The 72,089-nt window shown below is 41.2% G+C and overlaps 2 protein-coding genes and 1 non-coding gene across 4 annotated transcripts in view; 2 read left to right on the forward strand and 1 right to left on the reverse strand.

Moving 5' to 3' along the window:
* The window catches only part of slbp (stem-loop histone mRNA binding protein), a 24,464-nt gene extending 6,450 nt beyond the window's left edge, over window positions 1–18,014 (forward strand). The window contains exons 3-8 of the mRNA XM_061836108.1: window positions 645–758; window positions 12,779–12,841; window positions 14,907–15,029; window positions 15,118–15,273; window positions 15,350–15,458; window positions 17,496–18,014. Coding sequence (XP_061692092.1) covers window positions 645–758; window positions 12,779–12,841; window positions 14,907–15,029; window positions 15,118–15,273; window positions 15,350–15,458; window positions 17,496–17,540 — 610 coding nt within the window. The 3' untranslated portion in view covers window positions 17,541–18,014. The remainder of the gene's footprint in view (window positions 1–644; window positions 759–12,778; window positions 12,842–14,906; window positions 15,030–15,117; window positions 15,274–15,349; window positions 15,459–17,495) is intronic.
* Window positions 18,015–22,752: 4,738 nt separating this feature from the next.
* immt (inner membrane protein, mitochondrial (mitofilin)) lies at window positions 22,753–59,504 on the forward strand. Of its 2 annotated transcripts, none has more exons than XM_061836073.1 (14): window positions 22,753–22,892; window positions 24,688–24,755; window positions 24,828–25,017; window positions 25,391–25,532; window positions 31,034–31,126; window positions 31,266–31,430; window positions 31,530–31,663; window positions 37,787–37,890; window positions 38,491–38,626; window positions 39,210–39,339; window positions 46,687–46,910; window positions 46,999–47,130; window positions 52,116–52,245; window positions 58,528–59,504. In XM_061836073.1, the coding sequence occupies exons 3-14, from the start codon at window positions 24,859–24,861 to the stop codon at window positions 59,133–59,135; spliced, it is 2,157 nt and encodes a 718-aa protein (XP_061692057.1). In that variant the 5' UTR covers window positions 22,753–22,892; window positions 24,688–24,755; window positions 24,828–24,858; the 3' UTR covers window positions 59,136–59,504. The 2 variants fall into 2 exon arrangements, with proteins under 2 accessions (XP_061692057.1, XP_061692056.1); XM_061836072.1 differs by lacking the exon at window positions 22,753–22,892 and adding an exon at window positions 24,181–24,422.
* trnat-ggu (transfer RNA threonine (anticodon GGU)) lies at window positions 50,439–50,511 on the reverse strand. The gene has a single exon. It is a non-coding gene; the product is annotated as a tRNA-Thr (tRNA).
* Window positions 59,505–72,089: the final 12,585 nt, after the last annotated feature.

Genomic DNA, 72,089 nt, shown 5'->3' on the forward strand with positions numbered 1-72,089 from the left:
CTGTCAGGTTTACCCCATGGGAGGTTAAAGAACAACAAATTTGGGTGCGATTTCTCAGTTTTGTTGGAGTTTGGTGCACAAGACACCGGCATCTTGTCCTAGCTAGAAAGATTTGTCCGGAATGCTAAGTCCCTGTGATGTCACTGGGTGGGGCAATGGTAGTTTGTTCCAGGTTTGCCTGTGAAAGCTGACAGATATCCAGATATTACGTGGATTTCAAATCTGTGCTTTATTTTCAATTACTTGCACCTTTTTTTTCTAATTACTGTACAAAATCCTTCCATCCATTTTCTTAGCCGCTTATCCTCCACAAGGGTCATGGGGAGTGCTGGAGCCTATCCCAGCTGTCAACGGGCAGGAGGCGGGGTACACCCTGAACTGGTTGCCAGCCAATTGCAGGGCATATGGAGACAAACAGCCGTACTCACAATCACACTTAGGAGCAATTTAGAGTGTAATGTACACAATGTATGTAATAATATTACTTCAGATTGGAGAGTTTATTGTACATAGAAATTTGGGACAAAATCCTCCCTTAAGCACAGTTCTCTTTCTGTATTCTGTTTCGGGCACACTGGATAGAAAGAAGCAGAGCTCTGATGTGTGATAAGGTGTTCATTTTGATTCTTGTTTTTCTTCTCTAGTTTTACAACTCCAGAGAGCAGAGGCCCAGTTTCTCGGTGGACTCAACGGGCTGACTGGGGCAGCCAGGTGGAAGATGACGAAATGAGGAGAGATGTGCAGAGAGACATGCGGCGGTAACATACTGCTTCTCTTACTCTATGGCAGTAGTTCTTGGCTGTTTTTACATGCTTGATTTTGTGTAGTTCAATAAGTTCCAATTCCTGCTCCATAAAGCAAATGTAGACTGACTTTGACTTAGAACTCCTCGTAGGATTGTACACTGTACTGTACTCTGTTAAAGTATAACAATATCTCATGGTCAATAATGAAACAATACCACATGTTTTTAGTCCTGGTACTTATGTGCATTAAATGGCACATGGTATAAAATAGATAAAATGTTTTTGAGGGAGACATTTCACTATCTTTCAATTTCATACCCCCTGCCCCCCCCCCCCAAAAAAAATGTATTGTATTCATATATGAGTAGCTAGTGCGCTGTGGTAGACTGAAAGGAACACTTTCTCGAAAGTAATAGGAATGGGAGCACACATTAAAAGTTAGTAGATGAGGGTTCAATGTTTCCTTTAATCCCAGAGTTATCCACAGATTTCACCAAGAAACAGGTCTAAATTGGAAAAGTATTATCGAAATTTCTCTCTTGCTCGGACATTCCAATGAGCCTGGCTGGAAAACTGACAGCCAGTCAGCGTTTGCCATGCCTGCAGTGCTTCCTGTTCTGACACCCCCACCCCCTACCCCATTGCTCGTGAATTTTTTTTTTTTTTTGGGGGGGGGTTGAAAAGTAATTCCAAACAAGCAAGACAAAAATAGCATAATGTAGAATGTTCAAGCCTGTGCGTTTGAGCCCTATAACACTGACGACGAACAATAATCCCATTATATGGACCGGAGATTTGTTTAATGCTTGATACTTTTTAGGGCACCCTAACCCTAAAAAAAAAAAGTGACTTCCCTAAAGTGATTACACGTATATATCCATCCATCCATTTTCTTAGCCGCTTAGCCGCATGAGGGTCGCGGGAGTGCTGGAGCCTATCCCTACTGTCAACGGCCAGGAGGCATGTTACACACACGCAGAGACTGGGAGAAAATGCAAACCCCACACACGGAGGTTCGGGATTTAACCCGGGTCCTCATAACTTTACAGCTGTCCACCGTGGCTCCACCTAAAGTTGCTTATACAGTAGCGGCACGAGAGGCTATAGCTAAGCGGATATCAACCAATAATGGTTAGATGCGTGGAAATTTCCCCAGCTGATGAACGAGCCTCAACTGTCACAGCCACAACTTTATCCTGTCAGGTTGACCCCACAGGAGGTTAAAGAAGGACAAATTTGGCTGCGTTTTCTCAGTTTTGTTGCAATTTGGTGCACAACATGTCAGCATCTTGGCTGAGCTAGGACGAATGGTCTGTAATGCTAAGCACCAGCGACGCCAGGGGCGGGTTCAAGGACGTTTCTTCCGGGTCTGGATGTGAAAGATGGCACATATCCAGATTTTGCTTGGATTTCAAAAATGTTCTTTTTAAAAAAAAAATTTCCGATTAATATCCAAAATAATATTACTTCACATTGGAGGGTTTATTGTGCATATGAATTTTGGGGAGAGTCTTCCTTTAAGCGCAGAGGTTGGGAACCTTTTTTAGTGAGAGAGCTGTAAATGCCAAATATTTAAAAATGTAATTTCGAAAGAGTCATACAATATTTTAAAAATTAAATACAGGTGTATCTGCGCATTTGCATATCATAATGTAATTGATCTAACAAAAGTTTGTTTGAATGTTGAATGTTTTTACAAGCGGACCTCTCCCACTTGTTGGATTTGGAGATGAACGTTTCTCACGGCTCTGCCAAATAAATAAGTGGTTAAGATAAGTGTGTACTGCACCGCCCGCGAGTTTCTTTGACAATTTCCTTGTTTTTTGGGAGCATGGACATTGTTACAAAGCAGACTGTTTCTTTCTGAATAGACAAGGAGTTAAGTTATTGGCTGCCCACATTGTTTTACCCATTCACTGCCCTGAAAATAAAATGCTGACAAAAATTGAGGACAACAGGATGCAGTTGTTCCCAAACAATCAGAGAACAAGAGACAAGACAAGGTGCAGACAAACTCATTTGGGTCATCCAAACCATCAGATGAGCAAATGGCAAATGGAATGAGCCAGCACTTAAAATCTCCCACACCTCTTCCTGCCCTATTGGAAATTCTGAGACGTGGATGCCTCAGAATTTCCCCTCTACAACTAAGACAACCAAACAATCTGCAACAGGTGTTGGATCCTGCTCTCCTAGCCTGAATGCAGGTCTGATGGTTATGGTGAAGACTATTGTTAATGTTGGAATCCAGCCCATACCATGTCAAGAATTTCCTCCCATTCCCCCTCGCCTGAAAACACCGTCCACTAAGATGCGAAAGGTCGTTGTTGTTATACCACAGTATGTATTTGTTACCTCATACCATAATCATAATCTATTGACATTGCACTGAGACATTTTTAAAGAGGTCAATAGACATTCAATTTCAAAACTAAATATTCATATCAAATTATTTTATTTCATCATGATGTATTATCTGGTGTAATTTACGGCAGTATCTATTGTCAACCCATTGATGAAAGATAGCAGTAGATGATCTATCTCTTCCTAAAGCATGTAGAGGGGGAAAGTTTTCAACTTCAATGTAACGTGGTACCACGCGAGAAAATGACCGCTCGTGTTTAGATATATGGACAGACTAGTCTGTTAGAACGTAGATCAATTCAAAGTAAATCCCAATCTCATATATTTTATAGTTAGATACCAAAACATTACCTGTGTTATATCCCAGGATATCTTTAGGAATGCATGTTGAAAGCTGAATGATGCTCTCAAACGGTTTTAAGGTTATTTTGCCTCCTATATTTAAAATACAGAATTAGCTTTTTGTGCACTGTATTGTCTGTGCTTTCATCCTCGATCAGGCTGTGCCAAGGTGGAATTTTAACATAATACACCATCTCATCCGGTACTTTCTACTTTTGCTTCAGACCAGACTTTTTTCACTCAAAAAAAAGAGAAAATCTCGTCCAGTTTCACAACTTTTTCGTCTATTATTCACGTACCCCGACATTCATTAAAGCAACAGCATTTTTTTTTTTTTTTTTTTTACTGAGAGAAAACACAAGCAGGATCTCTCTCTTTGCTCTGCGTTGTCCAGTTTGTAATTGAGTGTAAGAGCCGAAGGGGGACAAAGTCCGGTGAACGATCACGAGATCGTGTGCTTCAGTATTGGAAAAAATAAAAGAGTCAGGCTGTGGTTCACAGCGCTGGATTGGTTTTCTTGTGCGCTGAGAATGTCAATGTATTTCTACTTGTAACAAATTTTACACGCATGATTTTCTTGACTGCGCGGATTTTGAGTGCGATGCCGCACAGGCACGATCGCGCCTGTCAAATCACAGTGACTGCATTACAACCCATGATCTGGGTTTTTATTAAATTAAACGTGAACAGAAAATAACCACAATAACATTTTAAATGAGGCAACACCAGCAAATCTTTTTTGTATGTGTCAAACAGGGAAAAAGGCGGTGGTATTGGTTATTTTTTAAGTCATTATTTCAATTTAAAAAAATTATACTGTGTGATGTTAGCTATGACCCCCGAAAAGTGAAAAAACAGCGAAGTAGAGAATGTAAGTTTATGTGAATACCAGAACGTTTCAAATATGTAAACTGTATTTGTAGTTTGTATATTTGAGACAAAAAGAGTTATTTAGTCAAATTTTTATATACAGTACAGCCTCGGTTCTCAACCACAATCCGTTGTAGAAGTGATTTGATCGATATTTCCCATAAAAATGAATGGGCGGGGAGTAATGGGCTCCAAGCCTAAAAAATTGGGATTTTTTTTAAAAGCTTTTCCTTATAATAAACTTCATAGTAGTAATACATGTATAGTTTAATTTATATCATAAAATAATTCAAGGAATATATTTATTTTTTGCTTAAAATGTACGCTTTACTAGTAGAGTAGGCAACGCTGAGAGTGCATTGCTGTATCTGCAGCGACTCGGCCTCCAGCCTTGTAAACTTATTTTATTTATTTTTTTATTAAGAATGCAGAATAACTTTAAACAAGCAATAATGAGTGGAAAAATAAGTTTTTTGGTTTTGTTTTTTTTGGAAACAAAACAAAAATGAAGAAATGCTAATGGAACAGAGCATTATTAAAGTTCACAAGAAAAAAGCAATGCAAAACTATCAACTGACTCGTGCCCTTTTCACAAAGAATGAATCTAGTGTCACTTGTTTCAACTGTCTTTTAAGCACTTTTCTGAAGCAGCTCATCAAAACAAAATTTTATAGTGGTCTGTTACATTCGGCTTTATTGGGGTGATAAAGTTCTACGAAATTATGGATTTCGTTCCATTTGGAACAGATAGCTTTTATATGATCACTTGGGTCATCCTTCTTGCCTTCAACCTCATCAGACGACATCTCCTCTAACATCTTCTGTTCCTCCTGAAGGTGCAGGATTTCTCCGGTAGTGAGCTTCCACTTGCCTTTTTTGAAGGCATGATGGGGGTTAGTAGTCCTCAATCGGAAGGAAAAAACGTCTCTACCAGGGCATGTCTTTGTACAGAGGCTGCATTATTCAGAATAACAAAGCGTGTTGTGGGGGGGTCAGCTGGTCGCGTGCGCGTGTTAGTTTTTTTTTTTTTTCTTTTTTTCGGGGGTTCGTTGAAATTTACAGCAACAAAGCGTGTCATGGGTGGGTCAGGTGGTTGGGCCGCGTGCGTTATGTTATTTCCTGGTTTTGTTTGGGGCGTTTGAGTACCGATTTTCGTTCGAAAACAGAAGCAAAAAAATCTCAAAATTTTCATTTGAAAACCGATTTGTTCGAAAACAGAGGCTGTACTGTACAGCATTATACATTTATAATATAAATTATATTATGTTATATTGTTGTATATTGCTGGAGGCGCTGCTTGTGCATGTGTGTACCAGAATGTTTAAAATGTGTTAACAGTAAAGTTATACTTTGCATACTTGGGGTTACAACAGTACAAGTGTCTAGTTAAACAATAACATTTTTTTTTTTATTGTACGACAGAAAGTGACAAAGGAAATGCGTGATGTCTTTTTCTGTAAAGCGCAGAATGTTCCTAATGCACCGTTGTCGTATCCATCTCACACGTCACCTCCGTCCCACCAATGTGCCTTTCTTCGTTGCATCACATTGTTTGTGTAATTAAAAGCAAAAAATGAGAGGAAAATGAGATGCCTACGTCTAATTAATCAAACATTGCTGATGGTTTAACTGGGGTTTTTATCTTTGAGGAAAAACATTTTTGTTTTTACTTCTGCTTCAAAATTCCCCTGTACCAGGACATATAGTGAAGAAAATAAGTATTTGAACACCCTGCTAAATTGCAAGTTCTCCCACCTAGAAATCATGGAGGGGTCTGAAATTTTCAGTGTAGGTGCATGTCCACTGTGAGAGAGAGAGATATAATCTAAAAAGAAAAATCCAGAAATCACAGTGTGTGTTTTATTTATTTATTTTTTTAATGATTTATTTCTGTGATACATCTGCAAATAAGTATTTGAACACCTGAGAAAACCAATGTCAATATTTGGTACAGTAATGCAATGCCAGAAGTCAAACGTTTCCTTTAGTTCTTCACCAGGTTTGCATACACTGCAAGAGGGATTTTGTCTCACTCCACACAGATCTTCTCTAGATCAGACAGCTTTCTGGGCTGTCGCTGAGAAACAGAGTTTCAGCTCCCTCCAAAGATTTTATTTTGGGTTTAGGTCCAGAGAGTGGCTAGGCCATGCCAGAACCTTGATATGCTTCTTACGGAGCCATTCCTTGCTTTTCCTAGCTGTGTGCTTCTGGTCATTGTCATGTTGAAAGACCCATCCACGACCCATCTTCAATGCTCTGACTGGAGGAAAGAGGTTCTTCCCCAAAATCGCAATATACATGGCCACAGTCATCCTCTTAATACAGTGCATTCGTCCTGTCCCATGTGCAGAAAAACACCCACAAAGCATGATGCTACCACCCCCATGCTTCACAGTAGGGTATAGTGTTCTTGGGATGGAACTCATCATTTGTCTTCCTCCAAACACGGTTAGTGGAATTATGACCAAAAAGTTCAATTTTGGTCTCATCTGACCAAAAAACGTTCTCACATGACTCCTCTGTATCATCCAAATGGTCATTGGCAAACTTAAGAAGGGCCTTGACATGTGCTGGTTTAAGCAGGGGAACCTTCCGTGCCATGCATGATTTCAAACCATGACGTCTTGGTGTATTACCAACAGTCCCCTTGAAAATGGTGGTCTCAGGTCATTGACCAAGTCCTGTTGTGTAGTTCTGGGCTGATTCCTCACCTTTCTAAGGATCATTGAGACCTCACGAGGTGATATCTTGCATGGGGCTCCACTCCGAGTGAGATTGACTGTCATGTTTAGCTTCTTACTTTTTCTAATGATTGCTCCAACAGTGGACCTTTTTTTTCACCAAGATGCTTGGCAATTTCTCTGTAGCCCTTTCCAGTCGTGTGGAGTTGTACAATTTTTTTTCTGGTGTCTTTGGACAGCTCTTTGGTCATGGCCATGTTACAAGTTTGAGTCTGACTGATTGCATGGTATGGACAGGTATCTTTATGCAGCTAACGACCTCACACAGGTGCATCTGATTCAGGATAATACATGGAGTGGAGGTGGACCTTTAGAGGCGGACTAACAGGTCTTTGAGGGTCAGAATTCTAGCTGATAGGTCTTCAAATACTTTTCTTCACTGTAACCCCGTCAACACAATTGCTGAATGCAACAGCTTGTATGATTGTCGCATGCTTCTGAGGGCGTAGCCCTTTTGAATTTTTTTCAAACCAACCTTTGCTTGCCAAAAAGCCTCGTCCTCAAGGGGTAAATCCCTCATTGGTTAATCAGAACTTTCTTCAATGTCTTCATCATTGCACATTTTCCCTCCTTATTACAAGTTATTGAAGCGGTTTTACGAATGTACATCACATCCTTCCTTCTGTAGCGCACCCCTGATTCATTCAGGTCATAATGGTGCCACAAAAGCGTAACTCTTTGATCATACCCAAAAGTTTGTTTTTCGCCGATCGTCATCTTCCTCTTCCGCTTGGGTGCTTCAGAAGAATTTTTCACATCAGCACAGCGGTTTGGCGGCGCTATGAACTAGAGACATTATCATGCACACAGTCAACGCCATAGAAAATGACAGATGGGAAGGGAAAGGGTGAAATGGGAGTTTCTTCGATGATGCGCATCCATTCAGCTCATGAGATAAATCCACACATGCTCTCATTGGTTGTCGTGCCGGGCACCAATCACTCGGCTCGTATCAATGTGTCTTCCTGTGATTACAGTACTGTATGCCGATCTGGCTTTTTTTGGGGGAGGGGGCGGAAAAGAAAACACTGCACTGAAGCCTGCAATGGGTGAAGAGAGAGAGGGATTGCTGTATCAGTTTATGGAGAATTTTTCAGAACTACTGTCGGTAATTTGTACTTGGTAGAACTTTTTTTGTCATTGCGTGGAGTCCATTTTTGTGTATTTTTTTGTTTTCTACTTAAAAATTCTTCCAAAATTTCAGACCACCTATATCTCTAAGAAAATGTACCAAAATGAGAGTACTGCCACAAAGTTTATGGAGACTGTGGCTCTGTCACAGACTGTGAATGGTGAGACAATTTATGAACTTTTGGACAATTTCACCTCAAAAATTTCGAATGACATGAATGCTGTCACGCCTATTAAAACGAAGACCATCCTTTGGTGACCAAGAACATCGTGGGGGGCACAATGATGGTCAAGAGCTCTAAATCAAAGTGTAAGAAAGCAGAACGTTAGTGGAGGAAAAAATAACCTCCAAATTGACTGACCTCTACAGACAGTGTCTTTTGTAATTTAGTCACAGCTAGACAGCAACACTTTTCTGAAATCATCAGTAAGAACCACAATACTTGCACTCTTTGCTGTGGTCGACAATCTCACAACAACGCCCCAAATCAGATAGTTCCAGTACTCCTCACAGCCAATAAATCCAATGAGTTTGCGTATTTTAGTGAAAAATGCAATCCATCTGTTCAAATCTCAGCACGAATCAGGAAAATTATTCTACATTTGTAGCCACCCAGGTAAAATTCTATCTTATCAGAATTCGATAAAGTTGACCAGTAAACTGTCCAGCATCCGAATCTGAGACCATCAACGAGCTGTCTCGACTCAATGCCATCTGACTTTTCCAAAACTATAGAGAAGTCAGTGCTCGCTGATTTGCAGCAAATCAATTGCTCACTTGAGTCTGATGAGTTTCCTAAAGCTCTTAAAGGTCAAGTGTCGTCAAACGGATGATTTTTGGTATATTATTAATGAAAAACCCACAGCCAATATTGTCCCATGTGTTTTTTCACCACAAAACATGATTTTGACGTGTACAGCTTTTTGTAACTCCCGCCATGAAAATCCTCTCAGGGATTTGTTGTCGAGAAGAAGCAGGAACTGACGTAAAGGATAGCGGCGCCCCCTCGTGGACTCGTTTGTTTCCATTATTTTTACCTCCAGGAAGGTAGCTCGTTGTTCCTTGGTGTTAGCCAAAATGCCGGCTCATTGCATTGCTGGACATTGCTTGAACACTCGGATGATTGGAATTACGCTACATAAGTTTGAAAGAGACTCTGTTCGTTGTGAAAAATGGATTGCACGGGTGCAGAGGACGAACAAGAGCTTCGTGGGTTCCAAATAACAGGGAGGTGTATATACAGCTATTAAAAAAAAAAAATAATAATAGTTTGGGGCGGACCACGTAATCTGTCTCTCTCATAACGTAACAAAAGATGTGTATGAAATGTGTCGATGTGCATGTCTCCCAGCTAACAATGTCTCACTCAGCCTTGTCTCGATAGTGTTCATCGCGTACTGTGGCGACTTTGAACATACACCTCAAAGCAGCATAGCTCGCCTCCAGCTCCTCATATGCCACCACGAGCGTGGCGACTTTGAACATACCCCTCAAAGCAGCATAGCTCTCCTCCAGCTCATCCTTATATGCCACCATGAGCGCCGAAACTCAGCTACACCGCGCATGCGCGCATAAAGCGCTCCAGCTCGACTGTGAACAACCCCGTAAAGCAGCACCGCTCAGTCCCTCAAGGGTCAGTTTTTGGACCCCTCCTGTTCAGGCTGTATATGCTACCCTTTGGTCAAACTCTTAGAAAACTTTAATTTTGATTATCATAGTTATGCAAATGACAGTGTCTCCAGATGACTATTTCAATAATGGTGTTGTGCCACTGTCTATAAAGCGGATAAATAACTGGATGAGCCATAATCTTCAACTAAACCTCAGCAAAACTGAGGCAATTGTTTTTTGCAAAAAAGAAAAGAGAATTGCTGTTAGTAAATACCTAGATAGACTATCTTTAATAACCAAAGACCAAGTCTGAAACCTTGTTGTTCTGATGGATTCCGACCTGACTTTCAACAGTCATACCAAGTCAATTACAAAAAATACCTTTTACCATCTGAAAAACATCTAGAGGCTTGTATGATTTAAGCAGACCAGGAAAAGCTCATCCATGCTATTATCTCAAGTAGACTTGACTACTGTAATGGTGTTCTGACTGGACTCCCCAAAAAGAGCATAAAACAGCTGTAGCTCGGGTTATGATCAGAACAAAGAGGTCAGAGCATATGTTATGTGTAAATTTAGACTAAAATCCCCTCAAACCAGCAAAATGTGACAAGGCAAGTGTATTGAGTTTGACAATTTAACACATACAATACAACACAGACACAATAAAATAACACAAAATAGAAGCTCAAAGACAGAGTAGTCGAGCCAAACTGCTGAACGAATGTTCCCAAACAGGTAAATATTCCTTCCAGGGAATATTCCAAGTGAGCGAATGTTCCAAATTGTCCAAAGACGAAAGGCAGAAGTCTCTCGTGTACTTTATCCCAAGCAATGGTGTGGAGAAGCTCGTCGACTGTCTTTCTTGCCCTGTACACACTAGCAACTGCTCATCGTGTGTTTCTATTCTCTCTCTCTGTCTCTCTCTCTGTCTCTGTGTGTGTGTGTGTGTGTGTGTGTGTGTGTGTGTGTGTGTGTGTGTGTGTGTGAAGGAGAGGCTCGTAGAGACTTGAAAGTTATAATCCATAGGACCTATATTTTATTTATATATCACACAAACATACCTACATTTTTCATAAAAAATATTAGAAAGATTCTCAACAGAAAAGAAATAAATTAGCGCCAAAGTGCACATTTTCTTTGGAATCCGAATGCCCCCAGTGGCTGTTTCAAACCGAGGCTCTGTTGATGCTTGAGGAGAGATAGAGAGCTGTGATAAAGTTTTTTTATGGAATGCTCTGTGGAAGAGATAGGAACTGAAGAGGGGGAAATTTGTAATTCTTCCCATGTTCGAAAAACATCCCATGCAGGTGTAATTCAACCATATTTTTGTAAACCCGGGTTGATGAATACAACACATGGACATTATTCAGCGATACCTGACAAGGTCGCCCTGGAACTTCGCACCCAAAACACAAACTGGTAGGTGCCTTGAGAAATCTACCGTACACCTTGTTGACGGAATAATCTAATTCAAAGACTTTTAAACGTCTGATGCTGCTTGCACACAACAGTGAGTCATTTGTTGTTGTACTAGCGACTGAGTCGGCATAAAACAAAAAATCGAAACCTTTGGTATGGCTCTGCGTTTAAAGATCACATCTATAACATAGTACATTTCTTGATTGTTGTTAAAGTAACTTTGCATACATTAGTATGTCATGTTTTCACTTTTTAGTCAGAAGGTAATGATTGAATAAATGACAGGGCTTTACGCCACAGCGGCATTATTTCAGCCTTATCTTGGCGAGCAAAAGATAGTAAAGAAATACAACTTTGTGCTTAAAACAAACCAAATAACATAATTTTAACTGATTACTTTTTTTTTTTTTTAACCCAGGTGTAAATGTGGAATTTGCCAGCCAATGCCTTCCCAGAGAGAATGCCGCTGCTGTAAGGAAATTACAGAAACCTCCCAGCAGTTGGATGAAATCGCCTTGGCTTGCATTGTTAACCACGAAGGCTTTTACCCAGTCTGCCTAAACCATTTGTATTGGAGACAGCCTTGGAATGGTGTTTGGGGCCTCTTGGCAGGAGCAACAGGGTTGTTATACCATCTTGTGCTGTGCAGGGAATCAGAGCAGAATTTCCAGCCGCAGAACTTGAAGATGATGCCATGTTCACAGTATTTATGCCCAGCTGATGAACATTACCCTTTTGTTTGAATGAAGGTAAAAGCGTGGGTGTTGATCTTGGACTAATAATTGAGTTGGTATTCACTACTATCAATCTACGCAACACCCCCAGCAGCATTGTTCAGCATTTAGCTATTATGCTGCACACAAATAGAATAAGTTGCCAACAGAAATGACATCAGCCTTAAGTGTGTGTTTTTAAATCCAGGTTGAAAACTTTTTTTGTGATGCTTTTTAGAGTATTTCCACATTTAATATTTCTTGCACTGTCCGTTGTTTTTGATTGTACTTTTACCTTTTTGTCCGGAAATACAGTACTTTATACAACGATCGTGTTCAAGTCAGAATTTTGATGTGACAAAACTAACTTGTTCCATTAGGAAAAATTGCTTTCCCAAACTACATTCTGATAGGTCATCATTAATAATAATGTTCATAGTATTTATACATGGGCAAATGGGGAGAATCCAAGTTAAGGAGCAATACAGTCCTGAATAAGTCTACAGTGAGCCATGACGTGGTACAGCACAATGTGGAGACATTGGCAATGAGGAACACTGACTGGGGGGAAAAAAAAAGTAAAAATAATGAAAGAAAACTGGCACACTGTTCAGAGAAGCGCTACATTCTAATACAAAAAAAAATTAACACCTTTGAAGACAAATACTGTAACAGAGTTTATAAGAAAATGAAACACTCCAGGAAGTCAGATATTTGTCACGACTGTATAATGCCTTTACATAATGGGTGTTTTGAAGAGATCAAGCTTTGTTTTGATAATGGGCAGCATAAGCTGGGTTTAGACTCGTGAAACAGTAAAATGTTTTTACCGTTTAGGTACAGGAGGAGGATACTTGCTGCAGAGGTCACTCAGAGAGAGAGAAAGACATCTTCTGGCAGGTACAGATTCTTGAAAAATATTTCTCTCCTGATTTTTTTTTTTTTTTTTTTTAATCTATCACACAAAGTTTTCAAATTAAACCAATTTTTATATCACTGGGAGTGAACCCAAGAAAATAAAAAAATTTAGTTTTCAGATGGAAATTCAATAAATTAAGGCACAAAAAAAATGGAAACCTTTCGGACTATCTGAAAAAATAATTACCACCCCCTTGTTAAATTACAAATCACACCCAAACTGCCAAATGTGGCTGATGACATTGCATGGAATATGGCTACCACTTAGATGTTGAATGAGACTTCCGCAACGTTGCGCATGGATGACACGGTCTCCGCTCATATTTTATATAGACATTGAAGTGAACAATATGTATTTTTCATTACAATATGTATTTTACAATGTTTGTAAGGATGTCAGTAGGGCTTTAAAGCATGACATTCAAAGAAGGAAGACAAGAGGAACTCTGACTCAAAAGGAGAACCTAGGTGATGTGGACAGTCACAATCTCCTTCCCGTTCTGCCCACGTCCCTACAAACTCTTCTATTTCCTTAAGGCGGTCTGCAATGTCATAAGCAAATCAAACGTGAAATACAAAGCAAACGTGAGTCTTGTCACGTCTTCTCCTGATGAATGTAGAGTGCACAATGTTCCTAGGTGTGGAATACAGAATGGTCCAGCACCTTTTTTGCGTCTTCTGCGTCTCACGCTACTTCACATGTAATTTTTTTTGCATCATATTGTTCAAGCATAGGAAAAGCAAATATGAGAACTTTCTGTACAATTAATCAAACATTTTGTGTGTGATGGGTATGCTTAAAAAAAAAAAAATCAGGAAAGGGGTGTACTGTCTGTCGCCACTCGATTTTTATTTCTATTTGTCTATTTATTTATTTATTTTACTTCTTAAATTCTGGACATTACATCAATCTGATTCGTATTGGCCAATAATTAGCATTTTGTGCTGATAGGCTTTGTAATAATACGGCCATTGATCGCCTCCGCAAAAGACATTCACTCAGCGTCGTCATCCTGTATGGTTCATTTGAGTCCACAAGCGAGATTATTGTAAGGGCTTTCGTGTGTCTCTTGATGTTTACATATCTGACCTTCCCAAAAAAAAGTTGGTTGTGTGAGACAGACAAAAAATAATGCCTGGCTCCAACTACAAGACATTCGTTTTTTTCACCATTGCACTACGTCAGACTACTGCAATAAAATCCTGTATTCACATACCACCGCATCAAATCTATTATGATCACTGGGCTTTATCTTAACTCAAATGTGACCGGATACACTCGTTACCTTGGCAATGATAACTCAATGGTATACGTCATGCATTTCTAAAAACAAAATGGTGGAGGGAAAGATGTTGGTGGTAACCGGTGCTCGGGAGAGGAATTTATTGCGTAACCTTGCAAGATAGTGCCAGCACTAACTGTTCTCAACGAACATCCAGGAGTTCTGTAGCATCAAGCTCCAAAGTTTTGACGTGTGAAGTAATTGCAATAAGTTAATTTGATTACAGTACATTAGCACCCATTTTTTTCCATCATGTCGTGTTTGTTTGATTTAACTTATTAGAATACATATTCAGAAAAGATCAGTGTTTTCCAGCCTTTGTGTAACCAAGCCACATATTTTACATTTGAAAAATCTCACACTGCACCAACAAAATGTCACAAAGTGGATACATTGAATGTACTCCAAGCCATCTAATAGAAGACCATTCATTAGTTGTCACTGTTTCACTGGCATAAATGGATGAACAACGATAATTTCTTGTAAATGTGTTTTCTAGAGCAATTAACAGATGTATCTACAATAAATGAGCAAATTATTTAAATAGACAAATTGCTCATTCTCCTAATCTGATCGGTTATCATTTTTTATACTGTCGGCCCCAAAATCTTGAAGTATGATGAATGATTTCTGATCCATTTTTGTCATATGAATTTGCGATGAGATTTGGAATTCTATCAACATATAATTCAAACTTTTTTGTTAGAATATGTATTTTACCATGTTCATACATCACTACTTAATTTCTCCCAACGGTTCTGCAGCTGTGACTCGAGAGAGGGTGAAAACGTAGAAATGGATGAGACTGTGTTGCTACGACGACAGAAACAGATCAACTATGGCAAGAACACATTGGCCTATGATCGATATATCAAAGAGGTTCCCAAGTAAGTAGGTCAATTTTAAAGACTCATAACTTTAAGTAACACAGAAACTGCAGCTGCAACCTGGTCTATATATTTTCTTTGTTACCAGGCACTTGCGACAGCCAGGTGTTCATCCAAAGACTCCCAATAAATTTAGGAAATATAGTCGGCGTTCCTGGGACCAGCAGATCAGACTGTGGAAAGTAAAACTGCATGCCTGGGACCCCCCAGCAGAAGAGGAAGGAGAAGCCAATGCCAATAACATGTAGGTATATGTTTCTGCTTTAGTTTCCAACCCCAAACTATTCGTATTCTTTATGTGTTGTACATTACTCTTTCAGTGAGGAGCTTCTACCTGAGGACATTATGGACATTGAGCTAGACTTTCCTGTATTATCAGATTCTGGGAATGGTACCTGCTCTTTAACCACGCTCAACCTGTCAGTGGAGGTGAGATTCCAGTAACGTGTTAAAAATATGGGGGCTTTCGTTTCTTTGCCAAAGATGCGCTGTTGGGTAAAAATTCAGGAAGAAACGTCAATTTTTGTAGAGGTGTTTTATCCTGTCAATCCTTTTTCTTTTTGAGGCATGAATACCTTAAGGATACACAACTTTGGATTTCTTAGTGTATGGAAATTCCTAATGCACTTTTTTGCTAATATTATACAATTTTTTTTTTTTTAATGCAGAATTCAAATCTGAAATTCGTTATGAAGAAAACATTTTTATTTTTAGATTACCGGCAAAAAATGATCGCACATTGCTGGATTCGCCAGAAAAAGACAACATTGGCGAGCATTGGAATACATTGTAAGAACGCAGATTAATTTTCCGATATTGAACACTATTCTGGAGTGTCCCACGAAGACGATGAAGAATATGAGCTTTATAAAGGCATTAAAGGTTATCAATTTGAGCCAGTTATATAGCGTACACATTCGAATGAAGACAAAATAGGTACGAGACCACCCAGCTGTTCATTGTAAAGCGCGATGGATATGCCTGTGCTTGTATGAGAAACTATCTGCAATACGAGGCGTTTACCTGTAGTAGCGTTTTTCAGACACCGGGAAACTAGGTCAAACTTCACAGACTTTATTTAAAAAACACTTAATTTTTTTTAGGTAAAAACATTGAAAGGTTATTCATTTTATGGTAGTTGAACATATATTTTCGTCTAGATAAGATAATTTGCGTTAGAAATTAGACATTACATACACTAAGTACTTTTCAAGGCGTCAACAATAATGGAGTTGAAACATGTGAAAAGTGTTAAGTGTTTTAGTAGTTGATGAAAATACTTAAAGGGAAAGGCAAGTTTGAATAAGACATAAGTCCCCATAAATAAAGTAAAACTGATAATGCCAGAAACAGCTATTTTACGTGCATCCAACAACACTGCCGCTCTGCTTAGCTTTTTGGCTTTGACATGAGAGGATTCCTGTATAGGGCTCGCTGAAAGGGGTGTCCCACTAATACACCATAATGCTGGTCTTGAGCTGAATGTCCTTAGAGTACACACAGGCAGGCAAGTGTGTGTGTGTGTGTGTGTGTGTGTGTGTGTGGTGTGTGTGTGTGTGTGTGTGGTGTGTGTGTGTGTGTGTGGTGTGTGTGTGTGTGTGTGTGTGTGTGTGTGTGTGTGTGTGTGTGTGTGTGTGTGTGTGTGTGTATATATAAACAGTTCCTTTTTTAAAAAGGAACTGTTTTCGCAAAGTGTATGCAGACATCATTTACTTCAGGAAACGTTTTGTCTGTTTTCCGACATACTGACCAAACCAGGCACGGAAGCATAATTAAATTTTGTGCATTGTTAAATTTCAAGTAATGTCCTGTTTTTCAATACCGAGATGGAAGGTTTTTGTGAATTATTGGAAAGAAAAAAATGTGACAAATCATTCATTTTCCGAACCGCTTTTCCTCATTCAGCTCACTGGTGTGCTGGAGCCTACCATAGCTGACTCTGGGCAAGAGGCGGGGTACACTTTCTACTGGTTGCCCAGCCAAACACAGGGAACATATAAGCAACCGTTAACTTACAGGTCATTTGCAGTCTTCAATTAACCAACCATGCAAGTTTCTGGATTGTGAGAGGAAATCAGTGTAGAAGAACAAAACCCATACAGGCGAGGACAAATTTGAACTTGGCTCCTCAGAACTGTGAGGAAGACGTGTTAACTAGTGATCCAGCATGCTGCCATAGAATAATTTAGTTCACAATGTAGGGCACTAATAGCAGATCAGACTGAAATATGCACACAAACATGAGCCCATACACGAACTAGTGATATAATTTCAAGTGTTACAGTTTGGACAGAAGAGGAAAAAATGTCTGAAAGTTTCAATTTTCTTGTGTTCTGAGTCTGTTTTTGTGCTATGATTTACATTTTGGGGGAATAATAACTGCTCATTTACTATATTTTGATGATGAGTAGATAGCCATGGATACCTGTATAAGAAGCATTTCTTATTGAATGTGTTATGTTTCAGGATGATGACTGTGCAGGAACTCCAGTCAAAATGCAGAAGACTTGAACCCACAGCAGACCTTGACATGGCATAGCTAATTGTTCACACTGTTGTTGAATATTCGTACATATCTCAAATATTTTACTTTTACTCCCTGCAAGAGTAAGATTTTTTTTTCACCCCCCTGAAAGCATCTGTTCCAGGTATACTATACTATTAGGTATAGCTGTGTTTTAAGAAGGACATTACTAGAACAAAGTTTAATAAAAATGAATCAGGGATTGATTCTTTACAGTATTGTCCATTTAATTGGTTTATATGTTGGTGTTCAAAGAAGAACTTGAAATGAATACAGTTGTAAAATGTGGAGGCAGTTCAAAAGTATTTTCATTTTAGCGGTCCATTATTGTAAAATTTAACGGTGTACAATTTTAGAAGTCAAAAGGGCAGTAGGCTGGTTTTTATATGGAAATGTGACGTTTGTTTCGATGTAAAGACTTTGAAATAATAAAAAAAACTTGTATGCTGTACCACCTTTAATGCAGGAGTTTGCTTTAATTACATCTGAGCACCACCCCATTAAAGTTGTATTTTTCCAGTTTGTAGTAAATTACCCAGTATAATTAATTGTAGATTTGTTTTACAGGGCCAAGACCAACTATTAGTAGTAAAGGAGTACGATAACTTTTGCAAAGATACTCATTTGCAGTAGAAGAGAAAATACTAAAGTTAAAAGAATAATGAAAACTCCAATAATTTAAATGTTTTGACCATGTTTATGAAATGATTTACAATACACTGTATATATGTTTTTTAATCTTCAACAGGAGAGGAGTTTTTTTTTTTTTTTTTTTTTTTTTTTAAATTGTAACTAGTGGGGGTCACGGTTGCGCAGCTGTGGAGCGTTGGCCTCACAGTTCTGAGGGCTGGGGTTCAAATCCTGACCCCGTGGAGTTTGCATGTTCTCCGCATGGCTGTGTGGGTTTTCTCCGGGCACTCCGGTGTCCTCACACATCCTAAAAACATGCACTAATTGGAGACTTAATTGTCCCTACGTGTGATTGAGTACGGCTGCTGTCTGTCTTCATGTGCCCTGTGATTGACTGGCAGCCGGTTCAGGGTGTACCCCGAGTCCTAACCAATGATAGTTGGGATGGGGTCTGGCACTCATGTGACCCTTGTGAGGATAAGCAGCTCAGAAAATGGGTGGCGGAATTGTTAATCTTTTTCTTTGTTCTATATCCAAACAAGCAGTGTTGGGAATTCCTATGAGGATCAAAAGCATTTCTTCTGAAGTTAATGGAAAATGTAAATACACTAAATTGCTGCCTGTAGTTTACCCAGTTTTAAATTCTATGTATCGGTTGTCTGTAAATCAATAAATTTTTAAAAATACAGCTTATTGGCACTGATAATGGGCGTGACCAGTAATTGATAACTAGTTATTTGTGATTAACATGTTAACCTTTCACAAACTCCAAAGGCATGAAAAAGATGATTTAAAAAAAAAAAAAAATGTAGGGGGGGGTGGGGCTTCTAGGGGGATACCTGGCCCCCTGCAGAGATTTGTTTTTTTAATTTAACAAATGAAGCAATGGGCGGCACGGTGTATCAGCTGGTAAAGCGTTTGCCTCGCAGTTCTGAGGTCCCGGGTCCAATCCCGGACCCGCCTGTGTGGAGTTTGCATGTTCTCCCTGTGCCTGCGTGGGTCTCCTCCAGGCACTCTGGTTTCCTCCCACATTCCAAAAACATGCAAAATTAATTGGACACTCTAAATTTCCCCAAGGTGTGATTGTGAGTGCGTCTGTTTGTGCCCTGCGATTGGCTGGCAACCAGTTCAGGTTGAACCCCACCCCCTGCCTGTTGACGGCTGGGATAGGCTCCAGCACTCCCCGCGACCCTTGTGAGAATAAGCAGTGAAGAAAATGGGTGGATGGGTGAAGCAATCTGGGAGACTGGAAAGTACAATACATCAAAATAAACAGTTCGTTCACGCAGAAAAAAAATAACACTGCTCAAGTACATGTTGATATACAAATTTAAGATTAAAATTAATTTTGCCTCATTTCTTTGACTTTTTTGTTCTGGCCTTTGATTTGTGCCAGGCGTATCGCCACCTGCACCTGATGCCTGCATCAAGTGGAATCCACATGAATAGCAATCTGTTTAAGCAAGGTTAAGCACTGGTTCTTCTTTTAGGGCGCCTCGGCCACTGAATGTGTTGATCTCGTCAATGTGCTTGAATAGGCCTAGTTGTTTTGCCTCTGTTCTGCTCAGGAGATTTTCACCATTAGTTTTAGCTACAACCACACGGAAGCAGCAATTTCGCAGTTACCCACTGATGTTGACTTTTAGTGTAGCTAAAAACTGCCCCCTTGTGGCCACTATGCCACCTGGACTCTGAAGGGCTTTCTTCACTTCGTTGAGTTGAGGCTTGCTCCGTCGTGAGTCGTATGTGACTTCAGACATGATTGAGATGTCTGTACCGGAATCTATTTTAAATGAGACTGGCGCATCTACAACTGTTAGATTGGTGTGCCATGGTGGCTCATCTGCATTTGGTGCCTCTTTTTGTTTAAGCTGTACTGAGGCTAGAAGCAGTGTCACTCTCATCAGCCTAGGTTATCTCTTGTCCAGCTTTTGAATAGCACACTGCTGCAAAGTTTCCAATTTTGTTACACTTGATGCATTTTTTTCCTTTTGGACAGCACTGTTATGATTACGCCCGCATCTTGTGCACGCACCCTTTATCATCCTTTTCTTTATCTTGATCATGGTGCCATATTTCTTATGTTCAGTTTTCCTCACTGACTTTACATTGTCCACGTGCTCTGCGCTGTACTCTCTCTGTATTCTGTGACTTGACCAATTCACAATGTCTGGTTGTTTCAATGGTGGTCTTCAATGTTGCCAGCTGGTGTTAGACGACGTCATCCGTTACCACGGGCTACCCCAGGACATCGTTTCGGACAGGGGTCCGCAATTCAGCGCCCGCTTCTGGAAGGAATTCTGCAACCTCATCGGCGCTTCAGCTAGTCTGACATCGGGTCATCACCCGGAGTCTAATGGCCAGACAGAGAGGGTAAATCAGGAGTTGGAGACCGGACTTCGATGCCCACAATTCTCTACCCTCCACCTCAACAGGTATGGCTCCACTCCACGTCGTGCATGGCTATCCTCAGTCTCTGTTTCCTCCACTGGCAACAGACTCTGCGGTCCTGTCGGCCCTGGCCGTGGTACGACACTGCTGCGCATGAGGAGCGCCTACAAGTCCGCAGCGGACCGCAAGAGAAGGGTCGCACTAGAACTCAGGGTGGGACAGCGAGTGTGGCTCTCCACCAAAGATCTGCCGCTGCGAACGGAATCCCGCAAACTTGCTCCCAGGTTCGTTGGCCCGTTCCCAATTACCAGGATCATTAACCCGGTCGCCGTCTCACTGAAACTGCCCAGGTCGATGAGGGTGCACCCTACGTTCCACGTCAGCAGACTTCGCCCGAATCGCCCTTCGCCGCTGGCTCCTCCGGCCAAGCCCCCCCGCATGGTGGACGGTGGGCCGGTGTATACTGTGCACCGGCTGCTGTTTTCCCGCCGCAGGGGAAGGGGGGTCCAGGACCTGGTGGACTGGGAGGGTTATTGAGCGGAGGAGCGCTCCTGGATCCCCTCCCGTTTCGTCGTGGACCGCTCCCTCATCAGGGACTTTCACGCAACCCATCCTGATGCTCCTCGGCCGTCCGGGGCCGGCCGTTGAGGGGGGGGGGGTACTGTCATGCTCCTGGCTTCCTGCCCAGGCTGGGCGTGGCCAGCCAATTAGTCACCGCACACCTGAACCTTGTCCTGGCTGATGCCTCCCAGTAAATATAGGACCCAGGGGACGACTTGTCCTCCGCCAGATCGTCGTCCTTGATGCCTCGTTCCCGCACTCCCGTTTGCTTGACTTCTGCTCTCTGTGTACCGACCCACGCCTGTCCACTGACCACCCTCGTAAGCCTGCCGCACTGTTACTTCTGTTTGTTTGGAGTGTCTGCCTGATCCCTGAACTTGGACCGAATAAAGGTTTCCTCTGTACTGTCTGCTTGTCTCTGGAGTCGTGCATTTGTGTCCACCCTCGAGCCCCGTTCATGAGAAGACATGCTCAATGAAGGGAAAATAAATGTTTTTTGGTCATCGGAAGAAATGCCGGCAGATATGTTGACAAAGTCTGTTGCAAAAACCAAAACTACTGAAGTTCTAAACATGGTTCTTTGAAAAGTGAGCATATGGTTTTTAGTGGCGGTGTTGAATTATGTTCTCATATTTTGTTGTATTTAATGTATTTTATTTTGAAACTAGTTATGTAGTGGGGTATCACGTGATTCACTCACACCAATAAGTTGTAAGGACTCGTTTTTTTTCTGTTGTGTTGCATTATGGGATATATGATGATACTGGAAGTACTGGGACTGTTTAATGTGTGTGTCTATGGCATAAATAAATATATCCATATTGTAGGGATTTGCGAGTTTGGACCCTACGCGTGTTTGCTGATCGAGGAAGGGATGACCAATGATTAGAAAAAGTTCACAGCAAATGGATTTGTTACAAAGGAATGTGCAATAGACACGTCCGGGTCTTATCTAGGTATATGCCGCACACGACACGTGTGTCTTCTGGCAGGATAGCCCAAGAAGAAGACAAGAGCTGCCCGGTAACACAAGGTTTTTATATGTATGGATCCATGGTAAAAGTGGCTGCCCCTCCGCAGTCTTGTCCTGGGCCAGGATGGTAACTTTCCGCTCCTTATCTGGTGTCGTTCGTCTCCGCGGCAATGCCTGGGAGAGGAGGATCCCACCAGCCGGTTTTCTGCGTACAGAGATCAAGGACAGCCACAGGGCTCCACAACACATCCTTGTCTGATTAGCAAATGGACAACACTTTATCAGATGATTATTAGGTCATATTTAAGCAAATAATGAAAGTACAATAAAAATAAAATAGTCTTCATTCCCTCTCTTGATCTATGAAATAGATCACAAAAATAAACACGAAAAACCTGCAACTACCAGATCAGCCAGTTTATACTCATCTGTGACACTACGGTATCGTACAATATTCTAAATGTAGGTGGGGTTGTCAGCAACAAGCCAGGTCAGTTTGGACCTATGTGAACAGTGTAGGCCAAGAGCTTCCTTGAAGTGTTCAGGAGCAAGCACCAGATCATCTAGGGTGACTGGAACAACGGAAATAGACAAAAGTAAAGTTACTAACGCACATCTGCCTGTACTGTTGCGCAGGCGGCGGTCGAAGATACAGTTCCCTCCACACCACCACCACACATCAGCACGGCTGACTGGTTGAAAGAAAGGTGTTTCCTGGGTCTCTACACACTGATCATCAGAGATATCGTCAATTGGGGCTCCATTACCTTTAAGAAAAACACAGGTGAAGTTTTTGTGAGCCACAGCACGATTAAACACAGGTTTGTTCTTTTGGGATGGTATTACCAGGTGGGCAGTATCCCAAATTTTGCATTCATTTTTAGTCGGCACATAATTTTTTCATACGATCTAGAACACAGGTGGAGTTGACAGAAGAGGAAACAACACGTAACAAAGGACTCAGTCACATGCATACAACACAGTCACTCGGGGTTTTATTAGCCGTTTGTTCAGCCATTAGCAACCAATTATTGTTTACTGCGCTAATGCCTGTCAAAACCCTAAAGCACTCATCAACAGACAGAACTTTGTTTATAATACGACTCTCTGTGATAAATATTTTCCGGGTGGGTTGTGCTAACAGCTGGCACTGATGTGGGTGTGGGAATGGGGTATTTTTGAGCAATTTCCTAGTTCAAAATACCAAGAACAACAACAACACTAATAATAAGAATGCCATGGATTCCTGCTCTCCCTCTCTTGGTCCGAAAAGCAATCGGACCATCTGTAGGAATCATGGTTAATAAAACAAAAACAAAAAAATAAAAGTGCAATTAAGAGTCTGTAGCAGGGCGAAGCACAGAATAATGAAACCACTTAGTGTAACAACCATCATCCCTCACTCATTGAATCACATTGCAAAATGCCACAAAATGAATAACTGTATGTTATACTTTCATTTTGCATTGGATTTTTGTTGCGCGCAACGCAGAGTATTTTAGACTGCATCAGCGGTGCACAGTTGCGCATGCGCGCAGTTTAAAAGGACCATTGGCGGACTTTTTTTTTTTTGGGCATGTCGTCCCACGATCGACCAAGACTGCCTCGCGATCGACCTGTCGATCCCGAGCGAGGCATTGAGCACCCAGATTTAAAAGATACATTGACACATACATATGTAATAGGAGGCACAGACCTTCATAGTCTTGTAATGATATATTTTCCACATTCATAATTGCAATAAATAATTATGAAGGTTAAACTGAAACACACTTACCGGTGAAAATTTACCATTTTGTGACTGCCTGCATGGTTTTGACAGCTAAAAGCGCAACATGAATTAACCATATTGATCCCGAAAAAGCGAAACCTAACGCATTCCAATATTATGTTTCATAATGTGCAATTGTTAAGATGTCAAAGGATGTCAACTTTCACACGAAATAGTCCCCAAACCAATGTTTTGCCCCGACCGGAAGTTGAAGCCGAATTACCACGTGAAGTGGTCTATGCATAATTTAGTTTTTATTCCACGTCATTGCTATATGCCTCGCGGGGCAGCAGGCCATTGATGCAGCACGCGCTATTTTTTGTGGCCTTTCTTAAATCACTCCAACCGGTTGGTGGCGCTAATATCCTTTCCGCTCGCCAAACGACATTTATCTCAAGAATAAGACGCTTACACTCAGCTCCAGTCAAGGGGAAAAAAGAGTGACGTTAGTTGTGCTGGCTAAGTTCACTTGGACTTGAAGATAAAAGGTGATTGAGGACCATGCTGCGGGCTTGTGTCAGAGGTGCTAGTTCGGCACTTTGGGTAAGACTGCGACATCGCCTGTTAATGTACGATTACGACCATACACAAATCCCAATACTAGCATTAGCATGTCAGTAAGAGTACAAGTCATTCAGTGACCCACAGCCTGATTTATCAGGGCAACGCAGATGTATGACGTATTATACTTTGAATGTAAAAAAAAAAATAGTTAATCTCAGCACCAACTGTTGTCCAAGTTATATTTGCCTACCATAGAATACACAAACAGCAATTTTGACCCAGTTCTCTCCCTTATGCTTCTTAGAACAACTATGTAAAAAACCCTCGGAACAGTCTGCAGTCCTACAGACACTACACAGCTGGGGAAACCAGGTATCAGTCACACAAACAAATGCAAATTCATCGTGAGGCAAAAAAGCAATTGTTGTCTTTGTCATCCGTCAGTGGGGCTGTCAAAGTGGTCACTGTTGGCTTGATGACAGTCAGTGGTGGCATTGGAGGAACCATACTCTACGCCAAATGGGACCACAAGTTCAGAGAAACCGTGGAGAAAAATGTTCCATATTCAGAACGGCTGTTGGGTTTGGCATTGGGATATGCTCCCCGAGAAGCTGTTCATTCTGTCAAAAAACAGGTCAGCACAATTGCCAAGAAACTCTTGGTAAAGATGTTTTAAAACGCCAGTTTTAATACATTACATCCGTGTCATTTTCCTTTTGTTGCAAAGTTGTTCATAGATGTATTTTAATAAAAGTTAAGGATAATGTTTTTTTTTCTTTTAAAATAGCCCATGAAAACGTATAGTATATTTTTTAGCTGCTGTTTCAAAGTTTGCTGCTGAGTGATCTAGTGGCCAGAGAACTCGCAAGTAATTTGTCACTTTCATACTATATTCCATGTTGGATATTGGATTTAGTTGTGGATGTCATTAGATTGCGTTGTCCTTGTGTTTCCTAGCACATTTACAAATTCCAAAATATTAAATAGCATCTCTTATTGCTGTATAGACTGAGTTTCCCCAACCCCCCTCAATGATGGGAAAAGTCATGAAACCATCTAAAGACAAGCAAGAGAAGAAAGTGGAGTCTGTAGCGAGTCCCTTAGAAGAACCTAAATCACCCTCACTACAGGCTGCACAGAGCCTACAAGGTAAGTCTCTCGTTAATAAGGCCTGGAAAAAAATGTTGTGTTTCCAATTTCACTCCTTGTCCTCGGACCACATCATTACAAACCTATCAGTTCCCAAGTGAAGAGGACAGGCTAAGTGTGGTTACAGGTTTAGCCCAGGGGTGCCCAGACTTTTTTTTTTTTACCCCAAGATCGCATTCAGCCTCTCGCAATTGACGGTTGGAGGGCTTCTTTTTTTTTTTTTTAATAAAATGACCAATAATGAAATAGAATGACCAAGTCACAAAGATCTACCCACTACAAAAATGCAAAACATATTTATTTTAAAGTATGTTGATGATTCTTTATGTGTAAATGTATGTTTGTGTGCCTTGGATAACCACATGAGCCAATTTTACACAACATAATTAACTTTAAACATTTTTTGTAACTGATTTCACATTGATGATCACTAAATACCATACGAATGAAAATGCACACCTGGGCTGTGTCACTCACAGCAGTGGATACGTCCAACTGCAGTGACAAACACAATCTCCGATGCCCTTCCACAGATCAGGCATGGCTTCACAGTGCCGTGTAACTGTCCTCTTTGACGGCGGTAGAGCTTTTTTTGAAGATAATATTTCCGCCTTATTTTTAAAAGATCGGAACAATGAGTCAGCTATGCCTCTTCTACCATCTCTCCGTCTTGGAAGGACTTCTTGTTGTTAATGATGTGACGAACCCGGAACGATGCTGGCGCCTTTCGATGTTGAACTCTGATGTGTGAAAAGTGACTGCTTTTTGGACAATTGGGATTTTAGTTCATTCACTTTTCTCATTCTCAGCTCTCTTTTTGGCGAAATGTCGGTGTAGTATTTGCCATGAATCGTTTGAAAATGCCACTACACATTTCACGACATTGGCAGTTGAGGGAAACGCACTTCGAAAATGACAGTGAAAAAATGTCCGCCTCCTATTCCGTATGAAAGTGGTACGTTTTTTTTCTTCTTTGCTCTAGCATCCATACTCACGTTTGACAAGATTTCTTTACTTTAAGAAAAAAGCAAGGGCTTAAAATAGTGGGGGAACTCGCTGACTAGCGTGTTTTGCTGTACTCAGTGTTGTTGTTTGCACATGCGCAGTGAGCGAAAGGTCTGAAAAATACGGCTGACATCTTTTTTTTTTTAATTAATTTTTTTTGTCAGCACGCCATCGTGATCATCTATGACTGCCTGGTCGATTGCAATCGATGCATTGAGCACCCCTGGTTTGGCCCAATAATGCTGTGGTTAAGTGTACACGGATGTGGCTAGGAATTTTTTTTTATACAGTTGAGCCACCTTGACAGAGGTTTCATTAACCAGTGCCAAAATTTACAAATTAAAAATTTTAAAATAAAGAGTCAAGGTAGGGTTAAGGTTAATATAGCTGTCCTGAATGTGGCATAGAAATAAAAAAATGAAACTGAAAATCGTGAACTTCTGAAATAAGTCACTCAAAAGTGTGCAGCTTTTCAGAGAGAGTTTGACAAAATCTTTTTGATTGACCATCTTAATCAGACTTAATCTCTTTCTTTAATGGATTATTCTGTCCACAGTGAGCTAAACTTTGTTGTACTGATTTGTCCTCGTTTTCGGTTTTCTACTCCCACGCAGAGCATGTGTGAAAGTGTTTCAAATATTTAGAAGTACTTTTTTTCTTTTGCATATCTATCTCACACACAGGTTTCAACTCAATCCAATTTTAATATAAATTAGAGAGAAGGAAATACAATATGCAGTTTTCAAATGACAATTCAATTATTTAAGCCACAAAAAAAATAAACCTTTCTGACCCTTTATGGAAAAATTAATTGCCACCCCATTATTAATTCACATAGTTACTGTGACTCACCACAACTTTGGGAAAGGTGAAATCTATTTCACAAACACCCAAACCTGATTACCACCATACTTGTTGAATTAAGAACTCACTTAAATGGAATGTCAGAGAACGTGATGTACATTATAAGACTCAAGAACTAATGCATCATCCCGTGATCCAAAGAAATTCAAGATAAAATCATGAAAAAAAAAAAAGTGATTGAAATCCATCAGTCCTGGAAAAGGTTACAAAGCCATTTTCAAGGCTTTGGTGCTCCAGTGAACCACTGTCAGAGCCATTTTCCACAAGTGTCGAAATCTAGGAACAATGGCAAACCTTCTCAAGAGTGGACAAACAACAAAAATTTAGGTTTTTATTTTTTAAACAAATATTACAATTTTGATTTAGCAGTCACTTATATGGCCAAGTTTACAACAAAATTGCATGATTCATCAGGCATTGATGAAGGTAGTTAGCGAGCTGCATCAACTGTGTATTGCAGGACACATTGACTGTTAGCATTTCAAACGTACTTACGGTAATATGCTTTGATATATGTCCTAAGTGGCATCGGGTCTTATCTTCCCCAATGTGGCCAGCTCCAGCAGTTTGGAAAGTCCTTGAGCCTGTCTGCTTGCACCAACGGAACAGCAGCTCTCCCGAGTCCACACACTCTGTGACGAATTGAAGCATTTTTGGAAGTGGGGTAAAAACGAAACTGCTAACACTGTGACCAAACACAACATAGAGCAAAATAGAGTGGTCAAATAACTTAAATCAGGATGGTCTTTTGACACTTGCAATTTTGATTTGTCAGCGTGGCGAACTTTGACAATATCTGCTTTGCCACAGCCTGTTTCTGTTGGATAATTCGCAAAGTGGTAAAGGGACAGTGCAAACACTGAGACATGCTTTAGATCGCAGATGATCTGAAAAGCAACAATGAGCCTTCAGTACAATGCTTTTCTTTCAAAGATGTTTTAAATGTAAACATTGATGTGCCTTCTTTTTCCAAGCAATCACAGACATTTCTGAGGGCAAGCTATCATCTGATGCTGTAGTGGAAACAATCAATTTAGATTTTATCTATTTATTTATTTATTTATTTTTTAAAGGTAGTAAAAACTGTACAAGTACTATCCTCTAATGTTCCCTGTAAGTTGTCAATAGACCAGTGATTTCCAACCTTTATGGAACCAAGGCTTATATTTTACTATTGACAAATCTCACTATGCACCAACAAAAATGTGACAAAGTGGATACATCAATTACTGTATGTACGGCCAATCATTTCATAAAAGACCTTTTATTTGTTGTGTATGTCCCTCTGTCTCACTGGCATAAGTAGATGAACAAAGATTACAATATTTTGTTAAAATATTTTTTGAGCAATTAAGTAAAATTTTATAATTTTCCACAGCACACCTGAAGAGCACTCATGGCACACGAATGTGCCCTGGTTGAGAATCACTGGAATCGAGGCTCCATGCTGTGATCGTAGTAGAAGTCTTTTTCAATATTTGGTGGAATGATTGTTTTGGCTCTATGAATACAGACAAATAAATTATTCACCTGTAATTATATAATTGTAGTCTCATGAAGCAGGTTGTGTGTGACAAATCCAGAATTTCACATGCGAGTTTTGAATCCATTACAATATCCTGTAATCTTGGACTGCTTGTGGGGAAATTGTTGTTGGGTTAGATTTCAATGAATAATTTTTTTTCAAGTCACTGAAAGTAGGAGTAACATTCCGCTTTTCACACCTTCATATACAGGGTGTCCTGTTTTTAGATTCCATGTGGAATGAAGTAGTGAGTAGAGGCGTAAGAAAACATTTTTGTGATGCTACTGCCGTATTTACTGTTTTTCCGAATCATTGGTTTCTATTCATGGTCTACTATTAATATCCGTGCATACACTGTGTACAGGATTATTAGGAACATCTAATTTTTGAGGATTATTTTATTTATTTAATCTTTCAATCCTTGACAGGCCACATACTCAGAAGAGTACTTGGATGCGTGGGATGGAACATTGTCCTGTATAAAAATCCGTCTTTTTGAATGATGCAGACTTTTTCCTATGGAATTGCCTGGGGGAAAAAGTGTCTTCCAATAAAAACATGTTGAGGACTTCATTTTGATCCCATCTTCTACTTAGAACGATCCAACCAGCTCATCTTGAATAATCCTAGCCCATACCAATCTCACACCTCCTATTTGTTGTATCTGAGTTGAAGTGGAGCTCTGTTAGCATGAATGATCAAGCCATGAACCAATCTTTCTGGTCTGTTAAAAGTCTCTCTCATTTCATCAGTCCATTTGAAAGCTTTGAAAAACACATCTACAGACACAGATCAAGACAGACGTTCAAATACACACTGTAAAAACAAATGTTTCTTTTTAATTTTTTGGTCTCACTGTATGAAGTCAAATCACACTAAACCTCTCCTATTCTGGTCAGTCAGGATCACCAAAATTATTTTAGGTTAATTCTCACAATAATGAGAGAATTTCTTGAATTTGAGATCTTCTTTGTGATCAAAAGTTTACATGCACATTCTTAGCATTGTAGCATTTTCTTTGAACTGCATGAATGGGGTCAAATGGGTAACCTTCCACAAACTTCTGACAGAGATCTGCTGAAATCCTAGCCCATTTCTTATAATAGAGCTGGTGTAACTGAGTCAGGTTTGTCGTTTGCCTCACTCGCACATGCCTTTATAGATTTGTCCACACATTTTCGATGGGATTCAAAGAAGGGTTTTGTGATGGGCACTCCAAGACATTGACTTGGTTATCCTCAAGCCTCATTTTGGTGCTTTGGGTCTTTGTCCATTTGTAGACCCATTTGCGCCGAAGTGTTCCCTTCCTGGCTGATAACATGAGATGTTGCCTTAATATCTCCATGTAATGTTTGTTTCTTCATGAGGCCCTCGACTTTCTGAAGAACTCCAGTTCCTGCTGTTGCAAAACAGCCCAACAACATGATTCTGCCATCTCTGTAATTCACATTTTGGTGTTCTCAGGTCTACAATCTTCCACTTTTTTTCCTCTTGATGTAACTTGGATCATCATGGCCAAACAGCTCCACTTTAGTTCCATAAGACCACAGAACGTCTACAGAAGTTAAGATCTTTTTCTTGTCTTTTTGCAAACTAATCTTCTTACCAGCTTCATCCAGCATCTTCACAAGGTCTTTAGCTTTTGTTCTGAGATTGATTCGCACATTTCGGATGAAAACATGTTCATTTCTGTGGCGCACAGAGCCCATCTCTTTTCTGAGAGCTGTGATGGCGGGACATTCCAATGATGTTTATTCTTGCTTATAATTGTTTGAACAGATAAACGTAGCGCCCTCAAGCATCTGGAAATTGCACCCAAGGATGAGGCAGACTTTTGGACCTCCATGATTCTTTCTCTGATTTTTCTGGACAATTTCTCTTGATTTTCCCATGATTTCAAACAAGGAAGAAGAGTGTTTGATGTGTGGCCTTAAATTCATCCCTAGGTGTCCTGTCAAATTACTAAGGTTGGTACCAGCCTGATATACTTGCCCCTCCCTTGTTCTTATGGTGCGTTTTGACACTGTGGATCCCTTGCACTCAGAAATAATCTGTGGAACAAATTTTATACATGGAATCAAACATTATGTGGTTTGTGTACATTCAGAAGCGTCAGCTGAAGCGACTCATATAATCTCAGCCATCAGTGAAGTACCATCAGTCCCTGCTCCATGCGACACGGAGGTGAAACCCGTGAAAGGTAGCACCATCAAGCTTTATTTTTCCTCCATTCATATTACATTTTGTCTGAAAACAGTCGAGAAAACCATGCTATTAAGTTTACTATGTTCCATGAATATATTGTACTCTGTAGCCAACATAAGTGTCTGTCTGTTTAGATGAGTGCAAAGAGTGTCATGACCATAAAGTAAGTCCAGAGACACCTGCAATGACCAATGAATTAGAGTCTTTAACGGCAGTAGAACCACTCAAAGAGCGTCCAGTAGAAGAGGTGACAGCTCGACTTGTTCAGCAAGACCTAGACGAAAAGGAAATGTTGACATGTAAGCTAGCAGAAGAATTTCAACAAAATATTCTTCAATAAGAGCTCTCTTATGCTATTTGTGTGATACACTATGTGTCGTATATGTTCTCTTTTTCAGCTGTCTCAGTAAATCTTGATGACTCATTGGTGTGCTCAGCAAAAGCCACACTTCAGGCCATTGGAGCTCAGGAAGTAGCCTTGCAGGCGATCTTGCAGCACACACAAAAACTGAAGGAAGCTATGGAAGTAGAGGTACATTGCATGTTGTGTAAATTACCCTCCTCCTGGTGCAGGTGTTGCTTTTGTGTGTAGGTTAGGGTTCAATGTATAGGATGAGCTTTATTGGTGTCGCAAAAAATGTAGGTACAGTGAAGAAAATAAGTATTTGAACACCATGCTATATTGAAAGTTCCCCCACTTGGAAATCATGGAGGGGTCTGAAATTTTCATCGTAGGTTTGTCCACTGTGAGAGAGCTAATCTAAAAAGAAAAATCCAGAAATTACAATGTATGGCTTTTTTTTAATGATTTATTTGTGTGATACAGCTTCAAATAAGTATTTGGACACCTGAGGAAAAACAGTGTTAATATTTGGTACAGTAATCTTTGTTTTGAATTATAGAGGTCAAACGTTTCCTGAAGTTGTTCACCAGGTTTGCACACACAGCAGGAGGGATTTTGGCCCACTCCTCCACACAGATCTTCTCTAGATCAGACAGGTTTCTGGGCTGTCGCTGAGAAACACGGAGTTTCAGCTCCAAAGATTTTCTATTAGGTTTAGGTCTGGAGACTGTCTAGGCCATGCCAGAACATTGATATGCTTCTGACGGAGCCACTCCTTGGTTTTCCTGGCTGTGTGCTTCGGGTTATTGACATGTTTAAAGACCCAGGCACTACCCATCTCCAATGCTCTGACTGACGGAAAGAGGTCGTTCCCAAAAATCTCACAATACATCCTTTCCTTGATACAGTGCAGTCGTCCTGTCCTATGTGCAGAAAAACACCACCAAAGCATCATGCTACCACCCCCATGCTTCACAGTAGGGACGAAGTTCTTCAGTCACTGTGATTTGATGAATGTACTCTCGCATCATCGCACTCACAAATCTGCACAGTCGAGCAAGAAAAATCACGTGGGTGAAATTTGTTACGAGTAGAAATACATAGATATTGACAGACGTTGCTTATTTTATGTAGTCTTGACCAATGCAATTGCGCACTTGTCGCACATTCTCAGCGCACATGAAAACCGATCCACCACAGTGAACCACAGCCTGACTTTTTTTTTTTTTTTTTCAACATGGAAGCACACGGTCTCCGGCTAGTTTACTTTACCCCGCCCCCCTCTGGCTCTTAAAGGCGTACACTCATAATTCAGGGTTCGCACGCGGCCCTTAAAAGTCCCTAAATTTCCGAGGGCCCCTAAAAGTCCTTAAAATCAGCGAAAACCGGTCAAGGCCTTAAATTAAAAAAAATCAAAGGGAGGACCTCTACCGCAAAAAAATTCTCCCTTTAAAAAAAAAAAAAAATAAAAAAATAAAAAAAAGCGAACCGTCTGGCGTCCAAAACAGCCGGAAATTGTCAACGGAAGTCACTCTGTGTTCACAACAAGTTGCCATCTTGTCCTCGATATTCCATTGTTCGTTTCCGATGTAGCATAGTTCTTTGATCGATCCAGCTTGTAACATGGGGAAGTGCATTTTTCAAGATGCTTGGGTCGAAAGTAAGGAGTTTGGGACCTGGGTTCGTCGAGATCCAAAAGATATGCACATGTTCTTCTGTCATCTGTGCAAACAGAGTTACCGTCTTGGAAAGATGGCCGTCAAAGCACTGGAGTTGCACTGGAAAAACAGGAGACACTCTGATTTGGCGAAGACTGTCTCATCTTCCGTTAGTATGAATCTGTTTCTGTCAAAATATCAACATAGTGAAGCATCAACTACTGGCAGTGCATGCGCACCTACAGTTGTCCAGTCATCGACGACTTCAACCAGCCAGAAGTCAGGCTTTATGAACGTAGTTCAATACACGAAAACGGACTCATTAAAGGCAGAGATCGTGTGGACTTTAAAAGTGATTTGCAGCCATTACAGTTGCAAATCTTTTGAAAATAATTCAAAAGTGTTTGCAGTCATGTTTCCAGACAGTGACGTTGCTAAAAACTACCACTGCGGGGAAAGGAAGACTTCATTCCTGGTTACATTTGGCATTGTTGCCCACTTTTGATCTCTACTGAGGCAGAAAGTGTCTGATGTGCCTATCACAAAGGAGCCGTTGGTCGCTGCGTCTTCTACCAGAAGTATTTACATCCAGCATCTAGAGGAGGAAAAGAAGGATGCATCAAAACAGGCAGAGAAGAGGAAGGCAGCTAAGGCAGAGATAGACAGCCTCAAAGCCAAAAAAGCCAGAATAGAGACTAACATATCTACGCTTATTGAGAAGGCTGACAGGCTGTGTGAGGAGGCAGAAGAGGAATCTGAGGTTTATCACCGAGGCCAATGCACTCAGAGGCAAAGGAAAGGACAAGAGAGCCACTTTGGCACCTCTGTAGCAAATAGAGGAGGCACTGGGTAGGCTCAAGAAGCTAGAGTAGGGGTGCTGAGACAGACATCTGTAGAAGACATTTGTATACAGTTGCAATTGTAGTTAGAATCTGTTTTTCTGTGGACCGTTATGTGAAGTAATTATATGAAGACATTGACAATGGTCATATTAATGAGAACTACCACAAGGGACGACAGGTGACCACTCTCTCAGTTACTGAGGTACTGGAATCTTTGATGAACCAAGAACGGTTGATGGCACCATTGGGTGAGTCTTTTTTCCTTACTCTTGATTTCCCACGAAGGCCCTAAATTTTTTTCGTGTAGGTCCCTAAAAAGCCCTTAAATTTTTTTGGTCAGATTGAGTATGAACCCTGTAATTACAAACGCCACCAAATAGCAACACAGTCTGGGCAACGTAGAGCAAAGAGAGTTAGACATGCTGCTTGTGTATACGCTTGATAATAATGGCAAAAGTAAAAAAAAAAAAAAAAAGTGCTGTTGCTTGAATGAATGTCAGGGTATGTGAATAATAGAAGAAAAAGTGGTGAAACTGGATAAGATTTTCTTTTTTTTTTTTGAGTAAAAAAAGGTCTGGTCTGACGCCAAAGTAAGAAGTACAGGATGAGATGGTGTATAATGTTAAAATTCCACCTTGGCACAGCCTGATGGAGGATGAAAGCACAGACAATACAGTGCATAAATAGCTAATTCATTATTTTAAATATAGGAGGCAACAGAACATTAATCTTAAAACAGTTTTGGAGCATCATTCAGCTTTAAACAAGCATTGCTAAAGATATTCTGCAAGCATCCATCCATCCATCCATTTTCTTTGCCACTTATCCTCACGAGGGTGGCGGGGGGAGTGCTGGTGCCCATCCCAGCTGTCAACGGGCAGGAGGCAGGGTACAGCCTGAACTGCTTGTCAGCTATTCGCGGGGCGCATGGAGACAAACAGCCGCACTCACAATCACACCTCTGGGCAATTTAGAGTCTCCAATTAATGGTACATGTTATTGGGATGTGGGAGGAAACAGGAGTGCCCGGAGAAAACCCACGTAGGCACGCGGAGAACATGCAAACTCTACACAGGCGGGCCCGGGATCGAACCTGTGTCCTCAGAACTGTGAGGCCAATGCTTTACCAGCTGATCCAACGTTCCGCCATTCTGTAAGGATTAATTTAGTTTTACACCAAGAAAAACACACAGGGATATCATTGTGGGTTAAAAAAAAAATGAAACACAGTTTGCAAGCGAACTTTCAAATTTATATTTATTAGTTGGCTTGGCAATGTTAGCAATGTATTTTTTTGTTTATTGACATTTTCATTATAAGATTGCAAAAACCCAAAAAATTTCTTAAAAATATTCTGATGGGAATGTAAATGCTGTAATCTTGCTTTTTGGAAGAGCCATGGAACATCAATGGATGACACTGATTTGACCACAGTGCATACGTCTGCTGATGCTCACAGTGGTCAAAAGGGGCGCTCACAGGCTTAGTGTGTTTGCTCAGACGCGTTAAAAAATTAGAGGAAAATCGGTCTTGGCATGAATTTACAGGTTTATTTCATAAATGTTGGTAACAAAAGAAGCCTGATCCTAAACAATCAGTATTCACCCGGAAACAGGAAATGCAAGTTAAATGTAATGAGCATGTTCCGAAGTGATGCCAAAAGCACATGTTCCGAGCTGCTTCATGTGTACTCCGAGGGTATTTACATCGAAAGTCATCAACCTCATGAGCCATGTCAAAGGAAATTCAATTACACTCAAAACATTTCTGGGTAGAACAAAGGTAATGTTTCAGTATCTAAATATAATAAGTCCGAGATTGTGATTTACTTTGACTTGATCTAAGTTCTAACATTAGACTCATCTCTCCATATATCTAAATGTGAACAGTCATTTTCTCCCATGCTTCCGAGTTATCTTGAAGTTGAAAACTTTTCCCCTCTACATGCTTTAGGACGATATAGATCTACTGCAAGCTTTCATCAATGACAAAAGATAGCACCGTAAATCACGCTAATTATAACAATACATCATGATGAAATAAAATGATTTGATTATATGATTATTAAGTTTTGAAATTGAATGTCTATTGACCTCTTGAAAAATGTCTCTGTCTGTGGAGTGTCAATAAATTATGATTATGGTATTAGGTAACAACTACATACAACTCAGTAAGTTATTTTAAGGTCTTGAGATTCCATCCCTAATCACACCCACAACTTTATATCTGTGGGCATGACTGGTGGACAACACCCGTACATTTTTCAAATGTTAGTGACTGGTGTTCTTGGGATGGAACTCCTCATTCGTCTTCCTTCAAACACGGTTAGTGGAATTATGACCAAGCAGCTCCACTTTGGTCTCATCTGACCACAAAACTTTTTCCCAGGACTCCTTTGTATCATCCAAATGGTCATTGGCAAATTTAAGACGGGCCTTGACATGTGCTGGTTTAAGCAGGGGAACCTTCAGTGCCATGCAGGATTTCAAACCATGACGCCTGAGTGTATTACCAACATTCACCTTGGAAGCGGTAGTCCCAGCTCTTTTGAGGTCATTGACCAAGTCCTGTCGTGTAGTCCTGGGCTGATTCCTCACCTTTCTAAGGATCATTGAGACCCCACGAGGTGATGTCTTGCATCGGGCTCCACTCCAATTGAGCTTGACCGTCATGTTTAGCTTCTTCCATTTCCTAATGATTGCTCCAACAGTGGACCTTTTTTTAACCAACCTTTTTGGCAATTTCTCCGTAGCCCTTTCCAGCCATGTGGAGTTGTACAATTTATTTTTCTGGTGTCTTTAGACAGCTCCTTGGTCTTGGCCATGTTGCAAGTTTGAGTCTTACTGATTGTATGAGGTGGCAGGTGTCTTTATGCAGCTAACGACTTCACACAGGTGCATCTGATTCAGGATAATCCATGGAGTGGGGGTGGACTTTTAAAGGCGGACTAACAGGTCTTTGAGGGTCAGAATTCTAGTTGATAGACAGGTGTTGAAATACTTATTTGCAGTAGTATCACACAAATCGTTAAAAAAATCATACATTTTGTGATTTCTGGATTTTTCTTTAGATTATCTCTCTCACAGTGTACATGTACCTAGGATGAAAATTTCAGACCCCTCCATGATTTCTAAGTGGGAGAATTTGCAATATAGCAGGGTGTTCAAATACTTGTTTTCTTCACTGGATTTAATTTTAAGTGGGGATGTCCTGATCCAGCTTTTTCATTTCTGATCCAATCGCATGAACGATGGAAATATGTTTTTGAGAAGTTAATGAATGAAGAAAATGGGAGAGAACATAGAGTAGAAGAGGCAAGCGTGAATGACCGGGAAGTGGCATTGATTAGTAAGGGAGAAGTTAGAAAGGCACTGAGCAGAATGGGGAAAAATGAAAAGAAAGTTGGTCCCAATGACAAACCAGTGGACGTATGGAAGCAATTTGGTGAGGTGGCTGTGGAGTTTTTGACCATATTCAACAGAATAATAGCGGGAGAGAAGATGCCAGAAGAAGAGAGGAAAGGGTATGCTTGTCCCCAAAGGTGATGTTCAGTCAATCCATTCATTTTCCATTCAGTTTATCCTCACTAGAGTCGGAATTGCCAACATCGTAAAAAACAAATCTGTTAGTTGAATATGACCACCCACCCTAATTGCAATTATCTTTACAAGGACTTGAAACAATACCGGAATATGTGTTTGTGATTCAGGAATGCAGGTTTACTTTTTACGGGTGTGTGACTGGGTTGCTGTCCCCATATAAGAAAATTTGAAGCGCTGAAACATCACAGTCACAGGTTTTCTCCAATCCAGGTTCCATCTCAGGAGAAGTCAGCCCAGTGGAAGGATTTAGAAGCTTGTCTTGCAAATAAAGTTGCTGCTGTAAACGAGGCGGGCACAGCAGTAATGAAAGCCAAGTAAGGCATATTGTTTGAACATGTATCAAACTCCCTGAATTTGTAAAACCACAGCAACAGTTGACTTTCTTCCAAAACCTTTTTTTTTTTTTTTTTTTTGGCTTTTGTCAATTTTACTTTTAAATTTTAACGTCCCCTCTAGTTCGTTAAATCATGAAATACCAACCTATCCATTTGGTAGCATTCGACCATTATTTTACAATGTAAAAGTAGATGTTTGCATCGGTTTTTATTTTGAGTCAACACAAAGAAAAATCCATCTGCTTTAATTGAAGACTACGGACACCTGTGAATATTTACTGAGAGGATAAAACGCTGAAAATATGGACCGTTTTAAGATAAGAGCTTTTTTTTTAAAGTTATCAAACTGATCAATGATCAACACAGTTGATTGTTGCACCTGTACTTAGCCTGATTACCAGGATTATTATTGTTCACTTTTGTATTGGAATGTATCATAAACTTGATTAAATGTGTTGTGGGATACTTTGGGTTTATTAGCAACTATTTATCTCTGTACAATTTTTTTCATTTAAATTCAAAAAATTATGATTTATGTTCATGTAATGTACCAGTATTAGCATCCCTCTCTCACCACAGTGAGGCCTTGGACAACCTCAAGTCTGTCATTGACATATCGAAGGGGGTGAATGTTCCTGCTGTCCGACCACTTGTGTTGGCAGCAGAGGAGAATCTCCATAAAATGGTCGTGGACTTGGATAAAGTCGTTAACAAGGTAAGAATGTTGTAGATAAAAAGAAAAAATCAAAACAATCACATTGAAGTACAGTAGTTGTTAGAACTATACATTCAAGTACAATTCCAAAATGCACACTTTGTTGGAATTACAATTATGACCCCACCTTTTTTCAATAATTCTAGTGCATTGAAAATGTGAGGCTGGGCAAAACCTTGAGAGACAGACAATCATTAACCTGTTTGAATCTTAAATCATTCAGCTCGAAATCACATTTTCAGTCTGCGGTAAGAGGGCGACAGATTCAAACAAGTGTTCCAAATACTTATCGAATTTACAATTTGAATTTAAAGATATTGAACCATATTTACTATTTTAGTTCAGTGGACCACTTGAAGTGTTTTTCAGAATATAAATAAAATAGAACTGAAGTTATCTCAACTAAAATGTCAGTCACCCCAATACTGAATGTCGAGGTTCCTGCATGTTCTCCCATTCCTCTATGGAAAAGACACATTTTATTATTGCACTGTATTTATCCTACCCATCCACAGCCCATTTTCACTTCTGCTGTTAGTGCCAAAATCCAGCAAAGCTACATGTATCTTTGTGTAATGTGTAGGTGCAGTCTGCAGAATCAGAATCCAAGATTGTCTCCCAGTACAGTGAACTAGTTAATGAAGCAAAAATACAGTTCCAAAGGGAGGTGAGCAGCCTGACTCCAGAGATTCAGGCCAACTGGAAAGGACTCGGTAAGACCACCCAATTAGATAAAGTAGTCATTATTATTTTGTTTCATGTTTTCCTGAATAAAATTGGCAGAAAATGTGATCTGATGTTCATCTAAGTGAAAGTTATCAAATACTCTAAGCCAAAGAAGCATTTCGTCAGCCATCAATTGTGAAAGTTCTCCCAATTAAAAAGATTAGGCCTGTAATTTTCATCAATTATACCTCACCTATGAGAGACAAAATGAGGGGGAAAAATCCAGAGGATCCGTTTTAATTAGCATATTATGGTGAAAAATAAGTATCTGGTCACCTACAAAACAAGCAATAATCCTAGCTCTCATAGACTTTAACTTCTTTAAGTGGATCCTTTGTCTGACACTCATTGCCTATAGAGTATTAATGGCACCAGTTTGAACTAAAAGACACCTGTCTTCGACCTCAAACAGTCACAGTCCAAACTCCACTATGGCCGAGACCCAAGGGCCGTCAAAGGACAACAGAAACAAAATTGTAGCCCTTCACCAGGCTGGCAAGACTTGTCTAAAGTTTGCTAGAGTACTTGTATGATCCAAAATAGGATTGGGAGAATTTCATATGGTCAGATAAAACCAAAATAGAACTTTTTTGAAGAAACTGAACTTATCGCGTTTGGAGAAGAAATAATGCTGAGTTGCATCCAAAGGAATGGGGCAAAGTATGGTCAGATTTTGAGTGAAAACCCAACATTAGCACCAGAGAATTGAAAATGAAACAAGGCTGGGTCTTTCTGCATGACGTTGATCCCAAACACATCACAGGGCAACAAGGGTCCTCCAGTGGCTCTCAACCCCATGGAAAATCTTTGGACGGAGTTAAAAATCTGTATTTTCCAGTGACCGCACCAAAACATTGAGCTCTAACAGAATAGGAATGCACAAACCCGACAGCTGTGTGTAGGGATTTTGAATGTTGGGACTGACAGGAAAAGCTCAGGAGTTAGTTGACATGATGATTAGGAGAAATGTTGAGACCAAGTGGAAAGGGAGTAAGGAGAGACGTTTAGGTGCACGGTTTAAATTATTTTATCATGGAGGAGATGGGAAGAGAAAAGGAGTAGGGGTTATTTCAAAAGAAGAGCTGGCTAAGAATGTTTTGGAGGTGAAAAGAGTATCAGATAGAGTGAGGCTGAAATTTAAAATTGAGGGTATTGTGTATAATGTGATTAGTGGCTATGCCTCACAGGTAGGATGTGACCTCAGGTTGAAAGAGAAATTCTGGAAGGAACTAGACGAAGTAGTCCTGAGCATTCCAGAGAGAGAGAGTTGTAATTGGTGCAGATTTCAATGGACATGTTGGCAAAAGAAACAGGGGCAATGAAGAAGTGATGGGTAAGTACGGCATTCAGCAAAGGAACTTTGAGGGGCAGATGATGGTGGACTTGGCAAAAAGAATGGAATGGGCAGTGGTGAACACTTAGAAGAAACGTGAACATAGAGTGACCTACAAGAGCGGAAGTAGAAGCACGAAGGTGGATTATATTTTGTGCAGATGGTGTAATCTGAAAGAGGTTACCAACTGTAACTGACCATCCATCCATCCATCCATCCATTTTCTTGGCCACTTATCCTCACAAGGGCCGCAGAAATACTGAATCCTATCCCAGCTATCAATGCGCAGGAGGCAGGGTACACCCTGAACTTGTTGCCAACCAATCGCGGGGCACGTGGAGACAGACAACAGTCACACTCACGATCACACCTAGGGGCAGTTTAGTGTCCAAATAATGTTGACCAATTAATTGTATTATTTACATTAAATTAGATTGGAAGCAGCTAAATCGTTGCAAAAGAAAGACTACACCATGGGCTGGTGACCAGGGAAACTCACTGCACATAAGACATACACAGGTGGCCATTCACACAGTCACATCCAGTGGATGGAATGAGAGTGGGAAGTTGAGTTGAAAACCACAGCACTTAAGGGCTACCAATTTGCTACACACTTTTGAAATTAATTTGCTAAGACTACCGTTAATTATATTCTATTACTAATATGAAAAAATATGTGAAGCCAGTGACCTGAGTGAAGATAAGGGGTTCAAAAGATGTATGGCTGGATAAGGGAAGCCATTAACCATGATTTCTCAAAGTAAAGATTTACTGTAATAACACAGGAGGAAAAAAGATTTTCAGGACTTCATTTCTATAAATCTCTGCAATTGAGCACGATGGGGGGGACAAGGAATTTCCACTGCTGTGGGGCGAAGACAAAGAAGAGGAGTAAAGCAGTTTTGTCGGTGGAAGAAGAGGTGGAGTGCACAGAGCCCACAAGTGGATAAACTGTGGATAAACTGCACTATGCACAAATGTTTTATGCTTACAGTGAAGGAAATTAGAATTTGAACACTGCTACATTGCAAGTTCTCCAAATCACGGAAGGTTCTGAAATTTTCATCGTAGGTGCATGTCCACTGTGAGAGATAATCTAAAAAGAAAAATCCAGAAATGACAATGTGAGGTTTATTTTTTTGACAATTTTTGTGATGCAGCTGCAAATAAGTATTTGAACACCTATCGGCTAGAATTCTGACCCTCATAGACATGTTAGTCCGCCTTTAAAAATCCACCTCCACTCCATGTAATATCCTGAATCAGATTCACCTGTGTGAGGTTGTTAGCTGCATAAAGACAACTGTCCACCCCATACAATCAGTCAGACTCAAACTTGTAACATGGCCATGTCCAAAGAGCTGTCCAAAGACACCAGAGACAAAATTGTACAACTCCACACGGCTGGAAAGGACTACGGAGATGTGGCCAAGCATCTTGGTGAAAAAAGCTCCACTGTTGGAGCAGTCATTAGAAAATGGAAGAAACTAACCATGACGGTCAATATCAATCAGAGTCAAGCCCCATGCGAGAAAGCACCTCGTAGGGTCTCAATGATCCTTAGAAAGGTGCGGAATCAGCCCAGGACTACACGACAGAACTTGGTCAATCACCTGAAAAGAGCTGGGACCACCGTTTCCAAGGTGACTGTTGGTAATACACTAAGACGTCATGGTTTGAATTCATGCATGGCACGGAAGTTTCCCCTGCTAAAACCAGCACATGTCGAGGCCTGTCTTTAGTTTGCCAATGACCATTTGGATGATACAGAGGAGTCATGGGAGAATGTTTTGTGGCCAGATGAGACCAAAATGGAACTTTTTGGTCATAATTCCACTAACTGTGTTTGGAGGAAGACGAATGATGAGTTCCAGCTCAAGAACACCTTCCCTACAGTGAACCATGGAGGTGGTAGCATCATGCTTTGGGTGGGTTTTTCTGCACATGGGACAGGACCACTGCACTGTCTTAAGGAGAGGATGACCGCGGCCATGCATTGTGAAATTTTGGGGAACAACCTCTTTCCCTCAATCAGAGCATTGAAGATAGGTAGTGGCTGGATCTTTCAACATGACAATGACCCACAGCACAGAGCCAGGAAAACCAAGGAGTGGCTCCGTAAAAAGCCTATCAAGGTTCGGCCGTGGCCTAGCCGGTCTCCATATCTAAACCTAATGGAAAATCTTTGGAGGGAGATGAAACATCTCTGTTTCTCAGCGACAGCCCAGAAACCTGTCTGATCTAGAGAAGATCTGTGTGGAGGAGTGGGCCAAAATCCCTCCTGGAGTGTGTGCAAACCTGGTGAACAACTATAGGAAACGTTCTACCTCTGTAATTGCAAACAAAGGGTACTGTACCAAATATTAACATTGGTTTTCTCAGGTGTTTAAATACTTATTTCCAGCTGTATCACACAAATAAATCGTTAAAAAAATCATACATTGTGATTTTGGGATTTTTCTTTTTAGATCATCTCTCTCACAGTGGACATGCACCTACGATGAAAATTTCAGGCCCTTCCATGATTTCTAAGTGGGAGAACTTGCAATATAGCAGGGTGTTCAAATACTTTTCTTCACTGGAAATATTTAATGGGAAAAAAAAAGTTTCTCCACAAAGGTTAAGTTAAACAGTGTCAGTTTAAGATTAACATGTGTTAACAGTATTAATAAATTGTTGTGCCATCACTGAGCATTTATTTTAGTTGGTTGAGGGATTCTGTTCTGGGACTTGGACAAGCGTGTTCTGTGGCGTGTCGGAGATGTATATTACTGCTACATCAGCACATGCAAGAAGAATTAATAATGATTTTAATAATGTTATTAATAATGATCGGTGTACAGACCTTTTTTTGAAAAACTACAAGTAGAAACCGAGCACAATAGAAATACAGATAATTCCCAATATTTTGAGCATATGAATAGCAGAAAATTGGTGGTGCGCATTGTACATTGGTAGAAGGGTTTTCCTGATTATTTTAACTTTGGGGGTGCGCATTATACTTCATGACACATTATACACGAGCAATTAAGATGTGTTAAATACTGAAATTGCACCTGCAACTGAGACGACGCCTTTTCATACAATGTACCTTAGGGTCACGAAAATATGGTAAATTGACCCCTCCAGAGAGGGCACTTAACCACGCCTCCTGAAGTGACGTCACGCCACGTACGCCTACGTCAGACAAACAATTAGCAAAAATGGCGGCGCAGCAAGAAAAGAATAGAGCGAAACTGTCCGATTTACTGGCTGATTTCTCACTCCCATTCTTAGCTAACAGTGAAATAACATTGGAAAGCAGACAGCAGGGCTTCAAGTATTTCAGCGAGGGGTATTTCAATGGTATTTACTTGCATATCGACGGAGAAACCATTGATATTAGCGCGAGATCTTTCCGGAGTCAGAGGAAGACCGAGAAGCCAAATATAATATATTATAACCCAAAGACGAATTCATCATTGACAGTTTCCTATTTTCGTGTTACCTATCACACTTGTGTGCAGAATCTGTATGTGTATCTGTATAGCCGTTTGTGAACCGCCGTATGAAGGAAAAGAAGGCGAGGCTTGATTTACGAGTTTTCTCTCGTTTTCTTTGTGTAACGTCACGCGCTCCCCTCAATAATTATTCTTGAATTAGTGCCGAACCTACGTAAGTCCCGACCGAGTACGACAATCAGTACTTTAGTGTCCTCAAACATCCTTCCTTCAGTCTTGGTGTCTCGGTGCACGTCGAAGGCTTTTAGGACTGCTAGTCCGGTTTAGCTTAGCTCACCGCCAACAAAGCGACACGTTTGTGCAGTCAGATCATCGCAAAATATCGCTCAACACAGATCAAGTGTGTCAATCATTCACACGTAGCTATATTATGCAAGCAAAGAACTACTAATTCATTTATATGAGACATGTATTGAAAATCAAATATTGGGCTTACCTTCGTGCAAACATATCTGTTCCGGTTCATGGATTCAGTTGATCATGCGGTCTTTTACATAGTTTGATCCATCGAAGACATTTTTCGTACTGGGTCCTCGGTTTTGGAAAGGGTAGGAATTGAACTCCACCAACTAGCCTTTCAGGATACCTGTCGTTACTATTATAAAGTCCGTGACTGCACCTCTTAACCATATCTATTGTTAAAGAACCCAAATACGCGATAAAACGCTAACGAAAGCTATACTGGACCATGCAATGTTGTCTGAGGGAACTGCGGGTCCAAAAAGGGGCGTGGTTTATGCAGATCTCTGGTCAGCGACGCGGATGACGCAATTTCTACAGAGGGATCAATTCTTTACAACTCCGTCAGTTTTTTAAATTTTTTGTTTTAATGGAATCCCCCCCACCCCCGCCCTCTTATTTTGTCCCTTCAAGGTCAAGTGTCGTCAAACGGATGATTTTTGGTATATTATTAATGAAAAACCCGCAGCCAATATTGTCTCATGTGTTTTTTCACCACAAAACATGATTTTGACGTATACAACTTTTTGTAACTCCCGCCATGAAAATCCTCTCAGGGATTTGTTTTCAAGAAGAAGCAGGAAGTGATGTAAAGGACAGCGGCGCCCCCTCGTGGACTCGTTTGTTTCAATTGGTTTTACCTCCAGGAAGGTAGCTCGTTGTTCCTTCGTGTTAGCCAAAATGCCGGCTCAATGCATTGCTGGACATTGCTTGAACACTCGGGAGAATGGAATTACCCTTCATAAGTTGGAAAGAGACCTTGTTCGTTGTTAAAAATGGATTGCACGGGTGCAGAGGACGAGAGCTTCGTGGGTTCCAAATAACAGGTCGGTGTGTAAACGGTTCCCAAAAAAATAATAGTTTGGGGTGGATCACGTAATCTGTCTCATAACGTACCAAAAGATCCGCGTATGAAATATGTTGATGGGCGCATACAGCTTTCTAAAAAAAATAATAGTTTGGGGCGGACCACGTAATCGGCCTCTCTCATAACGTAACAAAAGAGCCGCGTATGAAATGTGTCGATGTGTGCGTCGCCCAGCCAACAATGTCTCACTCAGCCTCGTCTCAATAGTGTTCATCACGTACTGCGGCGACTTTGAACATACCCCTAAAAGCAACATAGCTCGGCTCCACCTCCTCCTTATATGCCACCACGGGCGCCAAAACTCAGCCACACCGGCTGAGGCGCCGCGTTCGGCAGTCACTGCTTCTGCGACGGCTGTGCGTCGAGCTTTGTGACGGGGGCGGCTCTGAAGAACCTAGCCGAGAATGGATTACTCAGTCACGTGCGCGCATAAAGCGCCCCGGCTCGAATGCAAGCACCCCCTCAAAGCAGCACCGCTCGGCTCTGTCATAAGCCACACTGGCCGGCTTTGATGAGCCGCGATGGTTTTTGTATTTCAGTGAGAACTGATCAGCTGCTGTAATGGAGAACTTGAACTGCTTTATGTGTAGCAAACCTTCAACAGTTATGAGATTGATCAATTAATGAAAAGGTTTCTCGTCAGTGTTATGGACAGAAAACAGGTGACGTGGTGGCCCACAAGGAAATATTTTTAATTTACAACTCTTAATTAAAAATTTCACCAAAATGGAAGCAACATAGGCGTCCCTCCCAGAGACTTTGAGAAATGAGAGGTTTAAAATGTTAATCAAGATGATGGTTTGTGATGCTGTTTGTAAATTACATTTTAATCCTCAACCTGGATTTTTTTTTCTTTTTAAATGTTCTTTTTATTAAATGGTAAATTATTGTTTGGTACTCTAATGTACTGAATTTTCCTGCTGTGGGATCAGTATACTTCTTTGTCGTCACAATTTTGCTACTCATCCGACTGCTTCTACTAATTGTCTACTTCGACCAAATTCCCATTTCTCATTGCCGTGTTGACCTGTCTTTTGTGTATGTGCTCCAAGTGACACAGGGTTTCTGAACTTTTATTTAGATTTCCAGAACAGTCTTAATTTATGACTCTTCCTGTCGTATTGTCACAGTTATCCTGTTTTTGTGTATGTACGTGTTTGTTTGTTTGTTTTAGCTGGTAAGCTGTCAACAGATGACCTAAATGCCCTTATTGCCCATGCACACCGTCGCATTGACCAGCTAAACAAAGAACTGGCTGAGCAGAGGGTCAGGGAGCAGTTCCATATTAATGCTGCTCTGGAACAGCAGAAGATGGAGCACCAGAAAACCCAAGAGACTGCTATTAACACTTCCCTGCAACATATCAAGGAAAATGCACGACTGGAGCAGGAGAGAAAGGTTACAATGAGACTGCCTTTGCATTATTTATTTGACATTGTCAGAAATGGAATCTTGATGGATTTCTATAAATGTTATATTTGTGTAGTTGTCTGAATTGAGGGAAGTGATGGAGGCAGAGATGAGGACTCAACTGCGACGTCAGGCGGCTGCTCACACAGACCATGTCCGAGATGTCCTCAAAGTGCAGGAGCAGGAATTGCAAGCTGAAGCTGAGCAGGTCATTAAGCTCTACATCACATGTATAAAATACTGCGGATGCGTCCGACACTCCTGCGACCCTTGTGAGGATAAGTGGCTTGGAAGATGGATAGGTGGATGGATGCTTAATATAATAGTAAATATCAAACAAATATAATCGAAGTAAACTTAATATGATGATGATTACGTTTTTTGAGTGGGATATTAACGCATGGAGGTGGCAGCATCATGTTTTGGGGGATGTTATGCTTCAGCAGGACTTGGAGCTCTTCATAAAATGGACAGCATCATGAAGAAAGAACTTTACACAGAGATATTAATTCAGGCAACATCTCAAGACATCAGCCAGGAAATGCAAATGGATCTTCCAAACTGACAATGACCCAAAGCTAACTGACAAATAGTTAAAAACTGGCTTGAGGTAACAAAGTCAATGTCTTGGAGTGGCCATCACAAAGACCTGATCTGAATCCCATTGAAAAATTTTGGGCAGATCTGAAAAGGCGTGTGCTGGCAAGGCAACTGACAAACCTGACTCAGTTAAACTAGTTCTGTCAGGAGGAATGGGACAGGAGTCCAACAAAGTCCTGTCAGAAGCATTTGGAAGGTTACACATAAAGTTTGACCCAAGTCATGCAGTCCAAAGGAAATGATACTCGATACTAAGAAAATGTTTGTAAACTTTTGAATAAAATATAAACTTCTGTAAGAAACTTTATATTATTGTACCATTAAACAAAATTAAATAATTTTAGTGATCCTGACTGACCTGAAACAGGAAACGTTTAGCAAAGCAAATTTATTTGTATAGTGCATTTCATACACGAGGTAACTCAATGTGCTTTACATGATTAATAGCATTTGAAAACAGAGATAAAACTTTTAAAACGGGATTAAAAACAATAAAAATGACTAAATCTATATTCCAAAAAAAAAGACACAATTATGTGCAGTGCAAGTAATATTAAAAAGTGGAAATACTCTAAAAAGCATGAGGGGGGGAAAAAAAAGTTTTCAACCTGGATTTAAAAACATTCAAACTTGGGGCTGACCTCACCTCTTTTGGCAACCTATTCCATTTGTGTGCAGCATCATAGCTAAATGCTGCTTCACCATGTTTGCCTTGGACTCTGTGCTCCATTATTTGACCTGAGTCAGTCAATCTCAGAGGTCTACTGGGTTTGTATTTTGTAAGCATTTCTTTCATGTATTCTGGACCTAAATCATTTAGTAATTTATATAGACCAGGAGCAGAACTTTAAAATCTTTTCTAAAGCTGACTGGAAGCCAGTGGAAGGACTTTAGGGTTAGAGTTATGTGCTCTGACCACTTTGTTTTGGTCAGAACGCGAGCTGCAGGATTCTGAATGAGCTGCAGATGTTTAATGCTCTATTTGGGGAGTCCAGTCAGAAGACCATTACAGTAGTCAAGTCTACTTGAGATTAAAGCATGAATGAGCTTTTCGTGGTCCGCTTGACACACACAAGCCTTCACTCTAGATATGTTCTTCAGATGGTCGAAGGCAGTTTTTGGGATTGATTTAATATAACCGTTGAAAGTCTGGTCGGAATTAATCAGAACACCAAGGTTTTGGACTTGGTGTTTGGTTTTTAAAGAGAGAGCCTCCAGGTGTTTACTAACAGCAATTCTCTTTTCTTTATTGCCCAAAACAATTGTCTGTTTTGTTGTGATTAAATTAAAGAAAATATTGGCTCATCTCGTTATGTATCTGCTTTAGACAGTGGCACAGTACCTCAATTAAACTGTAGTCATCTGGAGACACTGCTAAATATGTGAAAAATTTCATCTGCATAGCTATGATAGTCAAAGTTTTTAAGTTTAACCCAAGGGTAGCATATACAGGCTGAACAGGAGGGGTCCAAGAACTGACCCTTGAGGGACCACATAGGTCATTGCCATTTGTTGAGATTGAACACTTCCTGATTTGACTTCAGACAGTGAAACAAAAAAAAGAAATATTTTTGCTCAGCGCATGTAAACTTCTGGCTTCAAGTGTGTGTGTGTGTGTGTGTGTGTATAGTGGGTATGGAAAGTGTTCTGACCCACTTAAATTTTTCAATGTTATACAGCAGCCATTTGGTAACCCCCCCCCCCCACTCCCCATATTGTACACACCACCCCATGTTGACAGCAAAAAACAATTGGAAATTTTTCAGATGAAAGAAAAACAAAATAACACCCCCTTAAGTATTAACTCATGTATTTCACTCAGGTTCTGTTTGTTACTTCTGATCATCCTCGAAATGGTTCTACACGTTCATTGGACCCCAGCTGTGTTTGATTATATTAACTGGACTTGATTATGAAAGCTAGATACCTGTCGATATACAGCAGTGTTCAAAATAGCTAATAGCAGTCCAATGTGACTAACCAGATTAATCCACATTTTCAGTATATTTTTTATTGCTAGATCTCAAATTATTTCAATTATAATTATGTTCCTAATATATACACTATTTAGGCTGTGCAATTTGGCAATTTATTGAAAGGAGCGTTCAATCAGTGAGGTCATAAATTTTGTGAAAAAAAGGTGTAAATCTGGTGGCCCCTATTTAAGGATGAAGCCAGCACCTGTTGAGCATGGATTTCTCCTTGAAAGGCTGAGGAAAATGTGCCCAAAACATTGTTCAGAAGAATAATGTAGTTTGATTAAAATTTTAATTGGAGAGGGGAATTCTTATATAGAGGTTAACCAAAATTATAGATTGCTCAGCTAAAATGATCTCTAATGCCTTAAAATGAGGAGGAAAAAAAAGACACAGCAAAAAATGGAAGACAACCATCAAAGTGCATCGCAGACTCGCTAGAATGGCAAAGGCTCAGCAAATGATCAGCTCCACGGTGGCCAAATACAATCTGGAGTTACCTGTAAGTACTGTTACAGTGCAAAGACATCTCTGTGAAGCTAATCTATTTACCAGAATTCCTTGTAAAGACTCTGTTTAAAAAAAAAAAAAAAAAAAAGTGTGCAGAAGAGGCTACAATTTGCCAAAGAACACATCAACTGGCTTAAAGAGAAATGGAGTAACATTTTGTGGACTGATTAGAGTAAAATTGTTGTTTTTGGGTCCATAGGCCGCAGACAGTTTGTGAGATGAGACACTAAATTCAAGACACAGTACACAGTGAAGCATGGTGGTGCAAGCATCACGATATGGGCATGTCTCTCCTACTATGGTGTGTGTTTCTTTTGGCTTGTCCCTTCCGGGGTCGCCACAGCGTATCATCTCAGATGAACGCATATATATGTTTGGCACAATTTTTACGCCGGATGCCCTTCCTGACGCAACCCTTCTCAGGGAGTGGAGGCCCCAGTGGGATACGAACCCACAACCCCTGGTTTACCAAACCAGTGCTCTAACCACTGAGCTACGGGGCCTCCATTCTCTCCTACTATGGTAATGGGCATATTTATTGTATACCAGGGATCATGGATTGGTTTCCATATGTCAAAATACTTGAAGAGGTCATGTTGCCTAGTGTTGATGACATTCCCTTGAAATGGGTGTTTCAACAAGACAATGACCCCAAACACTAGAGTAAATCTTACATCTCTCCAAATTGAGCAATTGGGAGAAAGAACCTTGGTGAAAGAGGGAAAGAAGAACTTGAACATCACTGTGACTGTGCTCCAGAGATGCAGTCCGGAGATGGGAGAAACACACAAACATCCACACACACACATTTTTATATAAACTTCTAAAAAGTCAACTGTCACTGCAGCCCTCCATCAGTCGCGGCTTTATGGCAGAGTGGCCTGATGGAAGCCTCTCCCCAGTTGAAGAAATATGACAGTTCATCCATCCATTTCTTTAGCCGTTTATCCTCAGTAGGGTTGCGGGGAGGGTTAAAGGAGTACCCTCATAATTACAAATCTTACAATCAATACGCAGCCTATCAATGTGGTTTATAATGACAGCGTGCTTATGCGCCACCCAAACCCAGAATTTTTTTTTTTTTTTACATAGACATGCCTCTATTGGCAAGCATTGTTGGCGAGCGCACATAAGGGGAGAAATGGGGGAAAAAAATTAACCTGCAGAACAGCTGATTGTAAAAACTTGTAATGCATTTCCTGTATGAGTATTGCTGTACTGACAATGTATGGTTCTACCTAAGCATATGAAGTTGTCACATTTAAAAAAAAAAAAAAAAAAAGACCATTCTACATTCACAAATAACGGATGGAAGTCTCGAAGGCTGCATGACGTTTAATTTAATGACGGATAAAAAACAGACAACAAAGCCATCAGCGAAGAAGTCGCAATAATGGTAAGAAGTACTTTTGTCATCATTGGTTAGCAACAGCATAAGGTTATTTAAATTAGTTAATTAATGTATTGTACTCTTAAAGTGTTGGTCTGGTGTAAAATGCACGAATACACTTGTATTTAGTTTTAAAAATATTGTATGGCTCTTTTGGAATTACATTTTAAAATATTTGTCGTTTATGGCTCTCAACCTAAAAGGTTCCAGACCTGTGGACTAGTCTGTCCATATATCTAAATGCGAACTGTCATTTTCCCCTGTGGTACCGCATTATCTTGATGTTGAAAACTTTTCCCCTCTACATGATTTAGGAAGATATATATCTACTGCTAGCTTTCATCAATGGATTGACATTAGATACTACCGTAAATTACACTTGATTATAACAATACATCATGATGAAATAAATTGATTTGATTATATGAATATTTAGTTTCAACATTGAATGTCTATTGAACTCTGTTTCAGTCTGCGCAGTGTCAATAAATTATGATTATTGTATAAGGTAACAACTACATACTTGGGTATGACAACTCCGTAAGATATTTTAAGGTCTTGTGATTCCATCCCTAATCACACCCGCAACTTTATATTTGCGGGCATGATTGGTGGACCACACCTGTAACTTTATTTCCAGGCTTGACTCACCACACCAATTTTTCAAATGTGATTGCAACATCCTTTATTCCTAAAACTCTTGTGCTCTTATTTTAGATCCTAAGCACTAAGCTATTGGAACAAGAAACCCGATATCGTCAACTGAGCCAGGAGCAGCTGGATAACTTCACACTGGATATGAACACTGCCTATGCAAGACTAAAGGGTGTGGAGGAGGCCATAGACAGTAAGAGTCTCACAATGTTTTGCTTTGTCAATGCAAGTGGAATTATGGCCTTCAAAATTCTTAGTGTTTCATAGTTCCACCTTGCAGTATTCGTAAATAATGCCATATCTATTTAAAAATGTCGATCAACACTCACAGGTCTGTCATTGAACAAAAGGAAATTTTCCCACAATAGATGTCATTGGTCTACAATTAAAAATTGTCATAAAAAAACAATACAATTGAGCTACAAGCACTATGTAATTATCATAATTGGAATTTAAATTGCAGAATTTATTGTAAAAGATCATGGCAAACAATTGTGGGCTTAAAAGGAACACGCCAAAATGTACATTGCAGACCCACAGCAAAAGGTGAAAATCTGCAACATTGAAAAAACGTCTATAAAAAAAAAAAATGTGCCTGACTGAGTAATCCGGTCAACCAATGTTATCCGTTTAAATTGTCAACAATTAACTACCTTTTTTTTAAACACTCATTACATTTTAAGGCAAATATAATTGCTGTACATTCAAACCAGATTTACACAAAATGTTGTTGGCGCAATAGTCACATTATAGGATATGCTGCTATGTTGGTGTCTGGTTGGTGTAACAAATAGCAAATCAACTATAATATATAATAATAATAATAGGTGACCCGCAGATGGACCTGGTTGAACATGCTAATAAAAAGTGACCAGGAGATTGACTTTGGTTGGACATGCTCATCAAAAAAACGCTCCATTCCCTATTTTGGTTTTCAGAATGAAATTACTGTACTCTAGGCAGGCATGCAGCAGCTTTGTGAGTGCACAAAGTGCGTTCAGCGACACTGCGTAGATGGATGGTGTTTCTTTGGAATACAGTACATAACTGTAAAAGTGAGTTACTACAATCATGACCATCGCACTCTCAAATCTGCACAGCCGAGCACAAAAAATCACACGTGTAAAATTTGTTAGTAGGTATACAGTGAAGAAAATAAGTATTTGAACACCCTGCTATATTGCAAGTTCTCCCACTTAGATATCATGCAGGGGTCGGAAATTTTCATCGTAGGTGCAAGTCCACTGTGAGAGAGATAATCTAAAGAGAAAAATCCATAAATCACAATGTACGATTTTTTTTTTTTTTTAAACGATTTATTTGTGCAAATAAGTATTTGAACACCTGAGAAAACCAATGTTAATATTTGGTACATTAGCCTTTGTTTGCAATTACAGAGGTCAAATGTTTCCTATATTTGTTCACAAGGTTTGCACACACACTGCAGGAGGGATTATGGACCACTTCTCTTCACAGATCTTTTCTTGAGCAGAAAGGTTTTTGGGCTGTCGCTGAGAAACACGGAGTTTCAGCTCCCTCCAAAGATTTTCTATGAGGTTTAGGTCTGGAGAGTGCCTAGGCCACGCTAGAACCTTGATATGCTTCTTACGGAGCCACTCCTTGGTTTTCCTGGCTGTGTGCTTCGGGTTATTGACATGTTGAAAGACTAAGCCACGACCCACCTTCAATGCTCTGACAGAGGGAAAGAGGTTGTTCCCCAAAAACTTAGAATACATGGCCGCAGTCATCCTCGCCTTAATACAGTGCAGTCGTCCTGTCCCATGTGCATAAAAACACCCCCAAAGCATGATGCTACCACCGCCATGCTTCACAGTAGGGATGGTGTTCTTGGGATGGAACTCATCATTTGTCTTCCTCCAAACACGGTTAGTGGAATTATGACTAAGCAGCTCCACTTTGGTCTCATCTGACCACAAAACCTTCTCCCAGGACTCCTTTGTGTCATCCAAATGGTCATTGGCAAATTTAAGACGGGCCTTGACATGTGCTGGTTTAATCAGGGGAACTTTCAGTGCCATACAGGATTTCAAACCATGACGCCTGAGTGTATTACCAACATTCACCTTGTAAGCGGTAGTCCCAGCTCTTTTGAGGTCATTGACCAAGTCCTGTCGTGTAGTCCTGGGCTGATTCCTCACCTTTCTAAGGATCATTGAGACCCCACGAGGTGATATCTTGCATCGGGCTCCACTCCGATTGAGATTGACTATCATGTTTAGCTTCTTCCATTTTCTAATGATTGCTCCAACATGGGACCTTTTTTCACCAAGCTGCTGGGCAATTTCTCCGTCGCCCTTTCCAGCCATGTGGAGTTGTAAAATTTTGTCTCTGGTTGGGCAGTTCTTTGGTCTTGGCCATCTTACAAGTCTTACTGATTGTTTGGGGTGGACAGGTGTCTTTATGCAGCTAACGACCTCACACAGGTGCATCTGATTCAGGATAATCTATGGAGTGGAGGTGGACTTTTAAAGGCGGACTAACAGGTCTTTGAGGGTCACAATTCTAGCTATTCAAATACTTATTTGCAGCTGTATCCCACAAATAAATCATTAAAAAAATCATACATTGTGATTTTGGGATTTTTCTTTTTAGATTATCTCTCTCACAGTGGACATGTACCTATGATGAAAATTTCAGACCCCTACATGAGTGGGAGAATTTGCAATATAGAAAGTTGTTCAAATACTTGTTTTCTTCAATGTACTTAATTTTAACTGGGGGTGTCCTGATCCAGGTTTTTCATTTCCGATCCAATTGCATGAACGATGGAAATATGTTTACTGGTGCCAGTAGTGTGCCAAGTAGATGGAAAGAGTTCTTTGAGAAGTTAATGAATGAAGAAAATGGCAGAGAACATAGAGTAGAAGAGGCAAGCATGAATGACCGGGAAGTGGCATTAATTTGTAAGGGAGCAGTTAGAAAGGCACTGAACAGAATGAAAAATGGAAAGACAGTTGGTCCCGATGACATACCAGTGTATGATTATACATTGTAATTTGTGGATTTTTCTTTTTAAATGATCTCTCTCACATGCATCTACGATAAAAATTTCTGACCCCTCCATGATTTCTCAGTGGGAGAACTTGCAATATAGCAGGGTCTTCAAATACTTTTCTTCACTGTACATAGATATTGAAACACATCGCTGATTTTGTTGTCTTGACATCAATTTACGTTTATTTCATAAACCTTGGTAACAAAACAAGCCTGATCCTAAACAATCAATATTCATCTGGAAACAGGAAATACAAGTTAACTGTACTGAGCATGTTCACGTACTACGAGCACATTTTCGTTGAAAGTCATCAACATCATAAGCTATGTTAAAGGAAATTCAGTTACACTGAAAACATTTCTGGGATATAACACATAATGTTTCTACACCTGCTGAATTGATAGAATCATCAGGTTTAAAGTTTTCAAATGATGAACTCTAATATACATGTCCAAGATTAGGCCACTTGAAAAGAAAAGAAGCAAATCGGGATTATCAAACACTGTCATCAAAGCCGATGAAAAATGTAGCGCAAGCAGTGAAATATTCAAAACTAATTCATCTAAAGATTAAAAGTAATGATCAAAAAGGCATGGTCTGGCGGCTGGTTTGGATTGACAAGGCAGTGGGAAAAGAGGATGAATAGTGTGAAAACGCCCATTTGTCCCTTCTTCAGGGGTAAAAATGTGAGAGCCAGGCTTTGTCGCAAATTTTGTGTTTGGGTCTGCCCAACAGTGTCTGCTGATGTCCTTAGTGGGAGTGCTGGAGAGTGCTCCCTCTGGGGACTCCATCATTCTGCTGGGGGACTTCAATGCCCACTTGGGCAATGACAGTGAGACCTGGAAGGGGGTGATTGGGAAGAAGGCCTGATCAGAACCCGAGTGGTGTTCTGCTACTGGATTTCTGTGCTCATCAAAGATTGTCCATAACGGAACACTATCTTCATTCATAAGGGTGTATACGTGTGCACTTGGCACCAGGACACCCTAAGTCGCAGTTCGATGATCGACTTTGTGATCGTGTTTTTGGACTTGCAACAGCATGTTTTGGACACTCGGGTGAAGAGAGGGGTGGAGCTTTCAACTGATCACCACCTGGTGGAGAGTTTGCTCCAATGGTGGGTGAAGACGCTGGTCCGATGTAGCAAGCCCAAACGTACTGTGAGAATCTGCTGGGGACGACTTGCAGATACCCCTGTCAGAAGGAATTTCAACGTCCACCTCCGAAAGAACATTGCTCATGTTCCAGGGGAGGCACGGGACATTGAGTCAGAGTGGACAATGTTCCGCAGCAATGAACTCTCACCAGTGTGTGTAGCAAGGATGGAGCAAGCATTGCGGACCTCAACTCGGGACATTGTGAGTCTGGGAATCTCGACGGTTGAGGTCACTGAGGTGGTTAAAAATCTCGGTGGCAGGGCAAGAGGTGGGTGAGATTCCCCTAGAGTTCCTAAAGGCTCTGGATGTTGTGGGGCTGTCCTGGTTGACACATTGCAGAAACATTGCATAGACATCGGGAACAGTGCATCTGGATTGGCAAACTGGGGTGATGGGACCATCTTTTTAAGAAGGGAAACCCGAGGGTGTCTTCCAACTACAGGGGGTCACACTCCTCAGCCTCCCTGGTAAGGTCTCTTCAGGGGTGCTGAGGAGGAGGGTCCATCAGGAAGTCGAATCTCAGATTATGGAGCAGAAATTTGCTTTTCGTCCTGGACATTGGACCAGCTCTCCACCCTTGCAGGATCCTCGAGGTTGCATGGGTGTTCCCCCAAACAGTCTCTTTTTTTGTGGACTTGGAGAAGCCATTCGACCGTGTCCCTCGTTGAGGCCTATGGGGGGTTCTTCGGGAGAATTGGTTACTGCACCCCTTGGTATGGGCTGTTCGGTACCTGTAAGAGTTTGGGTTGCATGACTGGCAATAAGTAGGACTCTTTTCTAGGAACAATTGGACTCCGCCAAAGCTGCTCTTTGTCACTGATTCATAACTTTTATGAATGGAATTTCTCAGTGCAGCCGAGGCGGAGAGAGTGTTCGGTTTGGTGGCCTGAGAATTGCATCTCTCCTCTTTTCAGATGATGTGGTTCTGTTGGCTTCATCAAGCCGTGATCTCCAACACTCACTGGAGCGGTTTGCAGACGAGTGTGAAATGGCTAGGGTGAGACCATGGTCCTCAGTCGGAAGAGGGTGGCGTGCCCTCTCAGGGTCGGGGAAAAGATCCTGCCCCAAGTGCAGGAGCTCAAGTATGTTGGGGTCTTGTTCAAGAGAGAGCGGGAGGATGACAGGTAGATCAGTGCAGCTTCTGTTTGTATCGGTCAGTTCTATTTAAGAGGGAGCTAAGTCAAAAGGCTAAGCTCTGAATTTACCACTTGATCTTTGTTCCTACCCTCACCTATGGTCACGAGCTGTGAGTTGTGACCGAAAGAACAAGATCCCGGACACAAGGGCCCGAAATGAGTTTCCTCCCCAAGGTGTCTGGGCTCTCCGTTAGAGATAGGGGGAGAAGCTCGGTCATCTGGGAGGGGGCATAGTGTCGAGCCACTGCTCCTCCTCATTGAGAGGAGGCCGATGAGGTGGCTGGAGCATTTGATGCCTTCCGGACACCTCCCTGGTGAGGTGTTCCAGGCATGTCCCACCGTAAAAAGATCCCTGGGACGAACCAGGACACGCGAGAAAAACTTTCTCTCGCCTTGCCTGGGAATGGCTCGGGATCCCTTCTGAAGAGCTGGATGAAGTAGCTGAGCGAAGGGAAGTCTGGGTATCCCTGCAGTCGAAGAAGGCTTGATGGATGGATAGTAGTAATCTTTAAATTATTTATTTTTTGTTGCCGCTGTTCTGACACCAAAAAAAAAAAAAGATTTGGTCCAGTTTTCGTCCAACAGTCATTCTATTGAGATGATTTTTCCTTTGTTGACCAGTCTGAAGTGTTGACAGTTTCTAATTCTCAACTTCCGTGCGCATCTTTATCAAATTATCTGCTATGCATGAGGGGCAGTCAAAAGGTAATGAGCCTATGTATATATATATATATATATATATATATATTCTAAGTTTTGTGACTTGCTCTTTTACAAGTTTTTGCACCACTTCTGTGGCTTATTCAGAAATTTTGTGATTCGATTAACTTTGATACTGTGATCTTCTCTGATCTGTACCTGAGCACTATTCCAGGATAAACCGCAAAAGGAATCACTTAAAGCAGGTTCTTGTTGTTTGTCCTTTATCCTGGACATTCACTTTGACTGCTGTAGCCTATTGCAGCTTTCCTGTACAGTCTTCAACCTTTTCAAATTGTTTCATTGTGGTTTGACATTCTAAAGCAAGAATTCAGTCACAGCTCAAATTCATTTGGGCTTATTACATTTAGACTGCCCCTCGTACGTCATTGCATTGAAGGAATCCCTGATGTGTTTAGTGTGTACCTTAGTTACAACAGCTGTGTTAATTCTGCTCTTCTCTGCAGGCCATGTGATAGCAGAGGAGGAGGCCCGAAAAGCTCACCAGTTGTGGCTCTCTGTGGAGGGACTCAACTACACCTTGAAGACCACTGATGCTGGTTCACCTACCAAGCCACTGGAAGCCGCCGTTCAGGCCGTGCGAGACAGTTGCCATGACAATCAATTTGCCTTGGCTCTGGCAACAGCTCTTCCAGAAGAATCACTACAGCGTGGCGTGTACAGTGAGGCCTCACTCCGAGCTCGGTTCTATGGTCTGCGATCACAAGTCCGCAGGGTTGCCCTTATTGATGAGTCTCACAACTCCTTGTACCAGTATTTCCTATCCTACCTGCAAGCTGCACTGCTGTTTGAGACAAAACAGAAAGTCCCGCCCACCCAGCTAAGCAGTGAGGATTTAGACCCGTTCAAGCTCCTTTCATACGCCACCTACTGCTTAGAGCATGGTGATCTGGAGTTAGCAGCTAAACTAGTGAACCAGTTGACAGGAGAGTCCCGGAGAGTGGTGGAGGACTGGCTGAATGAAGCCAGGCTTACGTTGGAAACCAGGCAGGTGGTCAGTGTGTTGTCTGCTTATGCAAATGCTGTAGGGTTAGGAACCACTCAAGCGCCATAGGGTCCCCCCTCTGAAAAAATGGACATCAAATTGTTTCCTTTTCCATGCTTAAAAGGTAGCTGATGAGTGGATTGCTTTTTGCTGAGGTGAGATTTTCACGAGTGTAAGCAAACCCAAACCTGATGATGGTGGTCCACTTGTCAGTTGTTTAAAAGAGTCATGTCGTAATACATAACTAATAACTTCTTTACCCACTAATTCTGGTTTTATCTGTTGAGGTCCACTTCAAACAGGTCTTTATTTTTGTCAAATATTATTCTTCTTTGCCCAGGAAATAATAATTAAAAGAATATTGTATTAGAAATGTCTTTCTGCATTTTATTTTTGTCAATAACGCACTTCAAAATAAAAATGGTACTTGCTTCTTGATTTTTTTTTTTTTTTTTTTTTTTTCCCCAAACATTTTCATTCATAATCAAATAAGTTCAAATAACTTACATTGTTTTGATCAACACGATGCGACTATTAAAGGTTTCTTACTGAAGATCTAGTTTGCACTACTTATAAAAGGTTTCTGTTTTGTGAACCAAAACATGCATTGCTTTCTGTCCGCAAAGGAATGTAAAGAAATTCCTATTAAATCCTGAATAATCAGCTTGACTAGAAAATGCAAGAAACCTTAAAAAAACCCTCACTGCTGTCACAACAAAATGGAGTAAACCTTGGGTATTTCTATCCATTTTCTTAGTCGCTTATCCTCACAAGGGTCGCGGGAGTGCTGGAGCCTATCCCAGCTGTTAACGAGCAAGTGGTGGGGTACACCCTGAACTGGTTGACAGCCAATCGCAGGTCACATGGAGACAAGCAGCCACACTCACAATCACACCTATTGGCAATTTAGAGTGTGCAATTAATGTTGCATGTTTTTGGGAATCTTGGAGGAAACCGGAGAATGCAAACCTATGGGCCACAAGCCAGTGCAGTCTGTTGGCCGGTTCCAAGCCCGGATAAATGCAGAGGGTTATACGTCAAGAAGGTCATCCGGCGTAAAAACTGTGCCAAACAAATATCATCTAAAGAATCCTATACCGGATTGGTCGTAGCCCGGGTTAACTACACCCGCCCCCAGCACCACTAACCTGCTGGGCGTAAGTGGAAATTCTGCTACTGTGGGTCGAAGTAATAGAAGAAGTGGAGGAAAGCGGATTCATCGGCAGAAGAAGAGGAATGCACAGAGGCTACAACTGAATGTAGGGACTTTGAATGTTGGGACTATGACAGGAAAAGCTCAGGAGTTGGTTGACATGATGATTCGGAGAAAGGTTGATATATTGTGCATCCAAGAGAGCAGGTGGAAAGGGAGTAAGGCGAGAAGTTTAGGAGCAGGGTTTAAATTATTTTACCATGGAGTAGATGGGAAGAGAAATGGAGTTGGAGTTGTTTTAAAGGAAGAGCTGGCTAAGAATGTCTTGAAGGTGAAAAGAGTATCAGATGGAGTGGTGAGCCTGAAATTTGAAATTGAGTGTGTTATGTATAATGTGATTAGCAGCTATGCTCCACAGGTAGGTTGTGACCTAAGTTGAAAGAGAAATTTAGGAAGAAACTAGATAAAGTAGGGCGGCATGGTGCCTCAGCTGGTAAATCGTTGGCCTCACAGTTATGAAGTCTCTGGTTCAACCCCAGCCCTCCCTGTGTGGAGTTTGCATGTTCTCCCCTGTACCTGCGTGGATTTTCTCCAGGCACTCTGGTTTCTTCCCACATCCCAAAACATGCAACATTAATTGGATGCTATAAATTGCCCCGAGGTGTGATTGTGAGCATGACTGTCTCTTTGTGCCTTGCAATTGGATGGCAAGCAGTTTAGGTTGTACCCCGCCTCCTGCCCGTTGACAGCTGGCAGAGGCTCCAGCACTCCCCGTGACCCTCATGAGGATAAGCAGCAAAAAAATGGATAGATGGATAGAGCAAGTAGTTCTGAGCATCCCAGATAGAGAGTTGTCATTGGTGCAGATTGTAATGGACATGTTAGTGAAGGAAACAGGGGGGACGAAGAAGTGATGGGTAAGTACGGTTTCCAGGAAAGGAACTTTGAGAGACAGATGGTGGTGGAATGTGCAAAAAGGATGGAAATTCCAGTAGTGAACACCTTTTTCCAGAATTGGGAGGAACATTGTGACCTACGAGGGCGGAGGTAGAAGCACGCAGGTGGATTATATTTTGTGCAGACGATGTAATCTGAAGGAGGTTACTGACTAAGGTTAGTGGTAGGGGAGAGTGTAGCTCGACAGCATAGGATGGTGGTGGGTAGGAAGATTAAGAAGATAAAGATAGAGGAGAGAACCATGTTGTGGAAGCTGAGAAAGGAAGAATGTTGTGCAGCCTTTCGGAAAGTGTTGAGCGAAGCTCTCAATGGACAGGAGGAGCACCCAGAAGACTGGACTACTAGAGCCAAGGTGATTAGAGAGACAGGCAGGAGAGTACTTGGTGTGTCTTCTCCGAAAAGATAGAAAGAAAACTTGGTGGTGGAACCCCAAAATACAGAAAGTCATTCAAGGAAAGAGATTAGCGAAGAAGTGGGACACTGAGAGGACCAAGCAGACGCAAAAGGAATACATTGAGATGCAACGTAGGGCAAAGGTAGAGGTGGCAAAGGCTAGACAAGAGGCATATGAAGACATGTACACCAGTTTGGACACGAACGAAGCAAAAAAGGATCTCTACAGGTTGGCCAGACAGAGGCATAGCGATGGGAAAGTGTGCAGCAGGTAAGGAGGATTAAGGACAGAGATTGAAATTTGACTGGTTCCAGTGGTGTGCTAAATAAAGAATACTTTGAGAAGTTGATTATTGAAGAAAATGAGAGGGAAGGATGAGTAGAAGAGGCAAGTGTTCAGGACCAGGAAGTGGTAATGAGAAAGGGGGAAGTTAGAAAGGCACAAAAGAGGATAAAATGGAAAGGCAGTTGGTCCTGATGACATACCTGTGGAGGTATGGAAGCAATTTGGAGAGGTGGCTGTAAAGTTTTTGACCAACCTATTCAACAGAATACTAGCAGGAAAGAAGATGCCTGAAGAATGAAGGAAAAGTGTGGTCGTTCCCATTTTGAAGAACAAAGGTGCTGTTCAGAGCTCTGGGAAGTATAGAGGAATAAAGTCAATGAGCCCCACAATGAAGTTATGGAAAAGAGTTGTGGAGGCTCGACTCAGGACAGATGTATCTGCGAGCAACAGTATGGTTTCATGCCGAGAAAGAGTACCACAGATGCATTGTTTGCCCAGAGGATGCGAGTGGAAAAGTACAGAGAAGGCCAGAAGAACCAACATTGTGTCTTTGTGGATCGAGAGAAAGCCTATGCCAGACTACCAAGAGAAGAACTGTGGTACAGCATGCAAAGGTCTGGTGTGACGGAGAAATATGTGAGAATAGTACAGGACATGTATGAATGCTGTCGAACAGTGGTGAGGTGTGACATAAGAATTTAAGGTGGAGGTGATCAAACAACAAAATAAGTAGCAGAGCCAAAACCTTTGTGGGATTAGCTGACCTTGCAACAAATGAAGACATACATTCAGGTGTGTTAAACAAAATGCAACAACCAATCTTAACAGCAGAACTAAAAATGTAGAAAAAAATAAAGGTGCTACATTACAAAATGGGATTTATGTCAGCACAGATACAAAACCCATTCTACCAACAAATATTTTTAAGTGGGCGGCAATATTAAACATTGGGAAGTGTCAGTTCTCAACAGGGGTAATGGTAGCCCTGGTACAAAGGCATTACATGACCCATGGATTTCACCTGTATGCAAAAAATGTTTGATAGGTCTTGTTTGACCTGTGCTCGACATAATCCACAGGGGAATGTGCATCCAAAATGTGGTTGGTTTCCTGAGGCTACACATCCATCCATCCCTCCATCCATTTTCTTCACCGCTTATCCTCACAAGGGTCGCGGGGAATGCTGGATCTTATACCAGCTGTCAACGGGCAGGAGGCAGGGTACACCCTGAACTGGTTCCCACCCAATCGTAGGGCACATGGAGACAAACAGACGCACTCACAATCACATCTAGGGGCAATTTAGAGAGTCCAATTAATGTTGCATGTTTTTGGGATGTGGGAGGAAACCGGAGTGTCCGGAGAAAACCCACACAGGCACAGGGAGAACATGCAAACTCCACCCAGGCGGGGCTGGGATCAAACCAAGGTCCTCAGAACTGTGAGGCCAACGCTTTCCCAGTTGAGCCAACGTGCCGCCAAGGCTACACATCCATTTCAGAAAATACACATGGATTTCAATGAACTAAACAAAAATGAGGGAAAACAATTTAGTCATCATCAATGCTCTTCCAAAATGGGTAGAAATATTCCCACCTAAACAACCTGATCCACGAACTGTATCTGAAGCATTATTCAAAGACATCATACTAATGGAACACACTTTGTAAACAAAGTGGTCGACAAAATAGGATTCATGTTCCACATTAACTTGAAACACCACTGTTCTTACCATCCACAAAGTGAGAGAACAGTACAATTAAGAACAGACTGAAGAAATGCATGGAAGAAACATAGACCATGGACACAATGGATAGCTTTAGTCAAACTATACGTACATTACAAGCACGACAGGTCTCATTCCATTCAAAACACTGTTTGGGAGAGCATACAAATTACCAATATTTTCCATACAATGAGAGATAGACGAATGATGAAAAAAAAAAAAAAAAGTACTCACACAAGTGGGTCCCTTTCAAGAGTTATTAACAACCCCAAACAGCTTTAAAAATCGCAAAAAGAGATACTTGAGTTCCTTTGTCGATTGTAAGGTTTATTTTGAAACCGTTGTTAACACTATAAACGAATTAATTTTTATTGGCCACTTGTAAGATAGCTGTTCTCATTCCCACTTCTGTAGTCCGGTAACACAGGGGAGTGAGACTGCTGTCATAATGGTGATGAAACAGTTAAATTTTGCTGGTGGGTATTGGATGAAAAACGCTATCCGTTATTTTACTTTTTCTGTTTGAGTGGTACCTGTGGGAACCGCCCAAGGTCCCAGAAAAACAAATTGGATAACTACATACAAAAAAATAAATTTCAGTTCACTAAAATGACACAGTAGAAGCGCAAATGTAAGACCACATTCTTGTGACAATAATCAGGCCATGAGAGTTGCAAGTGTTACAATATGGGAACTTGCAAATGGAACTAGGGCTTATGTGTCTTCTAAAAATCCTAAATTCAGGCAGGTCACAAACTACAATACAGTTTTGAGGTTAAAGGGAATGACTGCTTATTTTAACACTAAATTAGATTTTAAAAAAAGTAAAAAAAAAAAAAAGTTTCAAATCGCAACAGGCTTTTCCAGGCAAAATGTAAATTGGCTCCTTAAAGGAAAAAAAACTGAAAAAACTTGTTCAAATAATTATGTTGTTTGCACGGATCCACAGGTAACACCAGTGCTATTAATTCATCATGAATGCAAAAAAATAAAATAAATTGCTGTGTATCCATTAACGTCTTTTGAAAAACTCAAAAACATTTTTCTTATGGCGTGTCACCAGGAAATTTCACATGCATCAAATTTATAGGAACTGGAAGCAAATTAGGAAATGTATCAGCAAACCATTTTTGTGCCATTGTCATGGTGGTGTGGCGGTAAGTCTTTATGATTTTTACGCCGGATGCCCTTCCTAATGCAACCCTTCTGCATTTATTCGGAGAGAGAGTTAGAGCCTATCCCAGCTAACTTGGCGCGGAGGCAGACTACACCCTGAACTGGTCGACACCCAGTCGCAGGGCAGATATCGACACCATCACTGAGCGGGAATCGATCCTACAATGCCTGCATTCAAAACTCAAAACGGCCCTATGAGGGAAATCTGAATTATAACATGGTCCGCGAGAGAAATGAGTTTGACACCCCTGCACTACACCATCAGATTGAAAAAAAAAATGTGACAAGTTTTTGTGCTTTAATAACTTTACTATTGCCATTTGTCTATTCATTCTATGTCTTTCTTTATGAATTAACAGCTACTGTACATGCAGTTTTACCTGAACAGTGGCATAGACTGAGGAGGAGCTGAACGACATGGACAAAATAGTATAAAGAAACATGTGGATACACCTTACACACTGTAAAAAGGTCACCCAAGGCGAAAGGTGAGCAAAGTACAGGATAAGGTGTGTGCAGATTTATAGTATCTGAAAATACCCGAAGGCTGGTGAAGATTTAAAAGACACTTGACTCATTTAGGGGTGACTTGGTCGACATGACTTCACAATGGCTAAATAATATGATAGCATGTTGGGCTGCAACGTTGACAGCCATAATGATGATTTTGTTCATATGGTCCCTTTTCCTACCACACATTAGATAAAGAGGCGTAACCTCATTTCAATAACATTGATAACTCTGCGGCAGTCACCGAGGCATGAGCGGGAGACTCCCTGTGTTCATCACAATGAATCAGTTAAGCACGATTTTAATTCTTTGGTCAAGTCTAATTGTAACATTCTAACAAAGTAGCTAACTCTACTAGTAATAAGGTATCCATCAAATAAATGGTATCTGACAAATAATGTACGAGACTCTAGGTGGAACACCCTGGTTGCGGACGAAGGTAACAGATAGATCCCCTCCTGGGGAACATCATATTCTCTGCACTGCATTCTCTGCAAACACCTAATAACCCTGCTTTAGACAGAAATAGGCCTTACAATACAGGTAAATGTAACTAAAGGTTCAATTTTTGCCCTGGCTTTTAAGCCTTCTACCACGTCTCGCTGGGGATTCCATCTATGGGCTGATGCGAAAGGAAACCCCCATTTTCTTCTCATCAATTGCCAATTCAATGCTACCCTAAACCCGAATGCCATACAAAAGAGTCCGTATGCTATGGAAAGAGTTGAAGTATTTTAACCGAAAAAGCGTGAGCGGGAACTTTTTTTTTGCAATGCAATAAAGAATGCTTTGCTTCTGCCTGTAATGAACATTGTTTGGCTTCTGCCTGCAATGAAGAAATGCTTTGCTCTGTTCCAATTCAGTTACTTTTCCTGCCTGCAATGAAGAATGCTTTGCTCTGCCTGCAATGAAGAATGCTTTGCTCTGCTCTAGAAAAATGTGGTAGCAAATGTAGGATAAACAGGGGGAAAATGTAGGAATAATTGAATATAATTACCATACATCTGCTTCCAATAAAGAAATGCTTTGCTCGGCTCTAGATAACGTGGCAGCCGCCCAGGAGGAGATAGCAAGAACAAAAACCTCTAATAATCAGCACTGTTCGAACCAGGAGCACCTGTCTGTTAAAGAAATGATGACCACACATGTACTCAGCAATCCTCCACACGCACACACACACACACACACACACACACACACACACACACACACACACACACACACAAACAAGTACACTTTGTTTCCAGCTATGTTTTGCTCACCCTTCTCCTTTTTGGAACATCCATGTAAATAAGGGGCGTTTTGAAACAAAATAAATATAGGTGCTTAGGAAACGATAATCAGGAGTGTGAAGTGATGAATTGTACGAGACATTTCCTCTCCTCTCTCCTCGCGAGACTTGAACTGGTGTCTGTGCTTCCTTTTTGTCCAGCTTAATGAATGTTTAATTGGTAAATCTGACAGTGGGACTGCATCGGGGATCAGCTCTGAGCCGCTTCCTGTTTGCTGTGGTAATGGATAGGCTGACAGATGAGGTTAGAATGGAATTCCCTTGGACTACAATGTTCAAGATGATATTGTGACATGCAGTGAAAGCAGGGAGCAGGTGGAGGAACAATTAGAAAGATGGAGGCATGCACTGGAAAGTAGAGGAATGAAGATTACCCAAAGTAAAACAGAATATATGTGTGTGAATGAGAAAGGTGGAGGGGGAAGAGTGAGGCTACAGGAGAAGAGATGGCACAGGTTGACGACTTCAAATATTTAGGGTCAACAATCCAGAGCAATGGTGAGTGTGGTAAGAAAGTAATGAAACTGGTCCAAGCAGGTTGGAACAGCTGGCGGAAGGTGTCTGGTGTGTTATGTGACAAAAGAGTCTGCTCGGAAGAAGGGCAAAGTTTATTAAACAGTGGCGTGGCCGCCTTTCATTTGCGGATTAGACACGGTGGCACTGAAGAGACAACAGGAAGCAGAACTGGAGGTGGCAGGAATGAAGATGTTGAGTTTCTCGCTAGGAGTGAGCAGGTTCATTAGAGGGACAGCCAAAGTTGGGCGTTTTGGCGACAAGGTTATAGAAAGCAGACTTCGATGGTTTGGTCCAGAGGCGAGAGAGTGAGTATATTGGGAGAAGGGTGCTGAGGATGAAGCTGCCAGGCAAAAGATTGAGAGGACCAAAGAGAAGGTTGATGGATGTTCTGAGGGAAGACATGAGGGCAGTTGGTATTAGAGAAGGAGATGTAGGAGATGGGCTTAGATTGAAAAAGATAACATGCTGTGGCGACCCCAAACGGGAAAAGCCCAAAGGAAAAGAAGAAGAAGAAGGGAGGAAACCGGAGTGCCTGGAGAAAACCCATGCAGGCATGGCGAGGACATGCAAAAGCCACACAGGCAGGGCCGGGATTGAACTCGGGTCCTCAGAACAGTGAGGCCAACGCTTTACAGCTGTTCCACCGTTCCACCCACCTTGGGTAGTTGAGGTTTAGAAAAAAAACAGTCCCTTTTTACACATTCTATTTTTTGGTCACTGTTCTGTTTTACTTCAGATAATCTTCATTCCTCTCCTTTCCACTGCATACCTCCATCTTTCTGAATTGTTCCTCCACCTGCTCCCTGCTGTCACTGCATATCACAATATCATCTGTCAGCCTATCCATTACCACAGCAAACACAAAGGTGCTCAGAGCTGATCCCTGATGCAGTCCCACCTCCACCTTAAATTAATGTCACACCTAAGGCACACCTCACCATTGTTCTGCTGCCATCATACATGTCCTGTACTATTGTAACATACTTCTCTGCCACACCAGACTTAATCATGCAGTACCACAGTTCCTCTCTTTGTATTCTGTCATAGGCTTTCTCTAGATCCACAAAGACCCAATGTAGGTCCATCTGGCCTCTGAACTTTTCCACTAGCATCCTGAGGGCAAATAATGCATCTGTGGTACTCTTTCGAGGCATGAAACCATACTGTTGCTCACAGCAACAAGTGTGGTTCATTGTGTGACTCACAAGTATCAAGAATCAAGTGGGACATAACCCTAAACTGGAACGAATCTTATTGGATATTTTAAACTTTTTCAACAAATAAAAACCTAAAAAGTGGGGTGTGCAATATTATTCGGCCCCTTAACTTTCAGTGCAGCAAACTCACTCCAGAAGTTCAGTGAGGATCTCTGAATGATCCAATGTTGACTGATGATGATAAGTAGACTCCACTTGTTTATCAGACCACTGCAAATGTACCAAGACTTGGCCGTCCCTCTAAACTTTCACCTCGAACAAGGAGAAGACTGATCAGAGATGTACCCAAGAGGCCCATAATCACTCTGGATGGACTGCAGAGTTCTACAGCTTAGGTGGGAGTGTCTGTACATTGGACAACAATCAGTCATACACTGCACAAATCAGGCCTTTATGAAAGAGTGGCAAGAAGAAAGCCATTTCTCAAAGACGTCCATAAAAAGTCTTGTTTAAGGTTTGCCACAAGCCACCAGCGAGACACACCAAACGTGGAAGAAGGTGCTCTGATCAGATGAAACCAAAGTTGAACATTTTGGCCACAATCCAAAACGATATGTTTGACATAAAAGCAACACAGCTCATAACCCTGAACACACCCTCCCCAATGTCAAACATGGTGGTGGCAGCCTCATGGTTTCGTGCTTTTCTTCAGCCGGGACAGGGAAGATGGTAAAAAGGAATGGGAAGATGAATGGAGCCAAATACAGGACCATTCTGGAAGAAAACCTGTTGGAGTCTGCAAAAGACCTGAGACTGGGACGGAGATTTATTTTCCAACAGGACAATGATCCAAAACATAAAGCCAAATCTACAATGGCAAAGCTGAAGACTGCTGTTCACAAATGCTCCCCATCCAACCTCACTGAGCTCGAGCTGTTTTGCAAGCAAGAATGGGCAGAAATTTCAGTCTTTCAATGTGCAAAACTGATAGAGACATCCCCTGTAATTGCAGAAAAAGGTGGCGCTACAAAGTATTAATGGAAGGAGGCCGAATAATATTGCACGCCACACTTTTCAGGTTTTTATTTGTTAATGTTTATGCTTTTTAACGCATTTCCATCGCTATACTTCATCACCCTTACCTGCTACACATCTTTCCTATCTCAATCCCTTTGTCCGGCCAACCTGTCGAGATCCTTTTCTCCTGCTTTCGTGTCCAACCAGGTATACATGTTGTCATAAGCCTCTTGTTTAGCCTTTGCCCTACGTCGCATCTCAATGTATTCCTTTCGCCTCTCCTCAGTCCTCTGTGTCCCACTTATTCTTCGCTAATCTCTTTACTTGTAAGACTTCCTGTATTTTGGGGTCCCACCACCAAGTTTCCTTCTCCCTTCTCCTACCAGAAGACACACCAAGTAGTCACCTGACTGTCTCTCTGATCACATAGTCCAGTCTTCCGAAACCCTGTCTCATCTCTTTCCGAAAGGCCGCAGAACATGCTTCCTTTCTCAGCTACCATCACATGATTCTCTGCTCTATCTTTGTCTTCTTAATCTTCCTCCCCACCTCCAGAGTCATCCTTCATACCACCATCCTCTGCTGTTGAGCTACACTCTCCCCTCCCACTAATTTACAGTCAGTAACCTCCTTCAGATTATGTAATCTGCACAAAATGTAATTCACCTTCGTGCTTCTACGTCCGGTCTTGGAGGTCACCCTATGTTGCTCCCTCTTCTGGAAAAAGGTGTTCATTACTGCTATTTCCATCTTTTCCACCACCATCTGTCCCTCAAAGTTCCTTTCCTGGATGCAGTTCTTACCCATCACTTCTTCATCACTCCTGTTTCCTTCACCAACATATCCATTACAATCTGCACCAATCACAACTCTCTCTCTGTCTGGGATACTCAGAAGTACTTCATCTAGTTCCTTCCATAATTTCTCTTTCAACTCTTGGTCACATCTTACCTGTGGGGTATAGCTACTAATCACATTACACATAACACCCTCAATGTCGAGTTTCAGCCTCCAAGACATTCCGAACCAGGTCTTCCTTTAAAATAACCCCAACTCCATTTCTCTTCTCATCTACTCCATGGTAAAATAATTTCAACCCTGCTCCTAAACTTCTAGCCTTACTACCTTTCTCCAAAAAAAAAACAAGGAGTGGCTCCGTAAGAACCATATCAAGGTTCTGACATGACCTAGTCAGTCTCCAGACTTAAACCAGATAGAAAATCTTTGGAGGGAGCTGAAACATGTCCATTACAATCTGCACCAATCACAACTCTCTCGCTGTCTGGAATGCTCAGAACTACTTCAGCTAGTTCCTTCCAGAATTTCTCTTTCAACTCTAGGTCACATCCTACCCGTGGAGCATGCGCGCTAATCACATTCTCAATAACACCCTCAATTTCAAATTTCAGCCTCATCACTCAATCTGATACTCTTTTCACCTCCACGACATTCCTAACCAGGTCTTCCTTTAAAATAACTCCAACCCCATTTCTCTTCTCATCTACTCCATGGTAAAATAATTTAAACCCTGCTCCTAAACTTCTTGCCTTACTCCCTTTCCTCCTGCTCTCTTGGGTGCACAATATATCAACCTTTCTCCGAATCATCATGTCAACCAACTCCTGTCATAGTCCCAACATTCAAAGTCCCAACACTCAGTTGTAGACTCTGTGCACTCCTCTTCTTCTTCTTCTGCCGATGAATCCGGTTTCCTCCTTGTCTTTGTCTTCGACCCACAGTTGCTGAATATCCACCGATGCCCTGCAAGCTACCGGTGCCGGGAGCGGGTGTTGTTAACCCAGGCTAGGCCCGATCCGGTATGGGATTCTTTAGATGACGCTCATATTTGTTTGGCACAGTTTTACGCTGGATGCCCTCCCTGAGGCAACCCTCTGTATTTATCCGGGCTTGGGACTGGCCGATAGATTGCACTGGTTTGTGCCCCCATAGGGCTGCATTTCACGTGAAATGTCCAAAAGGGGCAAATAACACTCTCGACCACTGTTACACATCCATTAAAAACACATATCGTGCAGTGCCCCGCGCACCCATTAGTTCCTCTCAGCACTGCTTTTTCTTCTTTTTCTTTCGGCTTGTTTTTCCATTTCAGCCTATTGCGTGCATCCTCCTCTCTACCACCCACTGTCATCATGAACTCCCTCACAACATCCATCAATCTTTTCTTTGGTCTTGCGACAGTGTTTTTTTTTTTCTTTTTTTTCTAAACCTCAAATACACAAAGTAGGTGGAATGGTGGAACACATGTAAACCGTTGGCCTCACATTTCTGAGTGTTCAATCCCTGTCTGGGTGAAGTTTGCATGTTCTCTCCGTGTCTGCGTGGCTTTTCTCCGGGCACTCCGGTTTCTTCCCTTCTTCTTTTCCGTTCGGCTTTTCCCGTTTGGGGTCACCACAGTGTGTCAACTTTTTCCATCTAAGCCCATCTCCTACAACTCCTTCTCCAGCACCAACTGCCCTCATGTCTTCCCTCACAACATCTGTCAACCTTCTCTTTGGTATTCCTCTCACTCTTTTGCCTGACAGCTCCATCTTCAGCACCCTTCTACCAACATACTCACTCTCTCCCCTTTGAACATGTCCAAACCATCGAAGTCTGCCCTCTCTAACCTTGTCTCCAAAACATCTAACTTTGGCTGTCCCTCTCATGAACCTGCTAACTCCTAGCGAGAAACTCAACATCTTCATTTCTGCTCCCTCAAGTTCTGCTTCCTGTCGTTTCTTCAGTGCCATCGTCTCTAATCTGTACATCATGGCTGCCCTCACCACTGTTTTATAAACTTTCATAAAGTCTGAGCACTGCTTGCTGTACTTAATACCGACA

Source organism: Syngnathoides biaculeatus, chromosome 11 (assembly GCF_019802595.1).
Source record: "Syngnathoides biaculeatus isolate LvHL_M chromosome 11, ASM1980259v1, whole genome shotgun sequence".
In the NCBI taxonomy this organism is placed as follows: Eukaryota; Metazoa; Chordata; class Actinopteri; order Syngnathiformes; family Syngnathidae; genus Syngnathoides; species Syngnathoides biaculeatus.

Excerpts from the sequence above, each read along its gene's own strand:
- immt (XM_061836072.1), top strand. The coding sequence starts at position 24,381 with ATGCTGCGGGCTTGTGTCAGAGGTGCTAGTTCGGCACTTTGG. Across the intron at positions 25,018-25,390 it reads TTCATTCTGTCAAAAAACAG|ACTGAGTTTCCCCAACCCCC; the intron begins GTCAGCACAATT and ends ATTGCTGTATAG. Across the intron at positions 31,127-31,265 it reads GGAGGTGAAACCCGTGAAAG|ATGAGTGCAAAGAGTGTCAT; the intron begins GTAGCACCATCA and ends CTGTCTGTTTAG.